Raw genomic sequence first — 72,089 nt, forward strand, 5'->3', positions numbered from 1 at the left:
AAGGATCCACCAAGGTTTTGTGAATACCTGGTAGCCAGATGCACCAGCAGTGGCAACTAAATTTCATCTCAACCAGATTAGGTAAGCACAAGAATCTAGGACTACACCATGCCTTTTGTATCTCACACTCTAGTAAACACAAGAGTTCTATTGTTCTTTTACTTATAAAAAGCCTTTGATAGAAAGGTCAAATCCCTGTTTGGTCTTCTGAGAATCACACAGAAGAAATCTAAATGTTTTTAGTTTCCTTTCACAAGCCGGTAATTCCACCTCTCCATTTCCATCTTTCCTGCTGAAGTAGCTTCTGGATATAGATACCCAGAGGAACCTGTGTTTACACACTATTCCTGCCTGATTTTAATTCTGATTTAATTTAAATTCATGTTATTTATTAACATGGATATGCATGTCCATTGTCATTCCCTCTCTAAAAGCCAGTTTAGACACATAATATCTTTACATGTCAAGTTTTTAAAATATTAAATGTTAAAAATAACTCCAATTAACAAAAACTGTCAAACGTTGTCAAAGTCTTAAAAAAAAAATAGATCCTATTTGTGGGTAATTTGATTCACCCAATACAAATGTAGCAGAAATTTAACCCCAGGGCTTCCCTGGTGGCGCAGTGGTTAAGAATCTGCCTGCCAATGCAGGGGACACGGGTTTGAGCCCTGGTCCGGGAAGACCCCACATGCTGTGGAGCAACTAAGCCCGTGTGCCACAACTACTGAACCTGCGCTCTAGAGCCCGCGTGCCACAGCTACTGAGCCCACGTGTCATAACTACTGAAGCTCGCACGCCTAGAGCCAGTGCTCTGCAACAAGAGAAGCCTCCGCACTGAGAAGCCCCTGCTCACCGCAACTAAAGAAAGCCCACGTGCAGCAACAAAGACCCAACACAGCCAAAAAATAAAATAAATAAATTTATTAAAAAAAAAAAAAAAGAAAGCTCTACTGCTTTCTGCTCTCCCACTTATTAGCTTGGTGACATCGTCGGCATGTTACTAACCCTCTCTTGGTGCCTCATTTTCCTCACCTGTAACGTGGGGTTAATAGTACCGCCTCACAAACTCATAAGCTCATCACTGAGTGCCCCAAAGTGATTATGAACATTGAAATCCAACTTAATTACTTAGTTCATATAACACAGCCAGAAGAGACAAGTTATATTATAGCATCACTGGGTTTAGAATAATATATAAGTAAATCAGAGCCACACCAGGGAGCACAAGAAGTTGGATTTATTGTTTCTGACAACTGCATAGCAACTTTTAGTTTGTTCATATTCCCAGCATCACAAATCTGAAATACAATTTTGCTCCGCAATTACAAACATATACTCTGAAAAGTGATTAGGTAGCTTTTAAAAAATCATCATTATTCATTTAAGAGAGAGTATCTTAAAAATCTTTGCCAAGCAAGATATTAGCTTTACCTTTATAAATCTCTGCATAAAATGAAAAACAAATCAAGGCATACAAATTTCATTTTGTTCTATGTTTTTAAATACCATCCTTTGTTTCCCTTAAAAGATTTTAAGCTATTCATTCAAAAGTATTCTGAAGCTCTACTGCCTGTTTAAGACAGAATGAAGGCATTTTAGAGCATCTGAACTAAGCACTGTCTTGACTGAACCGAAGCAGGAACTCAATCAGGGTCCTTGTGGGCCTCCCAGCCATGCCTTTGCGCAGATAAGGAACCTCATCTTTGTTGGTCATCACACCTGCTATGTCTAAATGCGCCCACTTAGGATGAGTCACGAATTCTTTCAGAAACGCTGCAGCCGTACATGCTCCTGCAGATCTGAAGAGGAAGACAACAATCAACATTTAACCCCACGTAAATGTGCACTGAACGTTCTATTAAGATCCTCCATTCTTGCTAAGTGGCTTCTATGACCAGAGAGAAAAGTCAAGCTAATGAGACCTCTTAAGATGTTAACCCAGAAATCACTTTCAAGATTTTCAGACATAGCTTTAAGCATAAAGGATAAATTCTTTTTCCTATGGTAATGATAATTTTGTGCATCTCATTCCCTTACCATTTGCTTAAAATGACCTTTAGATTTGAAAACATGCAAAATTTTGAGAACCAGTTGGGAAATACCTTGAAAATAAAAGACAGAAATGAGTGCTTACAAGCACTACATCAAAAGAAAATTGGACAGCTAAACCTTTTGTGAAAGGGGATTAAACTGAAAATGGTCATTCTGGCAACCAATGATGACTGTAAAAATGTACTTTTATAGCTTACTTTACATACCTATATTTTCCAATGTTATTAACATCAGCAAGTTGGCAATCTACAACCTGTCTTGTGTAATGTTCAAAGAGAGGCATCCTCCAGACACGGTCTCCCGTTTCAATGCTGGCCTAGAGAACAAATAGGTATGCTAGTTGGCAGAGTAGATGAAGCAGGTTCTGACCTGTTACTCTAAAACATGATGCAATACAACAGATTCCAGAATTATTTCAGTTAGTTAAAAGGTTTACTTAAGAATTATAAAAGGAGCCAGGAATGTTGTATGTAAAACAGTCCCACAAATTTGTAGGGCATTTGCTAAAATCATCAAACTAATATTATGGGTCTCAGTTTAAATGAATAAGCTGGTAACCTGTAGCACAGACAGGCTTTGCTGGTTTGATTAGGCCAGATCTCCTAAGATAAGGTGACCTCATTAATTCATGTAATCATTTACACATTCATTCATCCATCCATCCATCATCTACTGAACTGCTGAGCACCAAGAGGTGTTGGGGATATAAAGATACTTTATAACTGAGCCATCAAAGGGCCCACAGGCTAGTAGGAGAAATGGATAAAGGTTGTCTTAATACACTGTGGTCAAAGGTAAGAGCCAAAAGTGAAAAGTCAGGGAGCAGCAATGTAAGCTGTTGTTTTGAGACTTGAGTAGTTATCAGATGAACCCACCAAGGGTTGAAAGTAACTGCCTCCAGGAAAAGAGGCTGTAGGCTGTATAGACTGCTGACTGTTATTTCAATGTTTACATACATATAACTTTAATTTTTTAAAGAAAATTAAATTAAAAAAAAATCAAAACCAACAACGACATTGTGGACGATAGCGAGGGACACTGGACACTGGGTGCCTGGCACAGAAGAGAGGCCCCACAGCCTACCTGAAAGGAGACAAGGGGGCTGAGCTTCTCCCCGAGGCTGGGGACGGTAGAAGGGGGCTTCACAAATGGTGAGATGACAAGAGGTGAAAGGGAAGCAGTTTAGGGTGGAAGGGCAGTTTAGGACCTTAAACCACATCAAGAATGTATGCAGGGACATTTTGTATTTGTTTCTGCTGGCACATAGTAAGCTCCCATTAATTACTTGTTGAAAGAATGAGGTGCCAGATGGAGCTGTTTCATAGCTAAGCGGGATGCACAGGGTCTGGGCTTCAAGAGAGATGGGAGCTCAGCAGAGAGGTGCCAGCTGCAGCCAGGGGAATAGACGGGCCTTCCGGTGAGGACCATGCGGAGTAAGAACATGTGGCCCGGGACTGAAGGCAACCAAAGGGGCAGACAAAGGAAAAAGCTGGCCAAGGAGGCTGAAACAGAAGTTAGCGAGGAAGGAAACCAGAAGAAAAGATTATCGCGGAAGCCAAGAGCAGGGTGTCACCAAGACGCCAGAGGTACACGCTGCCTCTGGACAAGCTAAAGGAGGCTAACAGAGCAGTGTCGCTGGGGAAAGCTGATGGCGGTGAGAGCGGGGGGCGGGTGGTGGTGACGGGAAACTGCTGTTTGGAGGAGGCTGCTGTGAAAGGGCTGGGAGGACACAAAGAGCACAGCTGCAGAAGTTGTCCTTCTCACCACCCGCGAAGGGACAAGGGACGCAGGTGAGCCCTATCGACATGCTCCCCGACTTGACTCATGACCCGTATTCCTTAAAAGGCCATTCCTTCTTCTACAAAGCCGTCCTTTTAACCTTTTCTACATTAGGGATATTTTCAAGTTATTTTCACTTCATTCTGAAGCTACTGGAGGACAGGAGGAATATGGTATCATACCCATAATTTTGGAACATTTGGGAACATTTATAGAAAACCACACTGAATCGAGTTTATTGAATTTTCATTTCAAAGGCAAATCTACAACATAAAAATCACTTTAATTAAGAAATATAGCATTCTAAGGCTAGAGTAATTAAATCATCTCCATATTCTAGGTCTGTATGTGTTATTCTTACCTCAAATAGTTTGTTCCACAGCCAGGAAGAATTGGTAAAGACCCCGGTGGCACCAGACCCCAAAGCTATGTCCATGGCACCTGCAAGACACAGCCCTTCAGGTCAGCGTTCGCTCTCTTCCGGCGAGACAGGTTTCTCTGCCGCTGTGCAGACCAAAACTTTAGCCTTTAACCCTATTTTAATGTCTCCCTCATTTTAGAAAATAGATGATGTTGGGAAATCCTTGCTGTATATATAGCTAGAATTCACCTTCAATTATTAAGGAAAATGAAAAAAAAAGCAAACATCAAATATCACCAATAATCTCATCCCAGGGATAACCACTACATATTTTTAATATTTCTTTCCAGATTTCTTCTAAACTTAAAAAAAAAACACAATTAAGACTATACTGTACATGTCCAATATGTGTTCTTCCTCTTATGCTTTAAACGTTTATTCTTTTATAAACAAATTCGTTAAAAGTATCCTTAATGACTTTAAAAGTCCACTGGGTAGAGGTACGGGCATACCTCGTTTTATTACACTTTGCTTTACTGCATTTTGCAGATATTGCATTTTTCACAAATTGAAGGTTTGTGGCAACCCTGTGTCAAGTAAGCCTATCAGAGCCATTTTTCCAACAGCATTTGGTCACTTCCTGTCTCTGTGTCACATTTTGGTAATTCTTGCAATGTTTGATACTTTTTCATTATTTGTTATGGTGATCTGTGATCAGTGTTCTTTGATGTTTCTACTGTGACTCGCAGAAGGCTTAAATGATGGTTAATTAGCATTTTTCAGCAATAAAGTATTTTTAAATTAAGGTATGTACACTGTGTTTTTAGACATAATGCTACTGCACACATAACAGACTACAGTGTAGTGTAAACCTAACGGTGACCCATATGTAAAAACCTGTGATTCCACATGATATTTGGGCAACTCTGTTTGGGTCCTTGTCCCTTGGGGTTTTGTTACTCTACCTCCCAATTACATCTCAAACCGATTCACTTCCCTTCACCATGACCGCTACCACCATCATCTACCACTGGACTATGGTAATACTTTAAAAAAACAAACAAAAAAACCTTATTGTCAAAAACTTCAAATATACACAAAGCAAAGAGAATAATGTAATGGACATACAAGTAAGCATCCATTAACCACCACAAACAATTATCAAGTCACGGGCAAACTTGTTTCACCTATACTCTCAGACATGACACATTATTCTGAAGCTAAACGCAGACACTCATCCTTAACACACACACTTACACATCTGCTGGAGTCAACCACCGAACGCCGTTCACCAGCCCACCTGGACTGCGGCGTCTCCTCGGCCCTTCTCCCTTGCACTCAGCACGCTGCCGGCCAGGGACCCTTTCACAGGGCAAATGTGATCTCACAGTCTCCGCTCTTAGCTTCCTGCTGCACTTGGCTCCAGACTAAATCCCGCAACACGCCAAGGCCAGCGGGGGACTGGTGCCTATCAGCACACGGGTCCCCAAAGTCCTCACCCAGCCACGCTCTGCTCCTCTCGGTCCCATTCAACGCTGCCCACACACACCCACCTCGAGAGGGGCCTTCGCTCTCCCCTCCTCCCCCCGCTAACGCCTCCTCCTTCAGATCCCAGCTCAAGCAGCACTTCTCAGACAAGATGTTTGACATCTCAGACCTGTCAAATCCCCAGATGCACAGGCTCTCACGGACTCCTTTTAACCCGGCTCCTCTAAGCTGGTCAGTGTGAGGATCTGCTGATTGCCGCGCCCCATGGGACACAGGCCTCACCTCTGTCCTGACCCACCTCTGTATCCCCAGCCATCTGCAGGAATTAAACACAGGCCGACTGTGTCAACAATCATTCGTGGCATCCCCTATATCCCAGATACTACGATGGTTGCTGGTTACTCACTGCCTATGGTCTGTCTATATGATTGCGGGGATACACACTCATTAATGCTTTACTCTTCAAGTTAGTGGCTTTTTCCATACTTATTCATTTGTCCTCAAAACACTCCTATCAGCCCTGTAAGAGTCTTGCATCAGTGTTTGAATTTCTCAAAGAGAAGATGAGCACTGACTGCAAACAAGAATGTGATGTGATATCCTCTCTTAAAGGAAGAGAAAATGGGAGACATGAATATTTAATGTGATCCAACAGGGATCATGGCTCTAGAGATGATTTCATTACATACTTCAGAAAATCATGTATTTTCTACATAATTACAGAACCAGTACCACCACCAATTTCAGAATTACCATTATCGGGGGCATACCTTCCATTTTCTTTTACAAGGCACTTTTGAAGCTGTATATTGAGGTGCTAGCCCATCAGTGTTACCAGAATTTCTCAGAGTATGGAAGGAACATCAGCGCTCCAAGGAAGGTGCTGATGTCACCACTCTCGTTCCATCCTAAATCACAGGCATTAAGAAAATGAGAGGTACCATGACTGAATGGCACCCCCTGAGCAGCCGCTGCTCCTACAGTCTGCTACAGGCCTACCCTTTAAAGGTCAGTAGCATCAGTCCGGTGTCTACCAGGCACAACAACCTGTATCACCGTATTTAATTTTCACAGGCACCCCTCCTGCCAATGACGTGCTATTATACCCCTTTTACAGACGAGACAACTGAGACACTGTCAAAGTCACATGCTATTAAGAGGCAGGACAGGGGACTTCCCTGGTGTCGCAGTGGTTAAGAATCCGCCTGCCAATGCAGGGGACACGGGTTTGAGCCCTGGTCCAGGAAGACCCCACATGCCGCAGAGCAACTAAGCCCGTGCGCCACAGCTACTGAGCCTGCGCCCTAGAGCCCGTGAGCCACAACTACTGAGCCCACGTGCCACAACTTCTGAAGCCCGCGCACCTAGAGCCCGTGCTCCGCAACAAGAGAAGCCACCACAATGAGAAGCCTGTGCGCTGCAACGGAGAGTAGCCCCCGCTCGCCGCAACTAGAGAAAGCCTGTGCGCAGCAACGAAGACCCAACACAGCCAAAAATAAATAAATAAATTAAAAAAAAAAAAAAAAAAAGAGGCAGGGCAAATTATTTTCTCCTTCTAAAGACTATATTCCTCCTCCTGCTATGAACTTGGGGTTGGAAACTGTTTCTCAACCTCCCCCTTTGAATCCCAGCTCCTGGAACTCAAGAAGGGGCTCAGTAAGTTATTTGGGGAACCAAAATGAGCCATCAACAGCCTTCAGCAAGGACAACGGCTGGGGTGATCTGAAGGCTCACCCATCAGGTTGCCCTTAGTTACTTGGAACCACCTTTCCCACCTTCTCACACCCTCAGGCTTGGGAAAAAAATAGGGGGTGGAGGGCTGTGATTCCTCATTTACAGAAAGGGTGTACTATCACCCACCTCAGCACTGCCCCTCAAACACCAGCCCCAGAACCTCTGTTGTTCAGCTTAAAATGTTTGCTGAACTGAAAAGGGAGACAAAAGACCATAAAAATACTATAATGCCAGCTTGAAAAAAGGATTCTTAGCATATAAATCTGTGGACTATTGTTAGAAACACATAAAAAAGAAACATGAACTGATTTATCTTAAAGTAAAGGCTCACGTGACCAGGGGAAGAATTAAAACCAAAGGATAAAAAATGATCTGAATTTTAATCTTAAAAAAGGTGGAGACAGAATGAATCCCTAAAAAGAGAACTGTTGGATAGAAGATTATGAACACTGGGTTTCTGCAATAAGGCAACGCCCACTGTCGTCCCTTTAGGCATTTACTCCTACTCCACAGAGCTGGTGGTGCTGCCTGCCGCGTGCGGGCGCTGCATTAAAGAGGCTTTCCAGAAACTCCCTCCAGTCTTCACAACTCTGCGAGACAAACAGACTTGTCCCCAGGTACTGACGCTCGGGGGTGTCAGGGAATCAGCCCCAGGCTGGCGGACTAGTAAGTAGCACAGCTGGGAGCCACCCCTGGGCTGGCCTTAAAGCCAACAAGCTTCACACAACACATTACACGGCCCCGCCTCCGCTACATGAGGATCTTGCCACCTCCATCCCCAGTGTTTTTATTTCTGTACAACCTCCAGTACAAAAGTTCAGAAAACACTCAGGGGGCATTAGATGCATTATGACTAACAAAAACAACTACTGATTTTGGGATTTATCACTAATCTTTTCAGACCTGTATCAAACAGCAATTGTAACAGAAAACATCGCTTAGTATCATTTATAGACGTCGTCGCTGTGGATGGGCTGACCTGACCCACTTGTTGTTTCTTTATTTAAAGGTACAGCCTGGGATGTTTCAAAACAACAAGGCTAATATTCAAAGCAGTTTACAACTGCAGAACAATTCCTTTGGTGAAAGATCTTTGAATGCAAATGGAGCGAGCCAGGTTTCAGCAAAATAGTGCCCTGAGTACAATGTGTGCACTCGATGCCAACAAATGAGACTTTCTTCAAACAAAAGCAGGAGAAGCACGTTGTCTGACCTGTCAGGGTGGCGGCATTGATGATGACCTTTGGGTTAAAAGTGTGCGCGTAGCAGAGCGCATCGGCCAGGATGAGTCTCCCCTCAGCATCAGTGTTATCCACCTGCAAAGAGGAAGGTCAAAAGGAAAAAAAAAGGGTAAGATGATACAAATAATGAATATAAAATTTTGACACTCACAGCTATGTTCAATTTAAAAGAAAACGCTGGTGTGATGTTTGTCATCGAGTATCAAAAACATTCTACCATTAGAACAGGAATAGTATATTTACTCTGAAGAGCAAATGTAATTTAATAATCCCCATGCCAGAGCTGATAACCAAATGCTGATGACTTTGGAGGCTGAAATAAAAGAGAAGTGTCTGGTTCACTTTACCATTAAGTTTATAACAGGAAGGGAAAAAATATCAAGATTTCTGAAAACAAAAAGGCTAAAGAGTTTAAGAAAGATACACCGAAGCAGCAGCCTGGATCTCCAGACCGGAGAACTCTTGCAACTTCAGCAACTTCATGTATATTATATCCTTTTCTTTTAAATAGAGGCTCAGTCGTTATGGGCAGTGTGTGTGTACATGCATACATGTGCCCAGCGGACGACCTGCTGCCACATCCCCAGATGCAGCACCCATGATGCAGAATGCGTTTTCCACTCGAATGAGTTGCTAAATGGAAAAAGTTATCACGTCAAAGGTGTATCCAGAAAACAGCCTGCACTTTTACTGCTTTGCCCTGTTCTGCAGGGTTGGCTGCAAATTCATGGTAATTTGTGTGTACAGCATTCAGGAAGTAGGAGGAATAGTAAGGTAGGAAAAACAATCTTAAAGTTCCCATGAAGAAATACTTTTGACGGCATGAAGAGCTACTCATAATAAAGGCACTGCCCTTCCCTACATAGAGCCAGTGCTCTGCACCCGTTCAAGGTGTGTTTATGTGGCTATGCTGGGAGTCCTTCAGAAAGAGCAGAACTCGGAGGCTGTGTCTTCCACCTACAAACCTGTATGGTCTTCCCGTTCTTGGCTCTAACAACATCCCCAGGCTTGTTGGCCTTCCCGCTGGGCATATTTTCACAAAGAGGGGCCAAACCTGTCAAAAAAAGAATATATGAAGGAACATGGAGTGCGCTAGGTCCAAATACGCCACCCATGGGACCTAGGTCATCAGCGGGCCCTCAAGAGATGCCAGTCACAGACACCACTTCGACCAAGTGATGGAGTTTAGCATCACCAGTGACCCAGGTGACATTACGTGCACCAGCAACAGGAAATACACGTCATTCTCTCCAAAGAAGTCTAACCTGATTCTATTGTGAAGAAATAACCAAATAAATCCGAACTGTAGAACATCGCAAGATGACCTTGAACCTTTAAAAACTGCCAGTGTCATGAAAGAAAACAAAGGGGGGCAGGAATAGGTTCTAGATTAAAGAAAACTAAAGAGCCATGGTGACCACACGCAAGGGGTGATCCTTGAGTGGCTCCAAGATTTCAAAAACAAATAGAAATAAATAAATGCGTGTGTGTATAGACACACATATAAAACAAACATTTTTTTGACAACTGGGCAGTTTGAATTTGGTTACTGTATCAATCCCTGGAAATGATAATGGTATTGTCATTACACAGAATGTCCTTGTTCTTAGGATATACAAGCAGAAGTATTCAGGGGTGACGTGTCATGATGTCTGAGACTCACTTTCAAATAGTTCAGCAAAAATGGAGGAGGAGAGGGAGGGGGCATGTCAGACAGACCTGGACTGCAGTCCTACTTTCCCATGCAGTGGAGGTGACACTGGGCAAGTCATTCGACCTCAGTCCCTGCTCCCAGCTCCCCCTCTGACACATGGCAAAGCCCCAGCATTGTGTCTGGCATCCTGCACTACAAAAATCGCCTGCGTACTGAGCACTTTTTCTGTCCCAGGCATTTTCTGCATGTCGGGGCACTTAATCAGCCACAACCCTATGAGGTAATCGCTACCCTGACTACTGACTGAGCATTTTCCATTGGAGTAAACCGCAAACTTGACATTATGTGTCCCTGACTGCTAACCAGTTTTTTGCAGAAGTAAAACAAATCAATTCTAGTTACAGCCCACAACGCAGAATACATTTAACTCTGCCAGTTCACACAAGATAACACCTATCTCAGCTAAACAAACATCTTCCACTTGATGAAAACCTATTTAAAAACCATTTCTTGATCTTTTCAGATTAGAGAAAACCATGTTTGTTGTCTCCGTTCTACCATTTGACAGGATTCCAGAAGCTCTCCAAGACACCCTCCCTCTCCCGCGCACCTACGATGTTGATGGGCAGGTCAAGCTTGGCAGCAGACACGATGGCTGAACAGATAGTGGCGGCTCCTCCCATGTCAGCCCTCATGAGGTCCATGTTTGCAGCCGCCTTGATGGAGATGCCACCACTGGGGGGAAAAGGACAATGTACCATGTTAATAGCAAAGAAGGGGGCCAGAACCATTTCCCTAAAAAGAACATGTAAGCTGAGGGTAAACTACCACATACAAACACCAAGAAATTTCCAAATTGGGAATCAATGATTTCAGCATTTAAAAAGATAATATTGTGGTTTTTATAAAAGACACAAAATAATTCCAGAAATACAGGCGGGTATGTTAGCTCATTTTATTTCTGTATGAATGAAATTTAAGCAGTGCCACTGGAAACATTACTACATCATGCAGTCAACACTGCTCAAACCCCATCTGAACTCCTGACACCCATGTAGATTTGTCTTTTCAGCAAATTTTATGAATTGATCAACTTGTTGAAACTGAAGGTCACAAGCTGTTGGGGGAAAGCTGACAAGCTCACAGAAGACCAGGAGAACCCCTTTCAACTCCTAGGAAGACAGGAGAGAACTCGTTCTGACACCCCCAAGGTGTGCTAGATCCTGCAGACGGCAAAATACAACCCAGGCACGAGGAAGATGCTAGCCCGAAGCCTCAAGACAGTGCCCAAACACAAGAGCTGAGAAAGGTTTCAATTACCAAGAAACCCAAGCCACTGCCCCAGACTTCTTGAACTAACTAGTGACTTTTCTGCTTCTGGTTTATAAGAATCCAGAGCCACTGGCTCTGCAGGCTGGGCAATGAGCCAGGGGTTTCTACTCTGAGTTCTAACTGGATTCTGCTACTGACTTGCCTTGGTGAGAGAGTCAACTCCTTGCTCTGACATCTGCTCACCTTAGAAATCAGATCCTAATTCTCATTCACCTCCAAAGCACTTGATATTTAAATCTATTTTTTTTTCATTTATTTATTTATTTATTTTTGGCTGCACTGGGTCTTCGTTGCTGTGCACGGGCTTTCTCTAGTTGCGGTGAGCGGGGGCTACTCTTCGTTGTGGTGCACGGGCTTCTCATTGTGGTGGCTTCTCTTGTTGCGGAGCACGGGCTCTAGGAGTGTGGGTTTCAGTAGTTGTGGCACGTGGGCTCAGTAGTTGTGGCTCGCGGGCTCTAGAGCGCAGGCTCAGTAGCTGTGACGCACGGGCTCAGTTGCTCCGTGGCATGTGGGATCTTCCCGGACCAGGGCTTGCACCCATGTCCCCTGCATTGGCAGGTGGATTCTTAACCACTGCGCCACCAGGGAAGCACTGCACTTGATATTTAGATGGTTGTCATTTACACCTAGAATTAAGGATTATCCACTGGCTCAGAATAAGAAAAGAAGTACACTCCTGGTCCAAGAAGTCCAGACATAACCCCATGGGGGCAAGGAGAGCAAGCTGGTGCGTGAGGTTTGTCCTTCTATCTACTTCTAGGCCACTTCTGCTCAGGGGGTTCCACTCTGTGTATAGGACTATCGTTCTAAATAACCACCAGTCAAAGGTCAGCAGTTATCTCTGCTCACCTTTTAGATTCCCCTCCAATCCATCCATTTCTTTTCTCCTGTGTCCATCCAAGTTGAGGCTACCACCATCAGTCATTCAGATGTTTGCCTGGCTCCTATATATATTCAGGTGTCCCTATAGCAGTCTTACCCCTTCACTTCATTACCCACACAGCTACCAAACTTTTACAAATAGATGAAAAAAACAAAACAAGACAAACAAAAGAACCTCAATGCTTTTTATAAGCATATACAAAAATTCAAAATGGACCATAGCCTTAAAAGCTAAAACCATAGACTTATCAAAGAAAACACAGACTTGGCATAGGCAATAATTTCTTAAACAGGGCAAAAAAAGTACGAACTATAAAATTAAAAACTGATAATTATACCTCATTAAAATTAAAAACTGCTCTTCGAAAGGCACCACTTCAAAAAATGAAAAGGCAAGCCTCACAGTGGAAAAAAAAATTTTTCAACACATTTGTCTGAAAAAAAGGACTTGTATCTAGAATATATTTTTAAAAAACGTATAACTCAGTAAGACAAACACTCCTATAATAAAGGGCAAAAGATCTGAACAGACACGTCACGAAAGAAGATGTACCAATGGCTAATAAGCACATAAAAATGCTAAACATCATTAGTCAGAGAAATGCAAAGTAAACCTCAAAGAAATACCGCTACACACTCCCTGAGTGGCTAGAACTAGAAAGACGGACACCATAAAACGCTGGGGAGGATGGAGAACAACTAGAACCTTGTACACTGGTGGTGGGAATGCAAAATGGTATAAGAACCTTGGAAAACTTTGGTAGTTTCTTATAAAGTTAAACATGCAGTTATTACACAACTCAACTCTCCTTTCCTAGGTATTTAACTAAGAGAAAGATAAACATATATGCACACAAAGGCTTCTAGATGATACCGGCTTTATTACTAATAACTCAAAACTGGAACAACCCAAATTTCCCTCAGCAATGACTGGATAAACGAATTTTGGTATGTCCATACAACGGAATATGACTCAGTGATATAAAGGAACAGATTACTGATATGACCACAACATGGTTAAATCTCAAAGATAATATGCTGGGAAAGAGGCCAGGCATAAAAAATTCCACGTAAGTGAATTTCTGGAAGAGGCAAAACTAATCTACAATAACAGAAAGATGACTGGCTGTCTGAGGTGGGGTAGGGGAGAGGATGACTGCAAAAGAGCATCCCCCACAATTCCCCAAGGGAGCTTTTGGGGTGTCAGGGAAATGTTCTGTTTTCATGGCAGAGGTGTTTTGCTGCATGGGCGCACACGGTTGGTAAGCTCACTGAACTGAACATGTAAATGGGTGGACTTCACTGTATGTGTAACTCTCACGTCATTCTTTCCCTCTGCTAGACACCCTTCAGTTACTTCCAACTGTTCAAAGTCCAACATCTAACCGGGCCCAGAACAACCCAGCTTCTGCCTATCTCTCCGGCTGTGCCTCGTCCCTTCCCCCAGTCACGTTCTGTCATGGCCACTCTGGCATTCTTTCAGTACCAGGAATTTCCCCTCTTCCTTCCTACCCACAGCCTTCACCCGGCTCTTTCCCTGCCCTACCCCCCGCAGAACTAACTCCCTTATCCTTCACATCTTAAGCTAAAACTGTCACTCCTTCTAGAAAGCCTTCTCTAAACCGAGAAGACTAGGTCAGGCCTCCTTGCTTAATATTCCCATAGCAAAAAAGTCAAGTACAGGTTTAAATGAACAATAAACTTCACCCTTAGCATAAATGTTTCAATTAAGACATTAGCCCATGATAGTATAAAACCATCACAATCAGCAAGACGTTTAAAAACAACTTTCATTCTCTAATTTTTATCTGCTGTAGTGTTCTATTTATTTTTATTTTGTTTTTTTATTTTTTTGGTTGCATCACGCGGCTTATGGAATCTTGGTTCCCCAACCGGGCGTCGAACCCAGGCCCCAGCAGTGAAAGTGCCGAGTCCTAACCACTGGACCACCAGGGAATTCCCTACTATAGTGTTTTATAATACACACTTTAATACAACAGTATATGAATGTGACATAAATAAATATGCGTATTTTGAGTGGTATGAGCTCGAATCTTTTACTGATGGGCTACATAACGAAGATCGTTTGGAGACCAATGCTTTAAAGGAGAGAACGTGAACCAGTGGATGGAAAACACAGGAGGCATTACAATCTGCTAGTACAAGGAAGACCAGCCTGGAGGCCAGATCTGCCCAGGACAGAGGCATCACAGTGCCTAGAAACACTCCTGTAAGGGTGGGATTCATTCACGTTTCAGATGGAGTTCCTGAATGGGTGTAAAAACATACTAGGGGACATCAAGATTTTATGGAATCTCTAGCAGCATTTTCCAAAGCAGTTTCTATGGACCATGATTTCCTAAGATAAACGTTCCCTTCAAAAGGAAATTAAGATGTCAACTATATTTATATTTCAATAAAAAAAAAAAGGAAATTTAGAAAATGCTGTATTTTGTACCCCCAAGAAGTCCTGTAGTTCAAACAAAATAAAAAACAATTTGTTTTACCTAACCTAGTTTTTTGATCAAGTAATCCTTTTCAAGTCTCACATTTAATTAGCAACCCAGAAACTAGTATTCAGTAGCAAATGCTTTCCATGGGAAATACTGACTCAGATCATCTTTTTCAACTCAGCTTCTCCCTGGTTGAAATAACCAGAGAGAGCTTCCAATTCTAAGGAACACTTATGGTTTAAGGAGATTAATGAAAGCTAGACTGGTCAGCAAAAAAAGTAATCTCAAGTAAGCAAAGGGAAGACAGCACGATCTACTTGGAAAGCTGCCTCACCATTATCTACTTGGAAATCCTTAATATCCATACAGGAGAATCAAAGTGTATGATGGAAATATTTTAAGACATTTTAAACACACAGCTGAGTTTGACTTCCGATTCTGTTAGTTATGGGGCTTTGAACAAATTATTTAACCTGAGTCATGGTTTCCTTACCTGAAGAATGTCTGCAACGCCTAGCTCCTAGGCGTTAAGATCAGGGCTAATATATGTAAAATGCTTAGTAGAGCCTCTGACACACAGTAGGCGTTGTATAAGTGGCAGCCTAATATATTTAAAGTTACACATAAGATCTGACCAAACACCATGCTTCTGAACCAAATTGCACACCAAATAATACAACGGCATACAAAGCATTCACCAAAATACAAACCACGGATGCAGTAAAGAAGTACCTGTCAAAGGTAATCCCCTTCCCAACAAACACCAAGGGAGGTTCACTTGCATTGGGGCTGCCTTTGTAGTGAATTTCCAGGAAGACTGGAGGCTCTTCGGACCCCTTGGCCACACTGAGGAATGATCCCATTTCCTGTTCCTCAATCCAAGGCTTGGGTCTATAGAGCAGAAAAGGGAAAAAGTAAATACATGTTGCTATCTCCATTTCAATAACTTAGAATAACTCATCCGTGTGTAAAAAAGTATAACATACGAGCTCTTAATAAAGACACGTTAATGCTTCAATTATCACCTCCTATCTGCTTTCTGTATATTCTTGGGTGAGTCACTTGATTCTGAGTCTGTTTCCTCATCTACAAAATGAGATCAATGACACCTCCATCAAAAAATTAGCTATAGAATTACTAAGAGAATTCATGTATGGTATGCAATACAATGTCAGCTAATAGTGCATAGTCAATAAACAATTATTACTTGATCTTTTTTCCCAACCCACTCACATATTTCTAAAGTTTTAATTTAAAGATGAAATTAGCAAGGCTCTGAGACCATAAAGGGTACTTAAAGATAGCTGAGGAGTCCACTGATTTATTTTTGGCACTTCTGAAAAAGACAAAGCAACAACCAAACAACCAATCAACAAAGAACCAACAAAACTACACTCCATTGATTAGACTAAACTACCTATTTCTTTGCTTTTACAGAATTGCTGGAATTCAATCTTTTTAATGTTGTCAGACTATTTCTCACAGTTTGAGATGTCTGATTGAAGTGGGAAAACTAGTTATTACTTAATAAACACGGGATCAATGGGGGTAATTTAATGGGAATAGTCCTTAGTGCCAACCAGAAGACAGATGCCACATCGCTATTCCTCCTAGGCTGGAGGTCCAAAAGGGCTTTGTATTGCTTTCTGGCCACAGTAACTAGGCCAGGGGAGAAATCCTACCCTCCTACAGACAGACCAGAAACGACCTTATTCAAGGAACGCTCCTCCCGCACCTGCCTAGCCACTTGTTGAAACTATTAATCTAGGATGTCATTGTAGAGAGAGGGCCACCCAACTTCAGAGGGAAAAGACTATAAAAATGGAAGGTATGACAATTAAAAAAAAAAAACACTTCAAAAGCAGCGAGGCCGTATAATGTGGGCATTTTTTTATTCACAAACCCAGTACTTGATGTTTTATTAAAGTCCTGCCCTTCTGGAAGTACAGTCTGTATTTCTTTGATTTACACCCACCTACGCTAGAGCACGTGTGACGCAGCTGCCTCAGTTTAAGGGTTACGTTCCGCCCGCCTGACCTGCCTCATCTCTGGCCGACTTCCCTTTGCTCCACCGCAAGCCATGCAGCTTCCCAAGGCCACTGCATAGGTGCTCCTGCCCCGCTCTCCTGTCTGTTCACGTCTAAGCCACCTCCCTGACTCTGCTCAGGCACCGCTTTTGCTGGCAAGCCGTTTCGACTCTTCCACAGTCCTCCCTGGCTCTCTGCTCCTGTAGCGTCCCCTGCACAGCCATTTCCCTGCCTATTCCTTCCTGCAAGGTCCTCAGCTGTCTAAGCACAAGAACCATCGCCACCCACCTTTGTATGCTAAGTTCCCAGGCACACAGGAGGTGCCCTTACTGATAATGTGAGGCCACACAGCCACAATCTGCTGACACAACATAGCTCTGGTGTCTCCTTAAACAAAACAGCGAATAGTCTTTACCAAGACACCTTTGTAGAGACTAAGCATTGCTACAGAATATATAGCAACCATTCCAGAAATTTTATCAAGCTCCAACACTACATTTTCTATAGATTATACATTTTCTTCACTCTATCTAGACCACAGGGGTTTTCCTGAAAAATGCGAACTCTACTCACAATTAAATAGTGAAGAATCCTTTTAAATGGAAGTGCCCTTGAGAAGCAACTTTGATAGTAAAGGATTCTTTAGGTAAAGCAAATATCTGTGGGTTTACTTTAATCATAAATCCCCAAATACTCAGACTTGGTTTGCTTAAAGGGTGACGGGGAGCCTAGAGGGGCAGCCTTTTACATCTAACAGCCTGGCTGCTGACCATGGACCTCAGGACGGCCTGGGAACACCAGTTCTAGTATTTGATCTACCTAATGGAATCTACCAGGTAGAGATTCTCATTCCATGCCAAGGAGGGCGTGCTCTGTTCTTCACTTATGTCAAAAAGAGAAAAGACAGAAAGGATTCACCAAAACAAAATACAATGTGCACACTCCTCAAAAAGGGGAAGAGTTATCATTCAATCCAATAATTCAACTCCTAGGCACATGCCCAAGAGATCGGAAAACATACGTCCACGTAAAACCTTATACACAAATGCTCACAACAGCATTATTCAGAGTCCAAAAGGTATAAACAACCCATATGTCTATGAACTGATGGCCAGGGGGAGAGGAAAATGAGGAGTGACTGTTAATGGGTACAAGGTTCCTTTTACGGGGTAATGAAAATGTTCTAAAATTAGCTGTGGTGGTGGTAGCACAACTCTGTGAATATACTAGAAATTACTGAATTGCATACTTTACATGAGTGAATTGTACATTACATGAATTATATTTCAATAAAGCTGCTACAAAACACACACACATGTGCAGTGTGCAGTCACAACACTCTCAAAGGCAAGGTAAGATATGATGGGAGAAACCTCAAACTGAGCCCTTACGCCCACTTGTATGTGGCTGCTGGTGGGTGACCTCACCTCTCTAGTCTCAAGTTAAGTCTCCGAATAGTGAGAGAGCTGGTTTTTAGGATCTCTGAGGCTCCGTCGGGCTCTAGCATAGGAGTCTATGACATAATCCTGAATTACCTGATGTGGACGCCTGTTTTACTACTAGCACTTTTGAGATTCTTCTCGATAATTTCCGCAAATCTGGTTGGCGTCATCTCATTGGCAGGCGTCTCCATCAAGTGGCGTGCCAGGTTCTGCCCAGAAGCAAAGAGGACTCCCCTTTGCCAGGCCTCCTGATCCCCACTGGCAAAAGCAAGCACAAGGTCATCGTCAGACAGCCTCTCCAGAACACTGACCTCTCCACAGCCCAGCTAGGAGGGCTCCTGCCGAAGATGACAAGTGAAACGTGATGGACACAGGGACCCGGATTTATTCTTTGTGACCTGATCCAGGGGGGCAGCTGTTATGGTTTATAAAGTGCTGGAAAACACGACCCCCACTGAGCTGAGCTAGAGGAAACCTAGAATCCTCACCTCACCTGTCGGCCTGAGGGACCTCTGGAGCCCTCAGTCTACCCCCCAAATCTTGACGGCAGAGGCTTCCACAGAAAGGCCTGTTTTACACTCCTCCAGAGTGTGACTACAGAGCAAGCTTCCCTTGCTCAGTCCTGCCGGGGAACTGAAGGCCTCCCGCCTTCCCCCTGCCTGGGTCGGGACCCTGAACTCCAACCCACCGGAGGGCAGGGCCGGCTTCAGAAGACAAAGGACGTGGGTGAGCTCTCCACGACCCTGGCTCTTCTTGTGCACGACAGGAATTAACAAAGCGCGTGGAGAGGCAGAACAACACTCATCACTTACGGGGTTCACCGTGTGCCACACCCCTGATGGGTTTTGTCTTGCGACCATAAAAGCCCCATGAAATCCAAGCCACAACTCTACTCAACCAATGAGGAAAATGAGGCACAGAGAGACTTCAGTCACTTCGCTGAGGTCACCCAGCCAGGAAGTGGGAGCCAGATTCAAAGCCCGGCTGACTGGTCGCAGGGCCCTCATTCTTACCCACTACACCACAGCTGCCAACCACCGGGAGGACCCCCGCTGTCCTCCCAGCACCGTCTCCTGAGGGTCTCACACTGTCTGCTCCTGAACACAGAATAGGGCTGGAGTGTAGCTGGTGCTCAATAAATCTGCTCAAAGATGAGTCTCCCCACTAGACCAGGAGGGCAAGGGCCAGATCCCTGCATCTGCGTATCTCTGGCGTTTAGTACAGGGCCCGCAGGCGCTGGGTAGATGGAAATGATCTGCATCAAAACCTGCTGGGACCCGTCTGTCATCTTGTTCCCTCCCTCCTCAGGGAGCCAACCAGGTATGGTTTCCTAGGAACCAGCAAGCACGGAGGGGTCTAGAGAGTCAGGGGGGAAACACGCACAGGATGAAAGCCAGGAGCAGAATGGAGGCACAGTCACCAAACTCCTAAAATGGCTAAGGCCATGGGAGAGCCACAGACAAGCTGCATGGCAGTGCCCAATGCGAAAGGCAGGCAGCTCATGTCCAAAAGGCCCTGCCATCAGCACGCAGGGAAGGGGCCTGGTCCTGGTTTTGTTCCATCACCTTCCATGGAGCTTCACTGACACGGCCACCTTCTTTTTCTGCTTCAGGTCATCATACTCATAAAGCCCAAGCACCGCTCCTTCCGCAGCCGCCTGGGCGTCTCCGCAGGGGTCCACCTCCACAGACAGGATCTCCAGGTCCTGAATCTGTCTGCACCCCGCTTCACAGGGACAGAGGAACCAGAAAACCAGAGTCAGTGAGGGACACCTCTGAGGGCAGAAGGCAGAGGCCTGGGGTGGGGTCCTGAGACAACATCAGGATTGGGGTTCAAATCCTGGCCCTGACACTTGACTTTTCTGAGCCTCCACTTCCCCTTCTGTACAGTAAGGACGAGCACACACCTCACAGAGGGTGGGAGGACAGACTGATGGACAAAATGACTAGTCTAGCACCTCACAAAGCGGGCCCCCAAGAAGTGGCTGCTATTACTAGTATCACTTCTGAAACACTAGGGTTTCCTGATGAAGCGTCCCAATCACCAGGAGCTTGCCAGATTAAAAATGACATAGAAGTGATAACACTGAAATTACACCCAAGGAACTGAGCAAAGTCCATTATTAACACAGCGTTTATTAAGATCAGGTCAGCAAAATCTCCCAAATAAAAGTTATGAAATAATCTCCGAACATGAACTTTGAAAGTACATTTAACAGTCACATATGATATACACGGGGTCAGAGATCAATCAAGCTAATTATCACCACCTCAGCAATGTTTTTGAAAGCATCTTTAACCACAGTCTCCGCGGTGAAGGCCTTGCCCTGCCGCTCAGCTCTGAAGAGGCCCAATGGCACCTACCTCAACTTTTGAACTGTCCACGTGACAAACTGGGATAGGCATGCACCTTTGGTAACTAGTGATAAACAAGCATCCTGCCCTTGGCATCCATTTTCTCTGATTTGTAAATATGATGACTCCACATGATTTAAAATTTGGGCAACGGACTTCCCTGTACGCACAGTGGTGAAGAATCTGCCTGCCAATGCAGGGGACACGGGTTCGAGCCCTGGTCCAGGAAGATCCCACATGCCGCAGAGCAACTAAGCCCGTGCGCCACAACTACTGAGCCTGCGCTCTAGAGCCCGCGAGCCACAACTACTGAGCCCGAGCGCCACAACTACTGAAGCCACCGCAGTGAGGAGGCCGCGCACTGCAATGAAGAGTAGCCCCTGCTCGCTGCAACTAGAGAAAGCCTGTGTGCAGCAACGAAGACCCAACACAGCCAAAAATAAATTAAAAATAAATAAAAATAATAAAATAAAATAAAATTTGGGCAACACAAGGGCTGCATTACAAAAAAGGAAAAAAATCACCTACCAGGATTTTCTGGCAAAACAGAGCTCTAAGGCCGATACTGCAAGAGGGAACAAGTGGTCCTGAAACCCCCAGACACAAGCTAAAGAAATATAAAAATAAAATTCCACAAGCTAACCTTCTGTATCTAAAGTAAAGCCAAGCATGTTAGGTAAGGGAAACTGAATATCTGTTGAGAGTTATTTGTGTGAACGTGAGGGGGTGGTGATGGAAAGAGGGGAGACATAATCTGACCGAGTGATCCTTAGGAAGCTTTACCAACATTAAAGTTCAAAAGTTAAAGAACCTGCTGCAGCGGCCCTGATGTTCTCCTTGCCTCCGTGCCAGTTTTCCTGTTCGTCGACTCCGGCCGTCCTTTTGCCGAGGCCAACCACCACCACGCTGGAGAAGTCCTGTTCCAAAAGATACATGAAATCAGCTGCTTCACGTCTTTAAAGCATCCACTTCCAGCACGAAATAGCACAGGAGCTTGCACACAACCCCCTAAAGCGCTGCATGGGACAAAACCCTCCACGAAGTTTGCTTGCTTTATTTTTGTAAGCCCTGTTATCTTGGTTAAATTTTATAACTGTGTGTTGCAAAGGGAGGGCGAGGATAATCCTGCAAATAACTCTGCTATGTAAGACAGGGCCACTGAACCAAGAAAGCCTGCAGACTGAGGAATACAAGAGATGCAGTACTTTTTGACAACAACTCGCCTCTTTACAATGTTAACTAATACTTGCGGCTTAATCCTGGGATAAAACGAACACATAATCCGATACAAAATTTTCTGCCCGACTGGTCAGTCACAGTACTTGGCACATATAGGTGCTAACTCAGGGTTTGCCACATAAACCTTATTTTCACCTCATACCTCATGCAGACCATAAAAGGTTCGGGTTTTGCCTGCCTTCAGGGGTGGTCCAGATCTGCAACAAGAAGAAACAGTTGTTTTAAAAATTATAGTTTGCTCTGCTCCATTGAGAAGTGACATAAACAAACCTTTAGCATTATTACCGTATGCTCTGATGCTTCTGCAAATTTGCTACACTTATGTTTTTATCAAATACAGAATTCTCTCAGGCCAGATTTCTCAGATGCAGCACTTCTAATTCTATCTCAAAAACTTCCAGATTAGATTTAATGCCAACTACAGAAAGCGATGCCGTGGATGGGTAATGTAGGGGAGAGCTGAGCACTGGATGGAGGCTGACCTCGATCTTAAACCTCATAAAAGACGCAAGACACCAACCTAAGTGGCTGACTTGACTGCAGTGTGTTCAACCTGGAGGTTTTTTGTGATTTATCTACAGATGGGATACCGGGCAATTTAAAAACAAAGCAGGTGGCAACGCACAATTACAGCCTGAGGACTGGATGCCCTGGTACCTCGCAGTCAGGAAGGCCAGGCTGTTCTGTACTCGTACAGGTTAGCTTTGGGGTTAATGAATTAATCAAGGCAGTTGAGAGAGCTGCCTACTGGTGAAGGACTGGTAAATTGACAGGCGATGCAAATTCTGTCATTCAATAATTAGACAATTACTCTAACTATTAGACTACACCTATCAGATGCTAATAGGCTATCTGTAATCCAAATAATATACAGTTGCAGTGGCCTATGCTGTCACCTCTGTTTCTGTTAAACGTGGCCCGCAGCTCAGAAGGACTTGGAAACCCCAATGTTTTCCTACCTTCCCCAGACCCTGGCTAATCAAGAGTGGTTAGAATCTCAGGCCCCACCCAGATTTACTGGACTGGAATGTGCATTCTAACTACACCCCCAGGCGATTCGCGTGTCTTTTAAGATCTGAGAAGCCCTTGAAACTCAAGGCTTGCAGCCTCCTCAGGCTATTCTGAACCAGCCCAGGCTGTTCCCCCCAAGTGAAGGGGAGTTACACAGGTAGAGAGAAGAAAGGTGGGAAGGGGGTGGGGAGAAACAAACTGGAGCCAGGAGGGTGGGCTGAGGAAATAGGGTACTTTCCAGATCCTACTGGGTCAGCCTCTCACATAAGTTTGTGATTTGGCTGAAGCAGCCTGACTTCCCAGAACTGTGGACCCACCCAATACTGAACCTGAAGTACCAATGTGCATGCCACAGACACATACTTTCACTTCCACTGAGAAGATCCCAGCCAGTGCACTTCCGTGCATGTTCATCCACTAATAATAAAGCACAGAAAAGATATTCTCTTTCACTTTCAGGGCATTTTTAAAAACTGGAACCCACAGATGAATACTTACATGTTCAAGATTTCTCTCAGCTTTCCAGACACCAATTTATTAAAATTCTCTCCTGCGCTTGTAAACTGGGGCACATCATCTTCTTTTTCTTTGCTATAGATTCCTAAAACAAGGCCCTGAAAACAAGAGAAAAGGTGAATATAATTAGAGTAGATCCCTGAGAGGGACTCAAGGGTTCCCAAATTCCAGAAAGAGCTAATCATTTCAACAAAACCGTGTCCCCCTCAAGGACAGAAGAACAAGGCCAAAACAGCAGCAGGTGCTGGGCAGTCAGCTATACTCACATCCTGCCTAAATGTTTCAAACTCCTGCCGATGCAAGAGCGCAATTACTACCTGTCCTGGTCTTGATGGTCCCTCCCAAGAGCTTTCACAACATAGAGGGCTTCCTTCACTTTCAAATAAAGAAGAGCAGAGAGGTGCTTTAAGAGAACAATTCCATTTGTAACAAAGTCAGATCTGGAAGGGGTTCAGAACATGCCACCCCAAAATATGCCACTCTGGCATATTGATTACTTTGAGGTGCAGGCAGCTGAGAAAAAGCAGATGCAGGAAGGGCTCTCTGACGGCCCACCACCCCGCCCTTCCTATCTAAAAGCTGGTCATAAAATTTCCCATGAGAAAGCTTCTCTCCCTGTACCAGGAAGAGAATATTCTTATCATCATAGACTGGGAGTCAACACCAAACAAACCTACTAAAATAACCCTTATCCCCCCTTCGTTTCCCCCATATATTTCCCAGTCCCTGTCTCTCAACTTACTGCCCCCAGGCTCCTTTGCCTTATCACATCCCCACAATTCCCCCGTCTCTGTTTAAAAAGGTATATAAGCTTTCGGGTCTATAGGCTTCTTCGGGTCTTCATTTCCCTTTTGAAGATTCCCATGTACACATAAAAATATGAAATAAAACTTGTATGCCTTTCTCCTGTTAATCTGTTTTATGTCCATTTCATTCTTAGGTGCAGCCCTAGAATCTTGGAGAGTAGAAGTAAGTTTTTCCTCCCCTACAAGTTTCAAATGCAAATCTGCAATACTCTGGGATGTCATCCTAATAAAGTCAATGGCTGCACTTGCCAATACTAACAAGTACTCTGGCCAACTCATAGGCTGGAAGAAAGGAAAAGGATGCACCTTCACCGGGAGGGTCGGGCCAGAGCATTCTGTCCAGCACTTAGTGGCTTATCCTTTCATCTCCTTAAGCTCCAGGCCCCAAACAACTGAAATAAGGAAGTAAACCTAGGAATCACTATTCGCCTTTGCACAGCAATTTATGACTTTAAAAATGTGTTCTGACTTAGGGCACCTCTGTGAGGTGGAAAGAACAAGTAGTCTTCTTCGCATCTGATGGATAAGGAAACTGAAACCTGGTTTCACATACTAGCCCGTGTGCAACAGAACTGGTCAAGAATCCGGATGCCTTCTCTCAGGTCCTCTGTCCTTTCTACAGAATCACACTAGTACTTAGACCAAATCATGTCCTGTCCTTTCCATCAAAGAAAATAGGCTTCCTCGGGGTTGGTAACCTTCCCAGGTTCAAACTTACCTAGATTGCCCACTGTCTGGGATTCCAGGGAACCAAATCGGGAACTGATCAGACAGAAAACGGATGTTACCTGAGTAGGATCTATTTCCATAGTGTTGAACAGACTAGGGGACAAGCTTCTGGTCCCTCGGCCATCTGTGATTCAGGGAGAGGCCTGAGCTCAAGCCCCACCTAGAATACCCCTAGCCAGGCACAGTCCTTCTGGTCCTCAAGCGTGACTCCCACACATGTGCTCCTCCCGCCAAGCCGTTCCCCTTTTCCAGATCCCCCACGACCGAATAGTGACCCTCTTCACAATGTTTTGGAGCTCAGTTGGAGGAGGCGCTTCTTCTGCAGGACACTTCTAATCTCACGAACAGATGGGTCTCCCTGCAAAGCCCTTTTCCCTAGAGAGACATTTTTCTCCAGAAACGCTTCTAGTCAGTTTACTCCCTGAGAGCCTGTGTTTTTCTGGCCTTTAATTTCAGCGGGGGAGGGAGGTCTTGGTGTGGAACCCGGGGCCAGTGATTGGCCGACTCTGGGCTCCTAGAGGGCATTTCACCTCACCAAACTTGGGCATCCTCCTAGCTAAGGTGGGAACAATCCTGGCGCCCAAAATAATGAAATAAGGGCACGGCACAGAGTGGGAGCTCAGGAAACGGGAGCTACGGCTATCATTCCCTCGCGCGCAGAGTTCGGGTCCTAGCACTTTCAAGCAAGAGAAGAAAGAGCGCATCCTCGGCACTAGCCGGCTGGAGAATACTGGGGGGTCTGCAGCCCCGCGCAGCCCGCTGCCAACGCCGAGCTCCGCAAAGACAAGAAACGTTTCTTTCTAGCCAACGTCTGTAACTCGGCTCAGAAGCCCGGAACAACGCGGCCTTGACCTGCCCCAAAGTCCCCGTGGCCCGCGGGCAGGACTCTGGCGGCGGCCCCGGAGCGAGCCGCGGCCTCTCACCTTCGTCATGTCTGCGGCGGCTGGACCGGGTCCCCAGAAATGCTTCACGCTCAGATGTCGGACGGCGAGTCTCGCGGCAGCCGGAAGAGGCAGCAAGAACATCTTTTCGGCTCGGCCCCCCCGCACCGCCCTCCACCGAGCACGTGGCGCAAGGAGGGCGAGTGCGCGCCTGGGAGCCCAGCTTTCCGGGGCGGGGAAAAGGGGGGGAAGGTGGGCAGAGGGCGCGCGCCTAGGGGGCGGGGAAGGTGCCAGGGGGCGTGCCGGGCGTGCGCCAGGGGCGTGGCGGGAGGGCGTCGGGGGGCGGGGCTGTCGGGTGAGGGCCGGCGCGGGCGCGGACGAGCATGCGTGCGTCCAAGGGGCGGGGCGGACCGACTGGGCGGTACTGGGATAGATGCGAGACTGTGGCAGGCGCTCAGGGCGTGCACGTGCGGACTGAGACGAAGAGGCGGGGCTCTTGGAGGAACACTCTAGAGAGGGGCGGAGTCGCTGTTATGCTGTACCACGAGGGGCGGGGATGGAGGCGGGGCACCGGGGAGAAAGAGGGTAGAAGCAGCTTTATAGCAGAGCTCTAACTGGGTAGCGAAGACCCCTCTGCTGAGTAATTTTTATTACTTTCCTTTTCTTGAACTTTTTTTGAACTTCCGTCTGGTCCAAGGGTTCAACATGGTAAGGCAGTTAGCCCAAATACTGTTTTTTGAAAAGAGAAGCTTTGCGAATAGCGCTCAATGTTTTAATATATATTTTTAAAAGGGGTCTTACATTTTTTATTGTAAAAAGATACACGGTTGAATGGAACTTGGAGAACACGATGAAGTACAAAGAGGGATACGAAAGCCGTCCTTAATGTTACACCAGTGTCTGAATCCAATTTTAGCTGGATCTTTGATTTTAGCTAGGGGCGCGGGGTAGGCGGGGTCCCCCAACTGAAGTGAGTCAAGTCCTGGTCTCAGTCGCAGGAAGGAGAGAATGTCTATTTCACTGAGCAAGGGCTGGACGCAGTAGAGATTTGACTGTCCATTCCTGAAGGTTGGGCAAGTTGGGGGTGGTAGGTCCTCTTTGACTTCCTTTAGATAGTTGAAGAGGAATTGCATCATAAACTCAACAAAATTCACCTATGTTCATTTAAGAGAAATTTTGTATTCACGTTATAGCTGTTTTCTCGTTCCAACGAACTCATGCTGCAGTTTCCATAACCAGAAATTCGCTAAAACTGTCCCCCAACCTTCTGTGTGAGTGGAGAGGAGGAGGGCTGTGTGAGCTTCAGAGGTGACAGTGCTGCAGAGCCACAGGTTACATTTGTGACTATCTCCTTTTAGCAAAGTCTGTTCCCTTCATTTTATTTATTTGCTGCTCCTGCCAGGGAGAATTTGCTTCCTGACATAGCCTCATTTACTTTTCTCTTTGCTTCAAGGACCACACCATTTACATTTTCACATGCCTAAGAGAATAAGGGAGAAATAAATGTCAAAGCCCCCAAATAACTTTTGTCCTTACTGAACAATATTTTTGACTACTTTGGGATGCAAGATTTAGCCATCCATCAAACGCTGAGTTTACAAAGTGTTTAGTATGTTTTTCTGTTAGAAACCATGGGGTGCAACAGAATTTAAAAGGGTCCCTGGCCTCAAAGACTTTATTATCTAGTAGAGGTAAGATATATCATGACTGTAAAGAGATAAAAAGACACTCTTTCATACAGTTATAAGTGCATATGCTTCAGTTCCTTCTGTCCCCTTCTTTGCTTGACCGAGACTTTGTCTGGTGCCATGTCCTCCAGGAAACCTTCACTGACATTCCACATCTGGGTTATGTGCCCTCCCTTTGCTCCCAAAGCAGCCTGTCTCAAAGTGCTGATCCGCTGTATTCTCCCTGTTTCCCCTAGGCATCTTGGGAGCCACGGCTTTCATCTCTGAGCTCCCAGTGCCTAGATCTAGAGTTTAGACTGTGACTGCCACACATATGAGGTGTTCATAAAATATTTGAATGAATGCATGATCAGGGTCTACTGGATGTGGCAGGGTTAATTAAAGAACAGAATAGTTCCCGATTGTGGCCTTCAAATAATAAATACAAAAACAGAAAAAGCTTGAAAGGAGCCAGTAGAATGAAAAGGATATAGATGGTTGAGGAGGACATCAGGATATGGAGGAGTGTGTGGGAGGGCGTTGGCTTGGCTTACGATGTAGGGATCAGGCTTGCCTGGATTAAAAGGTTATAAAAGAGAGTGATGCTAGATTAAAGAGGATTTTGAAAGGCTAGAAGAGTTTATTATTGATATGGGAGTCAACATGGACTCAACAATGTTTTTTGTAGAAGCTGGGAGAGGTAAAATCTATGTTTTAGTACAGTTGATAGAGGTTGGAGTCAAGGATGAAGAAAGACCAAGCAGTATAGGGAGAGTTGTGGTTTGGTGGAAAACCATGTACTGTCCAGAGAGATTTGAGATGACTCCTGTGGGTAAACTGATTCAGATTCTCCGAAATTATTTCACAACTCTGTAAATTGTTGTGCATTGCAACACAAGTCTTGTCTGTAGATATGTAGATTATATCCTGTCTAGTAGAAGTGTGTGTGTGTGTGTGTGTGTGTGTGTGTGTGTGTGGCGGGGAGGGGGGACCAGTCTTGTCTCCATTTGCACATTCATTTCAATATTCCTGATCTGTAAATGTATCAGTTCTCAGAATTCTCTTTTGAACCAGTTATAACAATTGTTTCCTCCATGAGCTAAAGAAAATCTTTAACATGTGTTCATTTTTATATCTGTATGAGTCTTGATTTTAACTTTTTTGGAAAATTATCTTTTAATAGCAGGTAAGCTGGCTGGAGACATGAGTTTTTGCTTGTTTGTTTGTTTTTTCCTTATTTATTTATTTTTTATACAGCAGGTTCTTATTAGTTATCTATTTTATACATATTAGTGTATACATGTCAATCCCAATCTCCCAATTCATCCCACCACCATCACCGCCCCCCCCCACCCCCGCTCTGCTTTCCCCCTTTGGTGTCCATACGTTTGTTCTCTGCATCTGTGTCTCTATTTCTGCCTAGCAAACTGGTTCATCTGTACCATATTTCTAGATTCCACATATATGCGTTAATATATGATATTTGTTTTTCTCTTTCTGACTTACTTCACTCTGTATGACAGTCTCTAGGTCCATCCATGTCTCTACAAATGACCCAATTTCATTCCTTTCTATGGCTGAGTAATATTCCACTGTATATATATACCACATCTTCTTTATCCATTCGTCTGTCGATGGGCATTTAGGTTGCTTCCATGTCCTGGCTATTGTAAATAGTGCTGCAATGAGCATTGGGGTGCATGTGTCTTTTTTGAATTATGGTTTTCTCTGGGTATATGCCCAGTAGTGGGATTGCTGGGTCATATGGTAATTCTATTTTTAGTTTTTTAAGGAACCTCCACACTGTTCTCCATAGTGGCTGTATCAATTACATTCCCACCAACAGTGCAAGAGGGTTCCCTTTTCTCCACACCCTCTCCAGCATTTGTTGTTTGTAGATTTTTCTGATGATGCCCATTCTAACCAGTGTGAGGAGATACCTCATTGTAGTTTTGATTTGGATTTCTCTAATAATTAGTGATGTTGAGCAGCTTTTCATGTGCCTCTTGGCCACCTGTATGTCTTTGGAGAAATGTCTATTTAGGTCTTCTGCCCATTTTTGGATTGGGTTGTTTTTTTAATACTGAGCTGCATGAGCTGTTTATATATTTTGGAGATGAATCCTTTGTCCTTTGATTTGTTTGCAAATATTTTCTCCCATTCTGAGGGTTGTCTTTTCATCTTGTTTATAGTTTCCTTTGCTATGCAAAAGCTTTTAAGTTTCATTAGGTCCCATTTATTTATTTTTGTTTTTATTTCCATTACTCTAGGAGGTGGGTCAAAAAAGATCTTGCTGTGATTTATGTCAAAGAGTGTTCTTCCTATGTTTTCCTCTAAGAGTTTTATAGTGTCTGGTCTTACATTTAGGTCTTTAATCCATTTTGAGTTTATTTTTGTGTATGGTGTTAGAGAGTGTTCTAATTTCATTCTTTTATATGTAGCTGTCCAGTTTTCTCAGCAGCACTTATTGAAGAGATGGAGACATGGGTTTTTGATGGAACTTGCCAGATGACTCCATTTGGGAACTGGACCACAGAATCAGCTAGATACAGCTTATGAAACTGGCAAAACATACACCCCTAGCCTGTTTAGGGCGCTAACACTTCCCACTTGCTTAGGAAGAAAGAAGCTGTGAAGGTGATGGGGAGTTTAATTATAAATGCTGACTCTTAAGTGACAGTGGGACACTGGAGGGGAAAACAGATGGAAAAAAGTCCAGTGGGAGCTTAAGATGATGACGCAGATGCTCCCGGGGTGAGCTGAACAGCAGGAGTCTGGCGATTTCCCTAAAGGAGCCATCACAGAACAAAACAAGCGAAGGGAAAGGACAGAGTCTGTGGAAGATGCCCTCTGTCAGGAGATGCAAGAACCCTGGAAAGAGGAAAAGTAGGGAGTGGTTGGGGAGAGGCAAGAAAAGATTAATCTTATCAACATTCATGAGTAACTGTTATTCAGCACTTCCAGGGTCACCCTGGGCAGGCTAATAATTCAACACTGCTTCTAGCTGATTTGTTGAAAATATCAACATTTGAGAGGGAAGGAAGGAACAGTTTCTAGTGATAAAAATTGTTTATCTCTTGCTATGTTCAAATTAAGGGAGTTGCTACACGTATTAACCATAAAATAACATCTTAACTTGCTTGAAATAATTTTATACTTTTTTCCCCCAAATCATAACTGAAGAATGTTCATCACTCGCAGTCACTGAAGATAGAGGTAACCTCCACACCATGGTGGAGTCTGTGAGTTGTCCCCCAGTATTGTTCTCCCCCTTTTTCTCTAGTATTGACAGCTTTAGTCAGGCACGTCACCATCAAAATAAAACTATATTTTCCAGTCTCTTTTGCTGGTAGGGTGGTTGTGTGACTAGCTTCCAGCTAATGGGAGGGAGTGGAAGTGAAATGTGAATGTGTAACTTCCAAAGCATGGCCCTTCTTCATGCCTACATTCATTTAAAAATAATTGTAGAGCATCTACTAAGTACCAGCCAATGTTCTAGGCACTTGGGAATCCATCAGTGTATAAAAGAGATAACGATCCTTGCTTCTGTGGAGCTTATATTCTAGTGGGAGGCGTCAAACAATAAATGTAATGAATAGCTAAATTATATAGTATGTTAGAAGATAAGTGGTGTAGAAAAAAGCAAAGGTGGGGAAGGGTAAGGGGCTTGAGAGCAGTGAGGGAGCGGATGTGTAGTACTGTTCCATAGGGTGGTCAAGTAGGTCTCATTGAGAAAATTACCTGAGCGCAGCCTTGAAGGAACTGAGTGAGGGGATGAGCTCTGTGGATATCAGGGGAAAAAGATTTCCTGGCCTAGAGAACAGCCATTGCAAAGGCTCTGAGGCTAGAGCATGCGAGGAAGCCAGTGTGGCAGGAGTGGAGCGAGTGAGAGGGAGAGCAGAAGATGAGCTCATGGATGGATGGGGACAGCGAGGGCTGACCATGTAGCACCCATGGGCCACATTAAGGGCTTTTATTCTGAGGGTAGTGGTAGCCCTGGGAGGATCTGAGCAGAGTGGGACAATGGCCTAACTCGAAAAGTATTACTCTGGTCTCTGGGTTAAGAACAGTCTGTAGGGAGCAAGATGGAAACAGTGAGACCAGTTAGGCTATTGCAATAATGTAGGGAAGAGTTGACAGTGGCTCAGACTAGGGTGCTAAGTGGAGGTGTTGAGACGTTGTCAGACTCTGGGTGTATTTTTTTTTTTTAATTTATTTTATTTATTTATTTATTTGGCTGTGTTGGGTCTTCGTTTCTGTGCGAGGGCTTTCTCTAGTTGCGGTGAGCGGGGGCCACTCTTCATCGCGGTGCGCGGGCCTCTCACTGTCGTGGCCTCTCTTGTTGCGGAGCACAGGCTCCAGACGCGCAGCCTCAGTAGTTGTGGCTCACGGGCCTAGTTGCTCCGCGGCATGTGGGATCTTCCCAGACCAGAGCTCGAACCCGCGTCCCCTGCATTGACAGGCAGACTTTCAACCACTGCGCCACCAAGGAAGCCCTGGGTGTATTTTTAAAGGAGGGCCATTAGAACTTTTTCATGGACTGGAGTTTGGGTGGTTGGATGTGAGAGAAAGAAGAGTCAAACATGACCCTAAGTTTTGGCCTGAGCAGCTGTAAGGAAGTTACCATCAACAAGCATGGGAACTAGGATGCCATCAGCTAGGAAGACTGTGGGTGGAGCAGCTTTGCAGAGAGTGGTCGGGGGTGTGAGACATCCATTAGACCTCCAAGTGGAGAGGTGGAGGAAGTAGCATGATCTATGAGTCTGGAGTTCAGGAGAAAGTTCTGGGCTGGAGGTATAAATTTGGGAGTCATTGGTATGAAGATGGTACCTAAAGCCATGGGTCCATGAAAAGAAAGAATGCAGCTAAGAAAAAAAAAAAAAAAGTAAAGGGCCAAAGACTAAGCTGCAGTTTCCTCCAACACAAAGATGTTGGAACAAAGGAAAAGAACCAGCACAGAGAATGAAATGTATCAACCAGTGGGGCAGGAGGAAAACCAAAAGAGTAGTTCTTTGAGAAAAAAAGCCTTAAGATTTCTATAAAATGGAATGGTGAACCTACTTCTCCCCCTTCTTCCCTTCTCTCTCACTGGAATGCAGCCACAATGGTAGGAGCCAGAGCAGCATTATTTTAACCCATAAGACATGAGGAAGCTGGGTCACCAACAGCATGAGGCCAGTGAATCATTTCTGGATTATTAACATCCTGACTGTGACTTTCTTTAGGCCACTGTTATTTTGACCTTTGTTAGAGCAGCTGACCTTGAATTCTAACTAATACACACAGATAACATCACAAAGTTTTGCTCAAGACATGTATTTAATTCCCCAACCCTGGTTTCAAGCTAGTGAACTGTTTTGCACTTCTTATTTGTTCTCATTCTCCCTTTGGTTTTCTTCTTTGTTTTCCAAATTGAACAAATTCTTGTGGGGTATATTGGAAGTATTAAAATTTAGATAGTAAAGCAAATCACTATGCCACAGCATTGTTTGATTTCTTTTGATGGTGACCATAGACTAAGAAATTGTCAAACAGGCTGGTCTCAAGGTAGGGGGCACGGTCTGTCTCTGTTCCTTAAAACTTGCACATTTGGGGCTTCCCTGGTGGCGCAGTGGTTGAGAATCTCCCTGCCAATGCGGGGGACACGGGTTCGAGCCCTGGTCTGGGAAGATCCCACATGCCGCGGAGCAACTAGGCCCGTGAGCCACAACTACTGAGCCTGCGCATCTGGAGCCTGTGCTCCGCAACAAGAGAGGCCACGACAGTGAGAGGCCCGCGCACCGCGATGAAGAGTGGCCCCTGCTTGCTGCAACTAAAGAAAGCCCTCGCACAGAAATGAAGACCCAACACAGCCATAAATAAATAAATAAATGAATAAATAAATTAAAAAAAAAAAAACTTGCACATTTGTATTACCCCCCCCAAAAAAGGAATCCACAGAGAAGAGGAGCGTCATGAAGAGGGTTTAATATTCATTTGAAAGTATTATGTACTTAAGTAGGAAGAAGTCTATTTATATTTCACTGGATATATGAGAATCAAGGTGGGGGAATTTGAGTTAATTGACACCATATTTCTGACTTTGTCCATTAGTATTTTAGAGGCTCTTACCAGGTCAGGCTACATAATTTTCAGGGCCCAGTGTAGAATGCAAATGTGAGGTCCCTTGTTCAGACTTATTAAGAATTACAAGATGGTGACAGCAAAGCATTAAACCAAGCATGGGGTCCTGCTAAAGGTGGGACTTGTGTGGCCACACAGATCACACACACTTGAGGCTGGCCTGCCCCCTATAGTATAAATCGGTGTGCTGAGAGCTTCCTGGCTGGACAACTCTTGCATGGCATTGGTCACGGTGCTCACTTTGTAACATTAATGGTGAATGTCACCAAAGCCAAAGGAGGAAGGAGCTTGACTACTGATTGTATGCTCAAGAGTTTCAAATGCTCCTGAGATTAAGAAGTACAATAAATAGAGGATATTCCATTGTATTTGTAAAGAAAGAGACTTTCATTAACATCTCTATGACAACACTTACCACTCCTTGTCTGCAATTTTGCTCTGTTTAAATTAGGAATGCTTTCAGCTGCAAGCAGCAGAATATTTGACTAACAGTGGCATAAACAAATAGCGGTTTGTTTTTCTCATCTAACAACAAGAGCAGAGAGAGATTTTTCCAGGTGTTAGTTTAGCTGCTTACTGATGCCTCTGCTGTTCTTGCTCTTTGCTTGGCTTATGTTCATGGTTGCATGTGGGTTCAGGCATTGTATCCACACTCAGGGCAACAGGAAGCCGGAAGAGTGGCACCAGCCACATCTGTCTTTTGTCTGAAGAGCAAAAACTTTCCCAGAAGCCCAAAGTAGACTTCCACTTACTTGTCATTGGCTGGTACTGTGTCACATGGCTACTCCAAGATGCAAGAGATGGGAAGTATTTATTTTTCCCAGCTTCTTTATTTTTTCTTTCAGTTTTATTGAGATATAAATGACATACAGCACCATATAAGTTTAAATGAATTTAATGAATTGACTTACATGTATTGTGAAATAATTACCACAATAAGTTTAGTTAACATCCATCATCTTGTATAGATACAAAAAAAGAAAAAGAAAAATAAAGTTTTATCCTTCTGATACAAACTTTTAGGATTTATTCTCTTAGCGACTTTCAAATATACCATACAGCAGTGTTAACTATAGTCACTTTGTGCATTACATCCCCAAGTCTTATACATGGAAGTTTGCATTGTACCTTTTTTTTTTTTAAACAGTTGCCTTTTATTTTATTTATAAATTTTATTTATTTATTTATTTTTGGCTGTGCTGGGTCTTCGTTTCTGTGCCAGGGCTTTCTCCAGTTGCGGCAAGCGGGGGCCACTCTTCATCGCGGTGCGTGGGCCTCTCACTGTCGCGGCCTCTCTTGTTGTGGAGCACAGGCTCCAGACGCGCAGCCTCAGTAGTTGTGGCTCACGGGCCTAGTTGCTCCGCGGCATGTGGGATCTTCCCAGACCAGGGCTCGAACCCGTGTCCCCTGCATTGGCAGGCAGATTCTCAACCACTGCGCCACCAGGGAAGCCCTGTATTGTACCTTTTGACGATCTTCATCCAATTCCCCCACCCTTCATCCCCTACTCTGGTAACCACAAATCTGATCTCTTTTTCTATGAGTTTAGTGGGTTGTTGTTTTTTTTTTAAGACATGTGAGATCATACATTATTTGTTGTTCTCTGACTTATTTCACTTAGCATAAGCCTTCAAAGTCCATCCATGTTGTTGCAAATGTCAGGATTCCTTCTTTTTTATGACTCTCTCTCTCTCTATATATATATACACATTTATATATACATAAAATTCACATCTTCTTTATCCATTTATCTGTTGATGGACACTTAGGTTGTTTCCGTATCTTGGCTATCATAAATAATGCTGCAATGAATATGGAGGTATCTCTTCAACACAATGATTTCATTCCCTCCTGATATATACCCAGAAGTGGAATTGCTGGATCTTTCCCACTTTCTATAGCAGAAGCAGAGAAGAGGGGTGGGGGATGGGAATGGATGTTGTGATAACCAACCACTGGTGTTTAATACCCCCTTCTTGACAAGACTTTGAGCTCCTTGACGGTGTGAATTCTATCATCTATCTATCTATCTATCTACCTATCTATCTATATGTTTATCTATTTATCAATGCACTATTTATTTGTCATATATCTATCTATCTAATTTTATTTTTTGTATTCCTAGTGCCAAGAACATGTTGGTTTATGGAACATAAAATATTGGGAGTGAGATCTATCAGAAAGGAGTTACAGGAGAAAAATAGCACTGATGGTGGCTCCATGCAGACAACAGAAGCAACCCTGACTGATTCAGCAGAGGAGTTTATTGAAAGGGAAGCTTGAGGGCTGGAGAAAAGACCCGAGGGGCAGAGCTTCCAGAAACAGTGCCCTAGACCTGCCACAGGCCTGTTGTGACGAGACAACTGCCCCATCTTCCCCACTCAGGCCCCACCACCACGGTTGATACTCCTGGCACCCCTGCACCATGAATCCCATCTTGCAGCCACTGCTACCTCCGAACATCAGGTGCCTCTGCTTCCAAACCACCAGCAACTCTGATGCCACGGGAGCCTCCCTCCTCAGGTTTCTCTCCTCTGAATTGGAATCTGCTGAGGGTGCCGCTGACTGACTGGCAGACCTGGGTGTGTGCTGGCCCCCGTGCTGGGAGAGCCAGGCATCGGGCTGCTCCTGAGGGAGAGGGGTTCCCGAGGTGGGCCATTCCCTAAACAGAAGAGGAGTGGGTAAGAGGTGCTGGGAAACCAGCAAACACGAGAGATGTCCACCACCAGTACTTCTAGATGAGACATTTAACAGCCACACAAAGGAGACAAACAGGAAGGTAGCTGAAAGAGGCCAGAGGCACAAATAGTTGGGTTTTTTTTTACGGTTAGAAATTATTTTAAATGCGTCATTTCATACATCAGAAGAATAATTATAATGTATATGCTACCTATAAAGCACAGCAATAAATCAGACACCTGTGAACCCAATACTTAACCTCAGACTAGAAATTTCCAGCTCCATTGAAGTTATTGCTGCACTTCTTCCTCATCTTGTTTCTGAGCTTTGTTAAAGGGTATTTATACTAGATATAGCTTTCTGTGATGTTATTCCCTTAATATTGTATTTCTAAGATTCATCCATATTACTCTATGTATGTACAGTTGGATCAATTTCCTTAATATGTAATTATCATGTGACTACCAGAATGTATTTATCCATCCTCCCATCAGTCGACATTTGGCTTGCTTCTAGCATCTATTACAAACAATGGTGCTGTGAAAAAAATTTAAGCATGTCTCCTGAATGACGAATTCAAAAATTCCTTTAGAAAGAAAAGTAGGAGTAGAACTGCTGGGAGGTAGGGTATAAATGCTTAAATTTGTGAGACAATATCAAATTGTTTTCCTTTTGCCAGCAGTGTATGAGTCCTAATTTTACCACATTCTTCTCATCCCTTGATTTTGCTAGATTTTTTTGCCAATCTAATTGGATGCATGTGAAGTAGTATCTCATTGTGATTTTAATTTCAAATGAGGTGAGCATCTTTACATAGATTTATTCACAATTTCCATTTACTCTTCTGTGAAATGCTAGTGCCTTTTACCCATTTATCATTTGGTAGTTTGTCTCTTAAAATTGGTTTATAGTTCTTTATATATATTGGGCACTATTCTTTGCCAGTTACATTTGTTGTAAATATCCCCCCTCCAGTTTGTGGCTTGTTTTCTCCCTTTCATCTTTTTGATGAACAGATGTGGGAGTGGAGTCAGAATTTCAGACTCAGAATTTCAGTAGAGTCTGAAATTCTGAAAGCTGGTGACATGCCTGAGGACTGTTGACACACATGCTCCAGTAAAACAAAGGAATACATACTGAGCCTGAGACAGAAAAATATTTCCACATAAGGTGATAAGTCCACCACAGGCCCATGTGGGTTCTTTATCTCTAGGTTAGGAAGTGTTCCAAGCCCAAGGCCCATTCTTACGTGGTCAAGCTTGGGTTGAAACAATGCATGTACAGGATTGCCTTTCCCAATGTTTAGTGCAGAGTTTTCATCCTTGAGGTCATCTGGCTACTGAAATGTCAGCCATCACCTCTACCTTCCAGATAAGAAGATGGGTTAAGACAAAGGTCAAACCACCCTCCCTTCCAGCTGAGTCATCCCCTTTGAAGAATGCTTTGGAAGCTCCACTCAACGTTTTGCTTAATTCCATTGTCCATCCCTATCTGTAAGCAGGGCTGATACCCAGGATAAGATCTGAGTTCTAAAACTAACAAAGAAAGGGAGCTTGGATGTTGTGGGCAACAAGCAATGTCTGCCCACGTAGTAATTGCTACCCCTCAGGTCCCAGCGCAAAGTTCATTTCCCAAAGACATTCTTTTTTTGTTTTTTGTTTTTTGGCAGCGTGGCATTTGGGATCTTAGTTTCCTGACTGGGGATCGAACCCACGTCCCCTGCAGTGGAAAGGCAGAGTCTTAACCACTGGACCACCAGGGAAGTCCCAAAAGGCATTCTTTCTTGATGCCCCTCCTTAGATCAAGTTCCCTTTGGCTATACTTCGTTGCAGGGTGCGGGCTTCTCATTGTGGTGGCTTCTCTTGTTACGGCGCACGGGCTCTAGGCATGTGGGCTTCAGTAGTTGTGGCGCACGGGCTCAGTAGTTGTGGCTCACAGTCTGTAGAGCACAGACTCAGTAGTTGTGGCACACGGGCTTAGTTGCTCCACGATGTGTGGGATCTTCCTGGACCAGGGATCGAACCCATGTCCCCTGCATTGGCAGGCAGATTCTTAACCACTGCGCCACCAGGGAAGTCTAGCTGTACTATTTTAAATTCCTCATGGTCTTTTTTTTAAAGGGTGGGGCGATGTAAAGCCTGTTTGGGTGTTCTGGGGAGGAGCCAGCCCCCAGGAAGGGGAAGGATGCAGAGGAGAGAGCCGAGTCCAGAGGAAGCAAGTGAACATGGAGCGAGGTAAAGAGATGCTCCTTCCTCTGGAGGGTGTGCACTAGTTACCTGCTGAAGAAGGAGCGAGGTCCGATGCGGGTGGTTTTATGGGTTTGATGGCAGGAACTTAATGGCTTCTCTTCTCCTGATTAAACAGTGAATGAAGGCCATGCTGAGAGTGAAGTGTTTTGACATCAAAGGGCTTTGTGGTCACACTAGGTTGGGAAATGCTTCTTAATGTCACAGCCTACTTATTAGCACATTAAAAGCTTAGAAAACTCCTAGGGTAGAAAAGAGACCAGTCATACTCTGTGGCTTGAACAAATGAATTTATGTGGTGAAGAATTAATTTTTTTTGCTCTCCACATGTATTTCTAAACCCTCCTCTCACTTCCCCCACCCCAACCCCCGAAGAACAATTTTCTCTTGACACCAATTTGGAAAGCTCTGGAATAGAATATAGCCACAATGGAACATTGCATGTATTCCATGCAATACATGGAATTTCACCCTCTTCACGAGAGGCATACGTCCAAATTTAAATATGTGTGGGATCAGAATATAATGATCAGATTTTAAGTAAAATCTTCTAATATGTAAAAACTATTCCAGTATAATTTAGTTGTTGCACTAATTATGCCAAGCTGATATTTAAAAATGAATTAAGGTTCTTAGATGAACGCTTGATTTATTATAAAAGTAGAACAGTGGAGAAATGGAGAAAGAGCAATCTTTTAAATAAACAAAGTCCTTTGATTTCAATAAATGAAGCTGGATATCCATATGGGAAAAAGTGAGTTTTGACTCTTACCTCATTTCAAACACAAAAATCATTTCCAAGTAAATGTGAGAAGTAAAACAATAGAACTTGTAGGAGATAACATCGGAGACTATTTTGATGAATTTGAAGGTAAGCAAAGATTTCTTTTTTTTAAAATTAATTAATTAATTAATTAATTAATTAATTAATTTTTGGCTGTGTTGGGTCTTCATTTCTGTACGAGGGCTTTCTCTAGTTGCGGCAAGCGGGGGCCACTCTTCATCGCGGTGCACGGGCCTCTCATTATCGTGGCCTCCCTTGTTGCGGAGCACAGGCTCCAGACACGCAGGCTCAGTAGTTGTGGCTCACGGGCCTAGTCGCTCCACGGCATGTGGGATCTTCCTAGACCAGGGCTCGAACCCGTGTCCCCTGCATTAGCAGGCAGATTCTCAACCACTGCGCCACCAGGGAAGCCCCAAGATTTCTTAAATAGAGTACAAAGAACACTAACAATAAAGGAAATGGTTGATGAATTCAATTACATTAAAATTAAGAACTCTTGTTCAGCAGAAAGACATTAAGAGAGTGAAAAGACAAACCATATTACAGGAAAAGACATTTGCTATCCATGTAATCAGCAAAGGATTTGTATCTAGAATAAATAAATACTATAAACCAGTTATAGACAGACAGTGCAAAATGAAAACTGGACTATAGAGCTAGACTGTTACTAAGTCCAAGTTTACTCTGCTTGCCGCACGACAGGCCAATAAATCGGGAGAGGAGGTGTTGAGGCAAGGAACAGAGACTTTATTCGGAAAGCAAGAGGACCAAGAAGATGGCAGACTAGTGTCTCAAAAGAACCATCTTATAGGGGTTTGGAGGCCAGTTTCTTTTATAGAACAGGGAGAGGGAGGAGGTGGAGAAATAAAGTAAAAAGGCCCTAAGTCTTGCAAATACCTCCTGGAATGGCCAGCCTCAGGGAGGGGATGTGTTAATTTCTTCTTTTCTCCAGCCATTCACAGGTGGACAGGGTCAGGATGCTTCCCTGAACAAAGGCACTTTGGTTTACCATTCAGGCAGGGGGGCAGTGTTCCCGGAGGCAGGCCATTATGTATAGACAGTATCCTTTTAGTGAACAAAAGCAACGGGAAGCAAAGGCTAAAGTAAAAGAAACAGATCCAACATGTAACGAGATTTGGTTCTTCCCTTAACAAGACTGCCTATAGCTACTACCTGGTGCGACTTTGGACACATTATTCAATGCTTTTTTGCCTCCATTTCATCACTGTAAATGGGAATAAGAGTATACCCACCTCCTACAGTTGTTGTGATAATTAAATTAATCAATACAGATAAAACACTTTGAGTACAGTTTTGCACATTAAAAGGGCCCAATTGAAGTTAGCAATTATCATGTGTCTTCTGTGTTTTCAAAGAAAGGTGAAGCCTGATGCAGCGAATTTAGTATTTAGTGTGCTTTCATCATCAGAGTGAGTATCACTGATGTCCCTGACATGTTGCGCCATCACATTTCTTGTTACACAGCAGCCATGTGTGCATGCATGTGCACACGAGTGAGGTGTAATGCCATTAAATGTCACCCACCCCTTCCATAGTAACTGAGAGGCATTCTGGTTTAACCACCATGCACCTGCAATGAGATTGGCTGTGTTCTCCTTCACCCAATAATTGTGACTGCTTCTACCAGTATTATATTTGGACAGTTTTCTTACAGATACATACATAATTACTGGAGAATATAAAATCTCTTACATTTCAGGCCTAACGTTACCTTGTTATGAGTTTACATTTGTACAGATGTTTCTCTGTCTTAAATAAAACGCTTTCCTCAATTTTATCATTTCCAAATGGGTGGTCCTGTGAGTCACTGTTCTCCCCTCTGGGTGGCAGAGAGTTAAGTTCAAGGCACCTCCTGCCAGGGAAGCATCTTCCTTGGCTGTGGTTCACTAGGCAGTTTTCTCTAAGTTGTGCCCTAGCTCAACTGGATTTCACTGGTACCAGAAGCACTTGTAAAGCCAGCACATCTCTGGTGCTGTTCTAATTAACCCATCATAACTCCTTGGGAGGTGGTCTGTGTATGAGTATGAAGTGATCATTAACAACCAGACCCATGATTCTCAAAGTGTGCTTGTGGTTCAAGTTCATAAGATTCACCTGGGATACTTGCTAAAAATGCAGATTTCCAGGTCTCATCCCAGACCTTCGGAATCAGAGTCTCTGGGACTGTCAATTGAAAGTTTACATTAAAAAAAAAAAGCTTTCTAAGTGAGTCTAAAATTTGAGAATTAACAAAACGTATATTACTGAGTCCCACAGAATCTGGTTCTAGAATTAGAATATGAATGCCCAACAACTCCAGTAGGATACAGCAAAATACAAGCTGTGAAAATGGACACTGGTTGAATCTATGTAAAGATTAACTTCGAGGAAGAAGGGATGTGTGAAGAGGGTGGAAGAGTGCCCAGAACACCGTGAGCACTGCACATGCTGTAGTCATGATTTTCTTAGAGCTGAGGGAGTATTTTAATTTGCCTCTGAGAAATGAATTACTCAAAAAAATCGATTTATTTCATCTTTATCAATTCCAAAAATGAATAAAAATATGACTGTTTCTGTATCGCACTTTGTTTAAGATCTGGTACTCTTCTTATCTCTTAGGAGCATGTGATAAATGTATAGATTCAGGGAATTCTGCTCTTGCATCTGAGCCCCCAGGCTGAAGGTCCTCCTAAGCTTATGAACTAACAAGTCTGTCTTGGTCATTCTTGTTGCCATTCACTCGCCATTCACTCACCGTTCACTCATCTAACTACCGGTTAGGTGGTCTAGGAGACCTCACTACAAGTACATTCACTGCCTGGGGGTGTCTTGTAACATGCAGTATAGGATTTAACGGGTCTTGGGTGAGACCTGAAATTCTGCATTTCTAACAAGTTCTTAGGTGATGGTGATGATGCTGGACCATGGACAACACTGATGGCAGCATTGCTTGTTTAAGAAGCACTGTCTTCTTTCTGGCCTCCAGAAAGACTTTTTTGAGACCCTCTGGTCCCTGGATATCTCTCAGCTGGACTGCTGGTGGAGGAGGTGAAGATTCCATATGGGCAATGCAGCACTGGACTTTGCTCTCAGCAGCTCCTGACATGAATGCTGTGTTGGCTGCTGATGAATGATGAAATCCTCTCCCTTTCATACCTGATCCAGGTCTCAACTATGAATCTTTTAAACCAGCTAGTTCTTTCTCTGGGAGCATAAATTTGGGATTCTGGCCTGTCTGCCTCCACACATCTCCCGAACTGTTGATAATGACCATGACTGCCCTTAAATATCTCTTAAGCCTTCAATGGCTCAGTGGTGTCTGAATCCCACCGTAGTTGTTTCTATTTTCCATTTTTAAAAAAAAGATTAAAGTATAATTGACTTACAATATTATGTTAGTTTCAGTATACATCATAGTGATTCGATACCTTTATACATCACAAAATGATCAACATGATAAGTCTAGTTACCATCTGTCACCATACAAAGATATTACCTAATTATTGACTATATTTCATATGCTGTATACTACATTCCCATGATTCATTTATTTTATAACTGGAAGTTTGTAGCTCTTAATTTCCCTCACCTATTTCACTCATCCCCCCATCTCTTGTCTCTGGCAACCACCAGTTTGTTCTCTGTATCTATGAGTCTGTTTGTGTTTTATGTTTATTCATGCATTTTGTCTGTTAGATTCCACATATAAGTGAAATCATACAGTATTTGTCTTTCTATGTCTGACTTATTTCACTTAGCATAAGACCCTCTGGTTCCATCCATGGTATCTCAAATGGCAAGATTTCATTCTTTGTTATGACTGAGTACTATTGCATTGTATGTATATATGTATGTAGGTATGTATGTATCTATCTATATCTTTATATATACATCTTCTTTATTCATTCATTTATCAGTGGGCAAGATATGGGTCAATTCCATATCTTGGCTAATGTGAATAATGCTGCAATGAATGTAGGGGTGCATATATCTTTTTGAATTGGTGTCTTTGTTTTTTCAGAAAAAGACTCTGAAGTAGAATTTCTGGATCTTATGGTAGTTTTATTTTTAATTGTTTGAGGAACCTGCATAGTGGCTGTGCCAATTTACAATCCCACCAACAGTACACGAGGGTTCCCTTTTCTCCACATCTTCACCAACACTTGTTATTTGTTGTCTTTTTGATAATAGCCATTCTGAGAGGTGTGAGGTGGTATCTTGTTGCTTTGATTTGTATTTGCCTGATGATTTGTGATATTGAGCATCTTTTCATGTGTCTGCTGACCATCAGTATGTCTTCTTTGGAAAATGTCTATTCAGGTCCTCTGCCCATTTTTGAATTGGGTTATTTTTTCTTTTGATGTTGAGTTGTATGAGTTCTTTGTATATTTTAGATATTAACCCCTTATAGGAAATATCTTCTCCCATTCAGTAGGCAGCCTTTTCATTTTGTTGATAGTTTCCTTTGCTGTGCAAAAGCTTTTTAGTTTGATAGAATCCCATTTCTTTATTTTTGCTTTTGTTTCCCTTGCCTGAAGAGACATATCCAAAAAAACACTGTTAAGACTTATTTAAAAGAGAAAACTGCCTATGTTTCCTTCTGGGAGTTTTATGGTTTTAAGCCTTATATTTAAGTCTTTAATCCATTTTGAGTTTATTTTTGTATATGGTGTGAGAAAGTAGTACAGTTTTATTCTTTTGCATGTGGCTGTCCAGTTTTCTCAGCATAATTTATTGAAGAGGCTGTCTTTTCCCTATTGGATATCTTGAATCTTTTTTTGCAGATTAATTGACCATATGACTATGGGTTTGTTTCCAGCCTCTCTCTTCTGTTCCAATGATCTATGTGCCTTTTTTTGTGCCAGTAGCATACTGTTTTGATGACTGTAGCTTCGTAGTATAGCTTGAAATCAGGGCACACGATACCTTCAGCTTTGTTCTTCTTTCCCAAGATTGCTTTGGCTATTTGGGGTCTTTTGTGTTTCCATACAAATTTTAGCATTATTTGTTCTTGCTTTGTGAAAAATGCCATTGGTATTTTGATAGGGATTGCATTGAATCTGTAGCTTGTCTTGGGGAGTACAGTCATTTTAACAATATTAGTTCTTCCAATCCATGAGCATGGTATATCTTTCCATTTGTTTGTATCATCTTCAATTTCTTTTATAAGTCTCTTATAGTTTTGCAAGTATAGGTCTTTTACCCCTTTGGTTAGATTTATTTCTAGGCATTTTATTCTTCTTGATGCAATTGTAAATGACATTTTTTAAAAAATTTCTCTTCCTCATAATATGTTGTTAGTGTATAAAAATGCAACAAATTTCTGTATATTAATTTTGTATCTTGTGACTTTACTGAATTTATTTATCAGTTTTAATAGTTTTTTGGTGATATCTTTAAGACTTTCTATATATATGTAGTATCACATCATCTGCAAACAGTGACAGTTTTACTTCTTCCTACCAATTTGGATGACATTTCTTTTTCTTGTCTGATTGCTGGGGCTAGGACTTCAAATATGAATAAAAGTGGCAAAAGTGGGTATCCTTGTCTTGTTTCTGATCTTAGAAGAGACACTTTCAGCTTTTCACCCTTGAGTATGAGGTTAGTTGTAGGTTTGTCATATATAATCTTATTATGTTGAGTTATGTTTCCTCTAATCTCACTTTGTTGAGAGTTTTTATCATAAATGGATGTTGAATTTTGTCAAAAGCCTTTTCTACATTATGAGATGATCATATGAATTTTATTCTTCAGTTTGTTAATGTGGAGTATTACATTGATTTGCAGATATTGAGCCATCCTTGCATCTCTGGGATAAATCTCACTTGATCATGATATATGATCCTTTTAATGTATTGTTGAATTTGGTTTGCTAATATTTTGTTAAGGATTTTTGCATCTATGTTTATCAGAGATATTGGCTGGTAATTTCCTTTTTTTATGGTGTCTTTGGTTTTGGTATCAGAGTGATGCTGGCCTCATGGAATGTGTTCAGAGCATTGTTTCCTCTTCATTATTTGGAATAGTTTGAGAAGAATAGATGTTAACTCTTCTTTTAACGTTTGGCAGCATTCACCTCTGAAGGCATCTGATCCTGGACTTTTGTTTGTAGGAAGTTTTTTTGTTACTGATTCAATTTCATTACTGGTAATTTGTCTGCTCATATTTTTTCTTTCCTCAGTCTTGGGAGATTGTACCTTTTGAGGAATTTATCTATTTCTTCTAAGTTGTCCATTTTATTAATGTATACTTGCTTGTAGTAATCTCTTATGGTCCTTTGTATTTCTGTAGTGTTGGTTGTAACCCTCCTCTTTCATTTCTAATTTTATTTATTTGAGCACTCTCTCTTTCCTCAATGAGTCTGGCTAAAATTTATCAATTTTGTTTATCTTTTCGAAGAACCAATTCTTAGATTCCTTGCTCTTTTTATTGTTTTTAAAGTTCAATTCCATTTCTGTTCTAGTCTTGATTATTTCTTTTCTTCTACTAAGTTTGGGTTTTATCTGTTCTTTTTTTCTAGTTCCTTTAGGTGTAAATTTACATTGTTTATTTGAGATTTTTCTTGTTTCCTCAGGTAGGCTTGTATCACTACAAACTTCCCTCTTAGATCTGCTTTTGCTGTGTCCCATAGATTTTGGATCATTCTGTTTCCATTTTCATTTGTCTCCAGGTATTTTAAAATTTTCTTTTTGATTTCTTTGGTGAACCATTGGTTATTTAGTAGCTTGTTGTTTAGCCTCCATGTGTTTGTGTTTTTTGTATTTTTTTCTTGTAGTTGATTTCTAGTCTCATAGCACTGTGATTGGAAAAGCTGCTTAATATGATTTCAATCTTCTTAAATTTACTGAGACTCATTTTGTGGCCTAGCATGTGGTCTATCCTGGAGAATGTTCCATGTGCACTTGAAAATAATGTGTATTTCTCTGCTTTTGGATGGAATATTCTATATATATTAAGTTCCCTACATATGAACGAGTTCCATTTTGAGAGCATGTTCGTAAGTCCAATTTGTTTGTAAGTCCAGCAAAGTTAGCCTAGGTACCCAACTAACACAATCCGCTATATAGTACTGTACTGTAATAGGTTTATAATACTTTTCACACAAAAAATACATAAAAAACAAACAAATACAAAAAATAAACATTTTTACTCTTACAGTACAGTACCTTGAAAAGTACAGTAGTACAGTATAACAGCTGGCATACAGGGGCTGGCATCGAGTGAACAGGCAAGAAGAGTTACTTGCTGGAGGAGGGAGAGGAGGTGGGAGATGGTAGAGCTGAAGGATCATCAGCAGTAGGAGATGGAGGGCAAGCTGCAATTTCACTCACTCCTTATGTGATTGGACATGAGAACACACGTTTGCATCTTTGAAAGTTTGCAACTTGAAGGTTCGTATATAGGAGACTTACTGTATATCTACTAAGTCTATCTAGTCTAATGTGTCATTTAAAGCCAGTGTTTCCTTATTGATTTTCTGTTCAGATTATCTGTCCATTGATGTAAGTGGGGTGTTAAAGCCCTTACTTTGTTGTGTTACTGTCAAATTTTTGCTTTTTACCTGTTAATATTTGCTTTATGTATTTAGGTGCTCCTATGTTGGGTGCATTTATATTTACAATTGTTACATTTTCCTGTTGGATTTTTATCATTATATAATGTCCTCTTTGTCTCTTGTTACAGTCTTTGTTTTAAAGTCTATTTTGTCTGATGTAAGTATTGCTAACCCTGCTTTCTTTTCATTTCTATTTACATGAAATAGCTTTCTCCATCCCTCGCTTTCAGTCTGTGTGTCTTTAGATTTGAAGTGAGTCTCTTGTAGGCAACACATATATGGGTCTTCTTCTTCTTCTTCTTCTTCCTCTTTTTTAAAAAATCCATTTAGCCACTGTATGTCTTTTGATTGGAGCATTTAGTCCAGTTACATTTAAAGTAATTATCAATAAGTATGTACTTATTGCCATTTTGTTAGTTGTTTTCTGGTTGTTTATTTTCCAATTCTTGCCTCAGCTTTCAGTCCTAATGAGCTTTCTATGCCTCAGACAACTCTGGTTTAAATTATCTATTTTGCCAGGACTCTCACCTGGGCAACTGGCCTCCCTTCCATGGCCCCTGTCATTCAGCCTTAGCAGGGAATCCAGTCCTATGGTTTGTTTATAAGAACCAAATCCCAAGTTCTCTATACTTGAACGTGTGTCCACATGTCTTTTAAAGAACTTCCTTGGGACTTCCCTGGTGGCGCAGTGGTTAAGAATCCGCCTGTCAATGCAAGGGACGTGGGTTCGAGCCCTGGTCCAGGAAGATCCCACATGTCGCGGAGCAACTTAGCCCGTGCACCACAACTACTGAGCCTGTGCTCTAGAGCCCACGAGCCACAACTACTGAGACCCACGCACCTAGAGCCCGTGCTCTGCAACAAGAGAAGCCACCACAATGAGAAGCCTGCGCACCGCAACGAAGAGTAGCTCCTGCTCACTGAAACTAGAGAAAGCCCGCGTGCAGCAACGAAGACCCAACACAGCCAAAAATAAATAAATAAAATAAATAAAATGAATAAAATAAATAAATTAATTAAAAAAAAATAACTTCCTTGCATTGTTCTGCCTCCATGAGCTAAGAGTAAAGACGATTAATCCTTTTCTCTTATTCTCATATCTATCAGGTCTGAGATCTTCCTTCAGTAACCCCAGAACTTTATTTCTTGGAGAATAATCTTCCTTTGTAATATAAGTGACAGTCCTGTGAGATGCTGTAAGGTGCCTTTTTTTGTTTGTTTGTTTTTACTGTGAGGGTCTTTAGTGAATGAGAACTCTCATTTCTTTGTTCAATAGTTTGTTCATCTTTATATACTTCCAGAGACAAACTGTTCTGAGTAGTTGAGTAGTTTCAGATAAACTTTTTTCTTTAAAATATCATAGATTTAAATGTATTATTAGAGTTGTCAATGTGTCAACTGTATGCCTTTCACAATTTTTCTTATTGCAAAATGATTTTTTTGAAAAGTAGTTTAATTCCAATTTGGTTTCCACAAGTTGGGTTAATTAAATTTAAGTTCTTAACCATTCAGATACTCTATATTTTCCATGGCATCACCCACATGTCGACTCTAAAGTATCAACTGGGGAACTCAGAACAAACATGCACACACACACACACATACACACTCAGGGATCCACTGTCCTATTCTTTTCCCTTTCCCTCAATAAATTCTGATTTGGTTTTTAAAAGCTCACTAAGTAATTTTGACTATCAGCTAGCTTTGGAAACTATTGAGATGGTTTCTTGTGTATCTATCTCTCTATCTATCCATCCATTATCCTCCTTTCCTTATTCTAAAAAAGATTTAAGGTACTGTCTTAATTAATATAGTCACATAGGAAAGTAACCATTTAAGAAAATAGATAAAAAGATCAATAATAGTTTAATCTTTATCTACTTTCTCATAGTTTTATGTTTTCCAAATTTTCTTGCCATGTATTATTATAGCGATAGTAACTTTTAAAAAGACTGAATTTTTTATGGATTAAAAAATTGATCCAGTTACTTATCAGGGTTGCCCTGCTTGTGTACTAATTTATACTTAGTGAGTTGTCAGTTAACCAAGTATTTTAATTTTTAGGGCTGTCTGTTCCCCAGAGGACTAGAAAGGAAAACTTTCACACCTGTTCCTTTACAGATTCCTGGTAAGGCAGAAGACCTCTGAAGTGCTAACATTTTCTGTTCTTTAGGGTTCCGCAACACCCCTGGAGGAATGATGCATATTATCCTCAGCCAGCAATGTTATATAAAACATTGGAATTTGAAATTGTAATCTAGCATATTAAAATCTGTGTTGGAAGAACGATTTAAGGCTCCCTGCCCAACCAGTAGTAACACCCCAAGGGCACAATTTATTTATTTCAGTGGATTGCTTCTCTCTAGTGGTGAAAGGTGGTCATACCACTTCAAATTTAGTGTTAAAGTTTTAGTCTCACATAGTTTATAAATTATTTTACACCATGGATTTCTTTGATTACAATGATTGCAATCTATGCTTTTGTGATAATATCACATAATATCTATGCTAAAACCATTAGCTCATGATTTTAACAACCAAAGCAACAACATCTAAGAAGTCGTAGCCTGTTCTCTATTTTCTTTCTGACTCACTAATTGTTTCAAATGAAACAACTTATCTCTGATTTATAATACTCCTACTATTAAGAAATCTTACATAAATGCATGTAATTGTTCTAAGTCAGCCCTTATCAATAGACAGCATTATAAGTCAGTATGATTAAGTTTCTAGAAACACAAATTGCCATCATGTGGTTATAGCCTTTGGTGACAAACAGAACAAAACAAAAGAAGGATTGGGACAGTTTACTACCAGATCCAGGATTTGATAAACAATTCATGCCTAGAAAACACTTTGTCACTTTGAGACAAATTGCTCTTAAGAAACTCAATGAACTCAGTAAGGTTTCTAAATCATCCTTTGATATCCTTTTCTTTTTTTCTTCTTTTTTTTTTTAACATCTTTATTGGAGTATAATTGCTTTACAGTGGTGTGTGTTAGTTTCTGCTTTATAACAAAGTGAATCAGCTATACATATACATATATCCCCATATCCCCTCCCTCTTGCATCTCCCTCCCACCTTCCCTGTCCCAACCCTCTAGGTGGTCACAAAGCACCGAGCTGATCTCCCTGTGCTATGCGGCTGCTTCCCACTAGCTATCTGTTTTACACTTGGTAGTGTATATATGTCCATGCCACTCTCTCACTTTGTCCCAGCTTACCCTTCCCCCTCCCCGTGTCCTCAAGTCCATTCTCTACATCTGCATCTTTATTCCCGTCCTGCCCCTAGGTTCTTCAGAACCATTTTTTTTTTTTTTTTTTTAGATTCCATATATATGTGTTAGCCTACGGTGATGTCCTTTTCATCTGAACTCTCTACAACTCTCCAACGTAGAAGGGAAGGTATTATTATTCTACCTTATTTTTTTTAATGGTTGAGGAAACTGAGGCTCAGAGACCACACAACAAAACAGTCTCAGAAATGGGACTAGAATAAGAAACATGGTTGTCCCACTCTTTGTGAGATGCTTCAGACTCAACATTCAGTGTTCGGCTGTGCATTTTTATTTGGACGTCCATTCACATGCACTCAAATGTAACTTAGCCTGAGCAGCTCCTTCTCCAGGATCTCTGTCACACTGAGTGGCCTTGCCTCCACTAATCTCATCAAAGAAGAAGTCTGGCAGGCCTCCTGGCCTTCTTCCTCTTCCGTCCCCACTTGTAATCAACAAGTCTTGCTGAGTTTCGTGACCCTCCTCCACATCCTGTTTCACCTTCATGTTACTGTCCTAGAGCTGCCATAGCAAAGTTCCACAGACTGGGTGGCTTAGACACCAGAAATCTATTTTTCACAGTTCTAGAGGCTGGAAGTCTGAGATTGAGGTGTCAGCAGGGTTGGTTTTTTCTCCTTGGCTTGTGGACGGCCATCTTCTCACTGATTCTCCACGTGGTCTTCCCTCCATAGGTGTTTGTGTCCTAATCTCCTCTTCTTATTTTTTTTTTTTTATTTTATTTATTTGGTTGTGCTGGGTCTTGGTTGCGGCAGGCATGCTCCTTAGTTGCGGCTCGCCGGCTCCTTAGTTGCGGCATGCATGTGAGATCTAGTTCCCTGACCAGGGATCGAACCCTGGCCCCCGGCATTAATCTCCTCTTCTTAAAAGGACTTCAGGCATATTGGATTAGGGGCCACCTTAATGACCTCATTTTAACTTAATTACCTCCTTAAAGACCCATCTCCACGTATGGTCACATCCTGAGGGTCAGGACTTCACCATAAGAAATTGGGGGAGGGGTGCAGCTCAGCCCCTAACGACCCTGTTACAGCTCTGGACTGGCTGAGGGATGCCTCCCTTCATCCCTGCACTATGCAACGTGTTCCCACCTGGGTCCTCTGCCCCAATTCACTGTCCACAGGGATCAATCCAATATACAGGTCTGATCCTGCAAGTTCCCCTGCTTGTAATCCTTCAACCGAGCCCCATTCTTTCACAGGACAAGAGAAGACCTCTTGGACCTGGCCCTGCCTTTCTCACCTGCCTCTTTTCTCTCCACACCTCTTGTCTCACACTTGACCTCCACTGATGCTAAAATGCTTCGTGACCAGGCCATGCTGCTTCGTGCCTCAATGCCTTGGCTTATATTTATGCCCTTACCCTAAGACCTTTTTCTTCACCTGCCTGCCTCTTCCTCATTCTTCAAAATGGACAGAAAATGGAAGCTTCTTCTGGTTCCTTCAGGCCGATTAAAGCTCTGGCCCCCAGAGCAACCTGTGGGCATGAGTGCACCTTGGTGCATTATGAGTGACTGAATAGGGGACGATCAATAACACTGATTGTTGGAACAGTTTGTTAAGGAAATGATGATCCAGGTCTGACACTGGGAACTCACTGCCCCAAAGAGCTGTCCCCCTCACTTCTGGAGGTGACAGCTGCCCTGGAATCAGGTGGCTTGTATGAGCTCCTGGGCAAGTGAGGCTTCTTCATGGTTTCACACAGACACCACAGTTTCTTCCCATTTATGGCTGGCTACATATGTATTTCTATTTTATATACATTTTAACTTAGACTCATACCTGTGAGGTTGGTACTCATTTGTGGAGATATTAATTTATATTTCTTTTTCCCCAACCCTTTCTCTTTGCCCTTTCCAGCCGATCGCAGGCCCCAGATCTCCTGGCTTCAGGGGAGGATCGTGACACATGGAACACAGGAGGGTTATCAGGGTGGCTTTCCAGGCCGTGAATCATGCCCAAGCATTCCATCAGAGAAATGGCTCTGCCTTCACATTTTAACCAACTCCTAGCTCACTGTAGTAGCTCCTTTAACCCCATATAACCTTTAAAATAATATCATGTAAGCACTTCCACACCAGCAACTTTATCGGAAACGTTACCCCCTCTCCGGCATGTGATTACTATTAATGATTTTATTTACAAACCCCGCTACCACCCGCGTGAAGCTGTGTCAGGAACCAACTTTGTCCATCCCCCAGCCTCGTGCTGTAATTAAATGGAATATTTGTGTTTCGTGTTCCTGGTGTGTAAACTGCCCAGACAATGTCCTATTCATCTTTGTGTCCTCAGGACCCAGCGCTGGACACAGAGTAATGTTCCCCAAATATCTACTGCAAATAAGGTTAACATAACCAGAACCATGGGAGAACAGGGGTGTCCAAATAAATATTTCCAAGGAGTTTTAGTGAGAAGCTTTTGGTAAAGGAGGTGGGGAGTGGAGGTGAGGGTACAAATCGAACAAGATTAGCTAGGAATTGATCGTCATTGATGCTGGGTAATGGGACTGCATTATAGTAGTCTCTCTGCTTTTGAATATATTTGAAATTTTCCCTAAAAAAGAAAACCAGAAAAAAAAAAAACACCCAAGAAAGACCTGTTTGTTTATAAATAAGCATGAGAAAGAAAGCTTTTTTTCTTTTTCTTTTTTGGATTTGTCATAATGGTCCTTAGTTGAGGAACAAGGCAGTGACTTCCATCTCTTCTGGGGAGAAGCCACATCAGGATGTCACTTGTGTGGCTAGTCAGCCCTTGAGGTGGTGTTGCTGATTCCTGAGAATAAAACCCACATTTAGCTGTAGAAGGGAACAGTTGGGTAATAAAGTGATCGCTGTTATTGGCTCAGATTTTGTAAGCAGCTTCATTTTTAATGAAGGCGTGAGTGGAAGATTACAGGAACTGGTGGGATTGTCTGAAATGTCAGGACTGGTATCTCTCATTGCAGGGGGATGCTGTGAGACTTGACATTGATATATTCATTAGAAGTCACAAAGAAGAAAGTGGCATAGAAATAAAAGAAGAGATTTGACATTTCTATGTGAAGAAAGGGGGATGAAAATAAGTACATGATGACATACAAAAATTCCAAGGTTGGGACATTATGTTACAACATGGATGAACCTTGAAAACATTAGGATAAGTGAAAGAAACCAGTCACGAAACCCACATATAGTATAGTTCCATTTATATAAAATGCCCAGAATAGGTAAATCCATAAGACAGAAAGTAGATTAGCGGTTGCCTAGGGTTAGTCTGGGAAGACAATGGGCGACTGACTGCTAACGGGTACGAGGTTTCCTTTGGGGGTAATGAAAATGTTCTAAAATTGTGGTGATGTTTGTACAATTCTGTAAATTCACTAAAAACCATTGAGTCATACACTTTATTTTTTTTAAAGAAAGATTTTATTTTTAATTAATTAATTAATGGCTGCGTTGGGTCTTTGCTGCTGCGTGCGGGCTTTCTCTAGTTGTGGCGAGCGGGGCTGCTCTTTGTTGCAGTGCGCGGGCTTCTCACTGCGGTGGCTTCTCTTGTTGCGGAGCACGGGCTCTAGGCGCGTGGGCTTCAGTAGTTGTGGCTCGCGGGCTCAGCAGTTGTGGCTTGCGGGCTCTAGAGCGCAGGCTCAGTAGTTGTGGCGCATGGGCTTAGTTGCTCCGCGGCATGTGGGATATTCCTGGACCACGGATAGAACCCGTGTCTCCCGCATTGGCAGGCGGATTCTTAACCAATGTGCCACCAGGGAAGCCCCCCAATGCCACGCTCTAGTAACCAGGGGAGCTGTGATTCAAACTGAGGTCTTTGTCTTAAGGCTCCAATGTCTGTATTCTTTACACTTTGAGGGTTCCATAGCTGGCAGGGGACAGTACTCTAAGAATTTTCTTCTGACTTCTTTTTGAAGCACTAAACTGGACCAGCTGCATTTTTTGAAGTAATTAAGAAGTGTACACCAGAATCACAGGGGGCACTTATTCAAAATAAATAGGACCAGGACCCAGGCATGTGTAGGTTGAAAAAGCCCCTCAATGGTTCAGATGCACACGCCTGGTTCAGTCCCCCGGGTCTCAAGCCTCTGGTTGGAGGCTTCTGAGGACTGTGATGAGTGAATTCAGAGCCTGGCACTTGATATATGAGAACTATCATTAAGGAGTCCACGGTTTGGTTTGCAAGGCAGAAATAGAGACACAGATGTAGAGAACAAACGCATGGACACCAAGGGGGGAAGCGAGGGAGGGGTGGTGGGTGGGTGGTCGTGTGATGAAATGGGAGACCGGGACCAACACACACACACCAATATGTATAAAATAGACAACCAACAAGGACCTGCTGTATAAAAAAACATAAACAAAACAAAATTCAAAAACAACAACAACAACAACAAAAAAGGAGTCCACGGTTTTATTCCCAGTCTTGCTATTAATTTGCTTTGCCACCTTGGACAAGGCATTTCCCTGCCCAAGTCTCAGTTTCTTCATTTGTAAAACAAGGGGTTTAGATGAGAGAAATAGCTAAGGACTCTACCAGTTAGACATCCACTGATTATGGGACCTACAGTCTCTTACTTGCATGAAACAAATTACCTCTCCTCTCTTTTTTCTTTAAGTAAAAAACCTAAATTTACCCTGAACTTTGTCTTGAAAAAGAAAGGGGCTCTGGGAAGAGGGCCAGGGACGGTGACACACAGATTTCTGATCATGTTTACTACTTAGTGCACTCTTTCCCTGCAGAGACAAGGCCAGTATGCCCCTCCCCCAGGAGCCAGCAACATTTTGGGACTCGAGGCATCCGGACACGTGGCAGAGCTGGGGCCTGGCTGCCAGGGACACTGAAGATCGGGAACCCAGCCATGGTTCTGCTGCCTAGTGGGGGCCAAGCTCAGTATGTCCCTGTCCCTGGAGGGCTCCTCATGCCCATCCCGGCAGGACTGACCATGCCCCAGGCTGCAGCCATCCCAGAGGCCTGGCTCACCGCCTTCCAGCTGTCATATCTCTTGGGTGAGGGCCACCCCACCCCACCCTATGCTCACTCCATACAGCATGGTTCAATTTCTTCATCACTCAGCCACCTCAAAACCCAGCAGTCCTGCAGGGCAGCTTTTTTTTTTTTTAATTAATTAATTAATTAATTAATTAATTAATTATTTTTGGCTGTGTTGGTCTTCGTTTCTGTGCGAGGGCTTTCTCTAGTTGTGGCAAGCGGGGGCCCCTCGTTTTTTTGTTTTTTTTTTTTTTTAACATCTTTATTGAAGTATAATTGCCTTACAATGGTGTGTTAGCTTCTGCTTTATAACAAAGTGAATCAGTTATACACATACAATATGTTCCCATATCTCTTCCCTCTTGCATCTCCCTCCCTCCCACCCTCCCCATCCCACCCCTCTAGGTGGTCACAAAGCACCGAGCTGATCTCCCTGTGCTATGTGGCTGCTTCCCACTAGCTATCTATTTTACATTTGGTAGTGTATATATGTCCATGACACTCTCTTACCCTGTCACATCTCACCCCACCCCCTCCCCATATCCTCAAGTCCATTCTCTAGTAGGTCTGTGTCTTTATTCCCGTCTTGCCACTAGGTTCTTCATGGCCTTTTTTTTTTTTTTCCTTAGATTCCGTATATATGTGTTAGCATACTGTATTTGTTTTTCTCTTTCTGACTTACTTCACTCTGTATGACAGACTCTAACTCCATCCACCTCATTACAAATACCTCCATTTCATTTCTTTTTATGGCTGAGTAATATTCCATTGTATATATGTGCCACATCTTCTTTATCCATTCATCTGTCGATGGACATTTAGGTTGCTTCCATGTCCTGGCTATTGTAAATAGAGCTGCAATGAACATTTTGGTACATGACTCTTTTTGAATTATGGTTTTCTCAGGGTATATGCCCAGTAGTGGGATTGCTGGGTCATATGGTAGTTCTATTTGTAGTTTTTTAAGGAACCTCCATACTGTTCTCCATAGTGGCTGTATCAATTTACATTCCCACCAACAGTGCAAGAGTGTTCCCTTTCCTCCACACCCTCTCCAGCATTTATTGTTTCTAGATTTTTTGATGATGGCCATTCTGATCGGTGTGAGATGATATCTCTTTGTAGTTTTGATTTGCATTTCTCTAATGATTAATGATGTTGAGCATTCTTTCATGTGTCTGTTGGCAATCTGTATATCTTCTTTGGAGAAATGTCTATTTAGGTCTTCTGCCCATTTTTGGATTGGGTTGTTCGTTTTTTTGTTATTGAGCTGCATGGGCTGCTTGTAAATCTTGGAGATTAATCCTTTGTCAGTTGTTTCATTTGCAAATATTTTCTCCCATTCTGAGGGTTGTCTTTTGGTCTTGTTTATGGTTTCCTTTGCTGTGCAAAAGCTTTTAAGTTTCATTAGGTCCCATTTGTTTATTTGTGTTCTTATTTCCATTTCTCTGGGAGCTGGGTCAAAAAGAATCTTGCTGTGATTTATGTCATAGAGTGTTCTGCCTATGTTTTCCTCTAAGAGTTTGATAGTGTCTGGCCTTACACTTAGGTCTTTAATCCATTTTGAGTTTATTTTTGTGCATGGTGTCAGGGAGTGTTCTAATTTCATACTTTTACATGTATCTGTCCAATTTTCCCAGCACCACTTATTGAAGAGGCTGTCTTTTCTCCACTGTATATTCTTGCCTCCTTTATCAAAGATAAGGTGACCATATGTGCGTGGGTTTATCTCTGGGCTTTCTATCCTGTTCCATTGATCTATATTTCTGTTTTTGTGCCAGTACCAAACTGTCTTGATTACTGAAGCTTTGTAATATAGTCTGAAGTCAGGGAGCCTGATTCCCCCAGCTCCATTTTTCGTTCTCAAGATTGCTTTGACTATTCGGGGTCTTTTGTGTTTCCATACAAATTGTGAAATTTTTTGTTCTAGTTCTGTGAAAAATGCCAGTGGTAGTTTGATAGGGATTGCATTGAATCTGTAGATTGCTTTGGGTAGTAGAGTCATTTTCACAATGTTGATTCTTCCAATCCAGGAACATGGTATATCTCTCCATCTATTTGTATCATCTTTAATTTCTTTCATCAGTGTCTTATAATTTTCTGCATACAGGTCTTTTGTCTCCTTAGGTAGGTTTATTCCTAGATATTTTATTCTTTTTGTTGCAATGGTAAACGGGAGTGTTTTCTTAATTTCACTTTCAGATTTTTCATCATTAGTGTATAGAAATGCAAGAGATTTCTGTGCATTAATTTTGTATCCTGCTACTTTACCAAATTCATTGATTAGCTCTAGGAGTTTTCTGGTAGCATCTTTAGGATTCTCTATGTATAGTATCATGTCATCTGCAAATAGTGACAGCTTTACTTCTTCTTTTCCGATTTGGATTCCTTTTATTTCTTTGTCTTCTCTGATTGCTGTGGCTAACACTTCCAAAACTATGTTGAATAATAGTGGTGAGAGTGGGCAACCTTGTCTTGTTCCTGATCTTAGTGGAAATGGTTTCAGTTTTTCACCATTGAGGACAATGTTGGCTGTGGGTTTGTCATATATGGCCTTTATTATGTTGAGGAAAGTTCCCTCTATGCCTACTTTCTGCAGGGCTTTTATCATAAATGGGTGTTGAATTTTGTCGAAAGCTTTCTCTGCATCTATTGAGATGATCATATGGTTTTTCTCCTTCAATTTGTTAATATGGTGTATCACATTGATTGATTTGCGTATATTGAAGAATCCTTGCATTCCTGGGATAAACCCCACTTGATCATGGTGTATGATCCTTTTAATGTGCTGTTGGATTCTGTTGGCTAGTATTTTGTTGAGGATTTTTGCATCTATGTTCATCAGTGATATTGGCCTGTAGTTTTCTTTCTTTGTGACATCTTTGTCTGGTTTTGGTATCAGGGTGATGGTGGCCTCGTAGAATGAGTTTGGGAGTGTTCCTCCCTCTGCAATATTTTGGAAGAGTTTGAGAAGGATAGGTGTTAGCTCTTCTCTAAATGTTTGATAGAATTCACCTGTGAAGCCATCTGGTCCTGGGCTTTTGTTTGTTGGAAGGTTTTTAATCACAGTTTCAATTTCAGTGCTTGTGAGGGGGCCCTTCTTCATTGCGGTGCGCGGGCCTCTCATTATCGCGGCCTCTCTTGTTGCGGAGCACAGGCTCCAGACGCGCAGGCTCAGTAATTGTGGATCACAGGCCCAGTTGTTCCGCGGCATGTGGGATCCTCCCAGACCAGGGCCCGAACCCGTGTCCCCTGCATTGGCAGGCAGATTCTCAACCACTGCGCCACCAGGGAAGCCCTTGCAGGGCAGCTTTGATCTGGCCACTGAGCCACACTCAACTCCAGCATCTCCACCTACTGTACCACCAGTAGTATCAGGTCCTCATACTATGTAGCAATTCTGAGGCTGAAAATCATGGTTAGCAGATAGAAAACCTGGAAAGTGCTGGATAGAAGACCTGTGAGCGTCGTCACACCGTAAGCCCAGCAGTAGTCCCAGCTTCTCAGTCATGCTAAGCTTCTCTCTGGGAGCCCTAGCGCAGCAGAAGGAGCCATTCAATCAACTCTTTAATTCCTCCCCAATCCCACTGAAGCCAGCCAAGAGCTTACATGAGGGTCCCTGGCTTTGGGGAACTCAGCCTAACTGGCGAGACAACCATAGTGTTTGGAAGGGCGGCCCTGTCTCTAACTACAGCAGAAGCTCAAGATGGGAAAAGTTGGTGTGGGCAAAGGTGGTCAGAGAAGGCTTTCTGGAATAGAAGGACTTGAAGGGTGGTAGAGCTGTGATGGACAGATGGCATACCAAGGTGGCCTAAGAGGGTCAAGCTGAGATTGGCTGCTTCACTCGGAAGTGAAGGATATCAATTATAATTTGTGAAAGATGAGACTGGGACTAGGTTGTGGTGGCCTTGAATGGCAGGCTATCTGGACTTGACACAAAAGCCAATCAAGAACCAGTTGACATGTTGAGGAGAAAGTGACATAATGAAATCTCCATTTCAGGAGGAGCCCGGTGGCTGGGTGTAGTGCCTGGATTTGTGAGACCAGCTGGAGGCCAGTTTCAGACTGAAGAGGGGCTGGCTTCAGGTGGTGACAGCAGGAATGGTGGTTATTCTTACTCGCTCAGGTATAGGTCAGAGATATGTTTTGGTATTATTTCATAGGTAAAACAGAGATTATGAATGTGGCTGCTAATAACTCTGTTTCCAAAAGTTGTTTCCCACTTTCACCAGAGGCAATAAGACAAAAAGTCAATATGTTCTCTTAAAACAGCAAGAGATTTGACATTTGGTGGTCCCAGGGTCAGGTGATCATGGTAGAATAAGCCTATGTGGAGAAAGTGTAGCAGCTGCAACGTAAAGAAAGTGGTTCCTGTACTTTCTGCCACAGGAATTGTTCAGCCTGGAGACTCTGTGCTAATCCATGCAGGAGCAAGTGATGTGGGCACAGCTGCCATCCAACTTACCTGGATGGCTGGAGCTATTCCTCTGGTCACAGCTGGCTCCCAGCACAAGCTTCAAATGCCAGAAAAGCTCGGAGCAGCCGGGTGCAGACCCGTCTCTCGCAGCTCTTGTGTTTGGTTTTCTAGCAGACGCTGTACGGTCTGCTGAAGCCACCTTCTCTTTCCTCTGTTGCTTTGTCAAGGAAGAGGTTGGCAAGTGGAGTTCTCATGCTAGGCGGTCCTCCAGGGTGGTGATCAGTCCCTCATCCCAGATGGGAGTTAAGTCGGTTTCCCCAAATCACCACGGCAGCCAGTCATTATTGTAATAGCTGTTCCCTTGAGGTTTTGTCTGGCGGCAAAATGTTGCTGAATTGCCTTCGTTCTCCTGATACCTATGACCGCCTATCCACCTTCTTGAGCTTCTGTGTCTCACCTATAAAATAGGTACAATGGTAGTATCTCCCTCAAAACAGAGCCGTACTGATTCCAGGGGTGGGGTGGGGAAAGTACTACAAGATGAGATCTTGCTGTGCCGTAAAGAAGGGCTCAGAGAACAGTGTGGACATGTCAAAGGAAGAGGAGCTAGTCAGGAGGCCCTCTCACTGGCCACGTTTGGGACAATTGAGCATCAAAATAAATAATGAAATAGTAATGATTAATAAACCCTGGAGTAAACTAGGAATCCATGACGCTATACTGATATAAATATATGAATAAACACACAAATAAATTCTTCCTTAACATTGCAATGCCAACTAATAAGCGCAGAGGGAATAATGGAATTAGAAAAAAAAAACATTTTGTAACCACCATGGCAACAATGGTTTCAGGCAAGAACCATCAATGGATGTTAAAACTAGTGGGTGAGAATTTGATGGGAGATAAGATATTTGCATAGTCTCAAGGTATCTCTCATCCAGAGACAGACTAATTAGAACATGCAAAGTAGTAACTACAGTGGAGAAACCTGTCAATACCACTCTCCAAGTGGTCAAAGTTAATACCACCAGTAATAGGACAAAAAGATATCAAGTGCCTCCTACACGATTCTCTGGGATGTTCCCAACAGCACTTTGGAGGTATTCCTGCCATCTTGAGGAAACATCAGGCAAACTTAAATGGAGAGACATTCTGTAAAGTAAATGTCCTCTGTTCTTCAAAAAAATCAAGGTCATGAAAGCCAAAAAGGACTGTTCCAGTTTAAAGGACACTAGAGAAACATGATGACTAAATGCAACCTGGACCCTATATCAAGTTTAAAACAAAAAAGAACTATAAAGGACATAAGGGGAATGATTGACAAAATTGGAATAAGATCTGTAGATTAGATAACAGAACAGTGTCAATTTCTTGATTTGATCATTGCATTGTAGTTATGTAAGAGAATGCCTTAACATTTTATTTTAAAGGAAATACACATTAAAGAGGTAAAATGCTAAGTTGTCTGCAACTTACTCTCAAATGGTTCAGCAAAAATTATGAACACACACAATGCACACACATGTCCCCACGGGGGACAGCACCCCTCCCCGGCTGTTCCCCTCTGGGGGACCCGGCCACCCCCCATGGGGGACAGCCCATTTACCATGTCATAGGGTTGTTGTGAGGATTAAAGGAAATAAAGAGGGCAGTGGCTCCCACCAGGCCTGGCACTTTGTAGGCAGGACAGGCAGAGTCTGCTGTGGTTGATTAGTGTTTTTTTTTTTTTAGATATAAATATACAGCCAATATTTTATATTTATTTTCTTTTTTTTTAAACATCTTTATTGGAGTATAATTGCTTTACAATGGTGTGTTAGTTTCTGCTTTATAACAAAGTGAATCAGTTATACATATACATATGTCCCCATATCTCTTCCCTCTTGCATCTCCCTCCCTCCCACCCTCCCTATCCCACCCCTCTAGGTGGTCACAAAGCACAGAGCTGATCTCCCTGTGCTATGTGGTTGCTTCCCACTAGCTATCTATTTTACGTTTGGTAGTGTATATATGTCCATGCCACTCTCTCACTTTGTCACAGCTTACCCTTCCCCCTCCCCTTATCCTCAAGTCCATTCTCTAGTAGGTCTGTGTCTTTATTCCCGTCTTGCCACTAGGTTCTTCATGACCTTTTTTCCCCCCTTAGATTCCATATATATGTGTTAGCATACTGTATTTGTTTTTCTCTTTCTGACTTACTTCACTCTGTATGACAGACTCTAACTCCATCCACCTCACTACAAATAACTCAATTTTGTTTCTTTTTATGGCTGAGTAATATTCCATTATATATATGTGCCACATCTTCTTTATCCATTCATCCGATGATGGACACTTAGGTTGCTTCCATGTCCTGGCTATTGTAAATAGAGCTGCAATGAACATTTTGGTACATGACTCTTTTTGAATTATGGTTTTCTCAGGGTATATGCCCAGTAGTGGGATTGCTGGGTCATATGGTAGTTCTATTTTTAGTTTTTCAGGAACCTCCATACTGTTCTCCATAGTGGCTGTATCAATTTACATTCCCACCAACAGTGCAAGAGGGTTCCCTTTCCTCCACACCCTCTCCAGCGTTTATTGTTTCTAGATTTTTTGATGATAGCCATTCTGACCGGTGCGAGATGATATCTCTTTGTAGTTTTGATTTGCATTTCTCTAATGATTAATGATGCTGAGCATTCTTTCATGTGTTTGTTGGCAATCTGTATATCTTCTTTGGAGAAATGTCTATTTAGGTCTTCTGCCCATTTTTGGATTGGGTTGTTTGTTTTTTTGTTATTGAGCTGCATGAGCTGCTTGTAAATTTTGGAGATTAATCCTTTGTCAGTTGTTTCATTTGCAAATATTTTCTCCCATTCTGAGGGTTGTCTTTTGGTCTTGTTTATGGTTTCCTTTACTGTGCAAAAGCTTTTAAGTTTCATTAGGTCCCATTTCTTTATTTTTGTTTTTATTTCCATTTCTCTAGGAGCTGGGTCAAAAAGGATCTTGCTGTGATTTATGTCATAGAGTGTTCTGCCTATGTTTTCCTCTAAGAGTTTGATAGTGTCTGGCCTTACATTTAGGTCTTTAATCCATTTTGAGTTTATTTTTGTGTATGGTGTTAGGGAGTGTTCTAATTTCATACTTTTACATGTACCTAGTAGATTGGCTTTTCTGTTCATCAGGCGAGCAGACCCAAGTTTGGTTCAGTAACAGGACCTCTCAATGCAGGTATCTCTACCCCAGAGAGCAGACATGATGGGAGAAGAGTTGGGAGTGTTACAGAAACAGGTTGGATCACCCAACGCAGAACAAGCCAAATGCTGAGGCATCGAGGTTTGGAGCAGAGAAAGGGTTTATTCGTGATGCAACTAAGGAAGGAGATGGAAAACAAATCTCTAATCCACCTCCCTGAAGGCAGGGGCTCAGCGTATTTATGGGATAAAGAAGCAGGGTGGTCTGACCAGTGGGGAGCATGGGGAATGGTGATCAGAAATAAGAAACAGATGAGGTCATTGTCATTCTGGGCAGGTGCAGCTAAGCTACAGGTTCTTCATGTTCAGAAACTGGCAGGGTTAGCATGCTGTAAAGGTGGAATTTTAGCCCCCCTGATGTCAAAAGTCATTGACTGGACACTCTCACATGCCCAGGTAAGGGGTTGATGGTCATAACCAGTCTTAATTGGCTGGAGCATTCACTGGACCCAGCTGACTTCAAGTTCCTGAAAAACTACTTAGGCAAACATCTTACTATATAGTCTAACATTTGGAGGCTATGCAAGTCTTTTGTAGCAAAAACTAAAGTGAGCTTGATGGTGAGGGTAGATGACAGGTGTAATGCATCTAACTGATGATCACCCTCCTTTCAGTAGCAGGGAAACTTGGGATGAATTCCCAAATCTGATGTCCCCATGGTGAGACTTGGTTCAAGCTGTTTCGCCTCTGTCTGCTTCAGTGTCCTCTCTGTAAAGTGTGCTCATGGCTGCCCACTCCCTGGGCCCTTGGGAGTATTCAATTGGATGATGGATGTGAAAATGTCTTCTTTTAATTGTGGTAAAATATATATGACACGAAACTTATTTTAACTTTTTAAGTGAACAATCCAGTGACATTAAATACATTCACAATGTTGTGCAATCTTCTGTACCCATTTCTGGAAAGAAACTCTGTACCCGCTAAACAGCAGACTCCATGCTCAGGGACCAGGGCCGGTAGTCTCAGTTTCTGGACACAGCAGACCTGCTTCAATCTGACAGCCCCCTGAGTGTGTGAACAAACTCTCCTCCCTGCCTCACCTTCCTCCTCAGGCCCACCTCCTGCCCTCTTCCTGTGGGTCCCACTTGGAAGTCTCCTCCTCCTGCCCAGCCTCAGAAAGACCAGCAGTCTGGTAGGCTGGCCTGACCCCATCCTGGGCCCTGCCATGTCCCCCCTCTCTGCTGCCTTTGGGGCATGGTCTCACTTGACGTGCCAGCTGAGTTGTAAACTGAGAGCCCTCATTTACTCATTTGATACACAGCTTAGAGATCTCCCCGTGGCCATCACCGTGCCCAAAATGATGATTGTGGCAGTGAGCAAGATGACCAGGACCCCTGCCTCCTGGAGATTCTGGCTGAGTGGGGGACCTAGACAATAAACAGAATAAATCCATGAAACAGATTACAGATTGGATGGTGATGGGCTGGCAGAGAATACAGATCTGGAAAGGGAATGGGAGCTCTAGATGGTGGCACCCTGGGCTATGAATTAGAGGGTCAGGGAAGGCTCCTGAGGGACATCAGGAGTGAGCCCTGTGGAGACATATGGGGACAGTGGGAATCTAGGGAGAGGCCTTGCCAGTGCCAAGGTCCTGAGGCAGAGGGACCCAGTTATGCTCTATGGAACATGCAGAGTCCTGTCAGTCATTGGAAGGACTTTGGCTCCAACTCAGTGTGAGCTGGGAAGACCCCAGAAGGCTGCCATCAGAGGGGGATGGGGTCCAAGGGCCATTTTAGCAGCACCCACTGAGAGGGCCTCACACTGCTCAACAGCTCATGCTGGGCCAGTCCTCTGGTGTCCTTCCTGCCTCTCTCCCGTCTCCTGCCATCCCCATCTTCCTTCCACCCTTTCCTCTCCCCTTCTCATATCAACTCAGAAAATTAACGCAGGTGGCTGCAAATAAGAAAGTTATTTGTGGTCTTAAGAATTGCAATTAGGGAGATGCAGATCGCAGTAACCCTGAAAGAGTGTTTGGGGAAGACAAAGAGCCAGGGGCTTCAAAGACAAAAAGCCATGAGGTTGTTGACGTTTCCTGGGGAGAACTCTGACTGATGCTGATGTGCGTCAGAAAATATTTGCCATGCACCCTGGCCTGTGCCTCTGCCTCCAGCTCATGCCCTGCAGATGCATCACCTCAGTTTCCTAATGTGTGAAAAGGGGATGATTCCTGCCTCCCAGGATTGCTGCGAGGATTCCATGAGGCCAGAGAATGACCATCACAACTCAGAGTCAGCAATTAACAAAGTCCCCGTGGCAGCCCCGCCCCCGGCACTATCTAAGCCTCTTGAGGCATCTATTCTCCTCTACCTCCTATGGGTAGAGGAGATGGTTGCCACTCTTGTGAATGACCAACATCTAACACTCTTTTTTTGGGAAATCCTCCATCTTATGAAGCCAAGCTCTCTTCCCACTGTACAAATGGAGTAGAAAATGCTAGACATTCTTTTTCCCTGTACTGCTTTGGCGCAGGCATGCGACTTGGGCTCTGCCTGTCCCACGTACCTGCCTCAGATGTTGACTGAGAATCCAGTGAGGTAAGGAACCAGGAACAGCCAAGAAGGAGGTGGGGTCATTGAGGGTCCCCAGAGGTGGAGGCGGCCATGGTAATCACTGTGGATTTACAAGGTCCCTTTCATTTGTAACCTCAAAGATGCAAAGGTCAAGGGTCAAAGTGTGGGAAGCTAAAGTCATATGTTTATAGGACTTAAATATGTAAGTCTTTCAAAGGAACAGCTAACATGGCTGCAGCCCCCAAGACTCATGGAACCTTAAGGAGCTCCACCAGGGGTCATAATTTCAGGACCAAGAACAGCAGCTGCTTCAGAGCCCCGGGCCCCCCGGTGGCCGTGATGAGAAAGAGCAGGACATGACAGGGGTTCTCAAGCTCATCAGCACCCTCCTGGAAAAGGGTAGGGTGGCATAGGAGCGGGGAGAAGGAGAGATGGGAGGAGGGCATAACAATGGTCTCCACCACAGGTAGGCTGTCACTCCAAATGTTTGCAAGGACTCACTTCGTCTGAGAACCGGGGTAGGGGACCCAGACCTTGGATTATGAAAATACTTGTTCATACTCAGCCATGGCATCACTCAGATTCAAAAATTATCAAGATTTTGCCGCACCAGCTTCATCCTTCCCTTCTTCCTCTTGTTGTTTTCCCTAGACTGGAGGGTTTATTTATTTATTTATTTATTTATTTATTTATTTTTAATTTATTTTTTGGCTGTGTTGGGTCTTCGTTTCTGTGTGAGGGCTTTCTCCAGTTGCTGCAAGCGGGGGCCGCTCTTCATCGCGGTGCACGGGCCTCTCACTATCGTGGCCTCTTTTGTTACGGAGCACAGGCTCCAGACGCACAGGCTCAGTAGTTGTGGCTCACGGGCCTAGTTGCTCCGTGTCACATGGGATCCTCCCAGACCAGGGCTCGAACCCGTGTCCCCTGCATTAGCAGGCAGATTCTCAACCACTGCGCCACCAGGGAAGCCCTAGACTGCAGGGTTTTAATTGAAATCTCCCCTTCACTTCAGCATGTGTCTTTCTTACACACACAACGCCATTATCATATCTGACAAAATAAAAACAGTTCCTTAGAATCAGCTGGTAGAGTCCAAGGTCTAATTTTCTTTCTTTTTTTTTTTTTATAAATTTATTTATTTATTTATATTTATTTTTGGCTGTGTTGGGTCTTCGTTTCTGTGCGAGGGCTTTCTCCAGTTGCGGCAAGCAGGGGCCACTCTTCATCGCGGTGCGCGGGTCTCTCACTATCGCGGCCTCTCTTGTTGCGGAGCACAGGCTCCAGATGCGCAGGCTCAGTAGTTGTGGCTCACGGGCCTAGTTGCTCCGCGGCATGTGGGATCTTCCCAGACCAGGGCTCAAACCCGTGTCCCCTGCATTGGCAGGCAGATTCTTAACCACTGTGCCACCAGGGAAGCCCCAAGGTCTAATTTTCTACGCTGATATCCTGTAAGTTTATGTGTATCCACCCATTCCTGCCTGGAGTTTCTGATGAGACTAGAATTTGAATCAGAAAAGTCAGGGCAGTAGATGTCCTCCCAGTGTGGGTGGGCATCATGCAATCTGTTGAGGGTCCAATAGAACAAAAAGTGGGGGAGGGCGAATTCTCTGTCCCCTGGAGTTCTCTGTCCTCTCCTGCCCTCCAACATCCCTGTTCCTGCTTCTCAGGCTTTTGGACTCAGATCGGAACTTACACAATTACCTGGCAATTCCCAGGCCTTTGGCCTTGGAGTGAGTTAAACCACCAGCTCTGGTGCTTCTTCAGCTTCCAGCCCAGAACTGTGGCACCAAAGCAGGCAAGCGCACTGCCCTCAGAAGACAGGAAGCAAAAACCTTCCAGGAGTAATTATGAGGGTGAGGATTATGGATTGAACTGTGTTCACCCAAATCCCTTTATCGATGTCATACACCCTCATCCTAAGAACGGGACCTTGTTTGGAGAGAGGGTCTTTACCAAGATAATCCAGTTGAAATGAGGTCATTAAGGAGAGTCCTAACCTAATATGAATCATGTCCCTATAAAATGGGAAATTTGGAAACAGACGGATGTGTTCAGGAAACAGCAGGGATTGTAGTGTGAGCAGCAGACAGGACAGGGTGGGGCCCGGTGGGGACACTGAGGCTGGAGGGACCATGGGCATGCAGAGGTGGCTGGTTAGTTCTGGGCTCCGAGAACCAGCCTAAGGGGCTTGCCTGAGGTCCACAGGGAGCCCTTCCCTGCACCGACCTCTCACCTCCACGTGCTGGCCTCGCAGAACAGTTTGCCTGGCCCAGAGCAAACTGAGGCAGATGGAAGGCTGCCTGAGAAGGACGGAGACTCAGGAGCTCTGCTACTGACAGCTGTGTGGCCTCTGACAGCTACTTAACTTCTCTGTGCCTCGGTACCCTTATCTGGAAATGGGGAGGCGGTGGTGCTTCCTGGCAGGCTGCGGTTAGGACCGAATGGGTGGGTGTTGCCGGTACTTGGAACACACGGGGCCAGGTGTGCTTGTCACAGTGACGAGGCCGCCTCCCCACCCCCTGTGTGCCCTGCCCAAGCACCTTCTGTGATTTGGGTCACACACCTCACTAGGCCCCTGGAGGAGAGGAAGGAAGGGGAAGCAGAAACGAAGGCCTGGGCGCCTAACATGTGCCTGGCAGGCATTTCCATCCACCTCTGCATGACCTGCCAGCCAGGCAAGGCCACCCCATCGTACAGAGAAAATCTGGGGCCAAGAGTGACTTGCCTATGGCCAGGGGGCCAGTCAGGGTGAAGCCAGGACTCAGTCCAGGAGGTAGGTATGGCCATTTGCTGCTCCTTTTCCAGCTAGAAAGACACCTGTCGGCGGCTCTGGCTGCACAGAGGCCCTTGGCCCAGGGGAACCTGAGCAAAGAGGCCACACCTGTGATTATGGCCCTATTGGCCTCTGGGGCACGTCCAGTCACCCTTTTGTCCCTGGGACACTCATTTGGCCCCTCTGGGCCTGGCACTGCCATGGGGCTGTCACTTGCCAGCAAAGCTTCTCCAAACAGGATCAGGAGTGGGGTGACTCTTCTCCCTGCAGTGCTGGCTTCTGCAGGAGCCCCGGAGACAGGCTGGATGGGGGACCCACCTGCACTCATTAAACTCTTTAGGCTGCACATTATGCCACGCAGAGAGGTGGGCTCCCCCACCTGCTCTCAGAGACTGTGGCTCAGAGAGGTGGACGGCGTGCTCAGGTTCCACGGCCAGCAGGATCCACGCCTGTTCTGTGGGGTCGCGTCATGACCTGGAGAGCAGGGGCTCTGGAGGGACCTGGGTATTTCTTAACCCAGGGGAGGCGACCCCGCCCTGTGCCCCAACCTGGACCAGGGCTGCTCTTCCCTCCTGCCTCGTCATTTTCCTCCCCCTCCCCCTCCTCCTCCTCCTCGCTCTCCCAGGTTCTGGCTCCCCGCCCAGATGGGGGTGGCACTGCCCAGTGCGTGGTCATGAGATGCTGGGTGCAGGGTGCAAGCACAGAGTAGGAGGTACGGGCATGGGTGCTGGAGCTGAGTGAAGTGTTTGCTTGAGGGGTGTGGAGTGCAGGGCTCAGAGCAGGGAGAAAGCTCTCGGGCTGCAGGGTGTGGACACCACGCTGCTGTGTCCTCTGCATCCAGTTACCCTACTGGGGTCACCTGCCTTTGTACGAGGCCCTTTTAAACAGGAGATACCAAGGCTGTGAGAGAGGAAGGATCTCAAACTCTGGACTGTTTGACGCTGCCCTGAGACACTTTTCTGTCTCCTCTTTCCCCAACGAGCCCCCTGATAGTGGCAGGGATGACTGCCCTCCCCCAGCCCCCATGGATGACCTATAGGGCGGGGCAGGGCCCTGGAAGCCATTACCAAGGAGGGAGAAGAGAGGTGCCCCCAGGTGTTATCCTGACAGACTGAGGAAGAACTGAACCTCTCCTGGTCCCAGCCGCCTTGCTTAATATGGACACAAGATCCCCCCTCAGGAAGCTGAAGTTCCTGAAGTGTAGGGGTGGATGGACTTGAATAACCAGCCTGCCCCTCCCTCCAGCCCCAGGAACAGAGGGGAGGGGAGATGGCCAAGGAGAGGAGCCAGCTTGAGCTGTGAAACGAGAGGTTGGAGCAGCAGAAAGAGCCTGCAAACTCATGGCCTCGCCCTGGCTCTCCTTCCCAACCATGGCCCAGGACTACTGGCTGCCAGCCAACTCCCCAGCACCCTGTCCCCTCACCCCTCCTCCAGGAAGGCCTCCCGGGTCCTCCAGGAGCCCCCAGACCACCAGAGCAGCTTTTCCTGTGGGCAGAGCCCACCAGGGCCAAGGCCTGTCTGCCTAGCAAGGCTTTCCTGGGGGCAGGTTATCTCCTGTTCTCTCACCTCCCAGCACAGAGCCTGGCACAGAGTCAGGGTTCAGTGGTTGTTTACTGGTAAAAACTGGAGAACAGGACCCAGGGCAGACTTGCAGCGTGGGGTGGGGCGGGCCTGCTGTGTATGAGCAGAACGCTGTCTGTGGTCAGGCATTGGACGGCCACCTTACACCCCCAGCGGCTTAATTTCCAAACCACCCTGTGGACGGACCTACGTCTCCCCTTTGTACAGATCCGAAGCCCGGGGCTCTGAGTCAGGCTGCCAGGAGTTGTGCGTTGCCCTGCTCCAGGGTTAATGGACTTGCTCACACAGCAGGTAGAGTTGGAGTTGGGATGAGTTGCTGAGCTGAGCTTTATAGGCTGCACCGTGGATATCACCCATGTCGCCCAAGGTAGAAGGAGACAGTCATGTCCATAACAGTTACACGCTTGTGTTCTTTCCACACAGAAGATAAAGAGCTCCTGCTCTGTCCCAGGTGCTGATACAGCAGAGAACAAAGTGGAGCCTCAGGAAGCCTGTCTGGCGGGTGAGGAGGGTGTTAGCCAACCGCACAGATTAATATACAATTATGCTCATCAGTAAATGCTATGGAGGAGGGAGTGGGAGGTCCATGGAAGGCCTCTCAGAGGGGGGAAGACATAACGGAGGAATAGCAGCCTGCCCAACAGAAATTGGAGGAAGGTGCTTCCCAGTAGAGGGAACAGCACGTGCAAAGGTCCTGAGGTCACGAAGGGCTTGACCTGTAGGGGGGACTTGACCCTGCAGCGGTGGTGCCAGGAGGAAGTGGCTCCTTCCAGGCGGAGGAGAAACAGCAGCCAGGACACAGCAGAGGGCACGGGTCATGAGGACTTTGGGCAGGGGGCTGGCCAGCATCTTCTGGATGGAATGGAGCAGAAGAGGGTGTAGGAAGTGAGGCCAGAAAGGCAGGTGGGACAAATCCTGAAGGCTCTGGGCTGCAAGGTTGAGGGTCAGACACCTGGAGGGCAGACAGTGGGAGCTACGGAAGGTTGGAAGCAAGAGGATGCCGGGGTCCATGCTGATGTGGGGACGTTCTTGGTACTGGGTGGAGCGCCAGGCAATCTGCCCATCAAGGCAAGCCTGATCCCCCAGGCCGGTCACTTTCCCTAGAGGACAGAGAACTCTGATGTCACAAAGAGTAAATAGAAATAGTGCCAGTGTGTCCATCTTACAAACTCCCACACACCACAAAGCAGGGTCAGGCTGTTCTTTCTCTAGGATACCCAGAACAAGTCATGCTTCACACTCTCACGTGCAGCTATGGCCCAGAGCAAGAAAAGGTCACATGCCACGCGCCCACATGTGACACTGGTGACAAGTTGGCATTGCTGAGGGAGAGGTGCCAGTACCCTGTGTTCTTCTCACAGTGCTCGGGTTCAATGTGGCGTTTGTGGTGCATCTCATTGGAGCAGCCAAAACATGCGGCACTGGCCCTTTTGCTTGACAACAATTTTTTGCCAGTAACCAAGGTCACGGAACCTAGAACTTCAAGTAGTGTGTTCAGGCTGGGCATGGTAAGCCTGTCCTAGAAAAATCTGCTCCTGTGCTCTAGCCTGTCCCCACAGGGAAACGCCACCTCCTAGTGACAGACAGCGAGCCTCGGAGGTTGTCACTGAAGCTGCCCTCTCTCCTGCCCTCCCCAGGGGACTTTGGCCTCCAGAACTATGAGAAAATACATGTCTGCTCTTTAAGCCCCATCTGTGGTGCCCTGTTAGGACAGCTGAAGTAGAGTAAACGCCAGTTACAAAGGATTTCGCATCAGGAGATAGACTAACGGGCTGCAGAGAGGCTCTAAAGTTGGACAGTGTTGGTCCACACTGAGTGAAGAAGAGATGCCAGCTCTACCATGGCAGGTGGAGGGGGAAGGGATTAAAGATGCAGAGGAGTAAGAATGAGCTGGAGTGAAGGTGGTAGGTGAGGCAAGGAGGCCCGGAGGACACTCCATTTACGAAGCACCGGCATCAACAACCAGCTCAGCGCTGGGGCTGTCCCTGTAGGACGGGGTTGATGGGAGCGATACCATTACAGAAGGGGGCTCCCTGGTGGCACTGGAAGTCATATGATGCAGAAAGGAGAGGCCAGGTGCCTGCATGTGTCTGGAGAGTTAGTGCAGGCTGTGGGGAGGACGCCTCAGCTGCTCTCTACGTGGCGTCTCCACGGGGTACCTGAATGTCCCCTGACGTGACTGCTGGTTCCTCCAGAGCGAGTACTCCAGGAGAGGGCGTAATGACACCAGGCCAAGGCATTCACTTTAGTAAGGAGGTGTG

At 44.1% G+C, this 72,089-nt stretch overlaps 1 protein-coding gene across 1 annotated transcript; it reads right to left on the reverse strand.

Annotated features, from left to right (window-relative positions):
* Positions 1-1,224: 1,224 nt before the first annotated feature.
* LAP3 (leucine aminopeptidase 3) lies at positions 1,225-26,215 on the reverse strand. Its single transcript, XM_068543182.1, has 13 exons — positions 26,027-26,215; positions 23,551-23,666; positions 22,184-22,238; positions 21,614-21,719; positions 20,014-20,173; positions 18,542-18,706; positions 15,712-15,870; positions 10,923-11,047; positions 9,624-9,712; positions 8,631-8,733; positions 4,196-4,275; positions 2,262-2,371; positions 1,225-1,802 (listed from the first exon to the last, which is right to left on the reverse strand). Exons 1-13 carry the CDS (start codon positions 26,126-26,128, stop codon positions 1,613-1,615), a joined length of 1,560 nt encoding a protein of 519 aa, XP_068399283.1. The 5' UTR covers positions 26,129-26,215; the 3' UTR covers positions 1,225-1,612.
* Between the last annotated feature and the right edge of the window lie 45,874 nt (positions 26,216-72,089).

The sequence above is a fragment of the Eschrichtius robustus genome, chromosome 4, assembly GCF_028021215.1.
Source record: "Eschrichtius robustus isolate mEscRob2 chromosome 4, mEscRob2.pri, whole genome shotgun sequence".
In the NCBI taxonomy this organism is placed as follows: domain Eukaryota; kingdom Metazoa; phylum Chordata; class Mammalia; order Artiodactyla; family Eschrichtiidae; genus Eschrichtius; species Eschrichtius robustus.

Bases quoted from the DNA above. Each gene is read 5' to 3' on its own strand.
- LAP3 (XM_068543182.1), bottom strand. From the start codon at position 26,128: ATGTTCTTGCTGCCTCTTCCGGCTGCCGCGAGACTCGCCGTCCGACAT. The intron at 22,239-23,550 runs GTAAGTATTCAT...TTCTTGTTGCAG, and splicing joins CTGAGAGAAATCTTGAACAT to ATCTGGACCACCCCTGAAGG. The intron at 21,720-22,183 runs GTATGAGGTGAA...CTTTTGGAACAG, and splicing joins CCTTTTATGGTCTGCATGAG to GACTTCTCCAGCGTGGTGGT.